Source organism: Stomoxys calcitrans, chromosome 1 (assembly GCF_963082655.1).
Source record: "Stomoxys calcitrans chromosome 1, idStoCalc2.1, whole genome shotgun sequence".
In the NCBI taxonomy this organism is placed as follows: Eukaryota; Metazoa; Arthropoda; class Insecta; order Diptera; family Muscidae; genus Stomoxys; species Stomoxys calcitrans.
This window is the reverse complement of record NC_081552.1, coordinates 175,470,772-175,538,551: the sequence shown is the minus strand read 5'-3', so window position 1 is coordinate 175,538,551 and position 67,780 is coordinate 175,470,772. Positions and strand designations below refer to the sequence as shown.

General features: G+C 38.6%; 3 protein-coding genes across 3 annotated transcripts; 1 reads left to right on the top strand and 2 right to left on the bottom strand.

Moving 5' to 3' along the window:
- Window positions 1–12,747: 12,747 nt before the first annotated feature.
- On the bottom strand, window positions 12,748–14,205 carry LOC106091106 (uncharacterized). The gene has a single exon (XM_059367906.1). The coding sequence runs from the start codon at window positions 14,203–14,205 to the stop codon at window positions 12,748–12,750; it is 1,458 nt and encodes a 485-aa protein (XP_059223889.1).
- Window positions 14,206–27,899: 13,694 nt separating this feature from the next.
- LOC131997250 (uncharacterized) lies at window positions 27,900–55,759 on the top strand. The gene is made up of 4 exons (XM_059367903.1): window positions 27,900–28,133; window positions 33,322–33,495; window positions 36,857–37,032; window positions 55,603–55,759. Exons 1-4 carry the CDS (start codon window positions 27,900–27,902, stop codon window positions 55,757–55,759), a joined length of 741 nt encoding a protein of 246 aa, XP_059223886.1.
- Window positions 55,760–63,120: 7,361 nt separating this feature from the next.
- On the bottom strand, window positions 63,121–64,964 carry LOC131994324 (uncharacterized). Its single transcript, XM_059361094.1, has 2 exons — window positions 63,289–64,964; window positions 63,121–63,208 (listed from the first exon to the last, which is right to left on the bottom strand). The coding sequence occupies exons 1-2, from the start codon at window positions 64,954–64,956 to the stop codon at window positions 63,200–63,202; spliced, it is 1,677 nt and encodes a 558-aa protein (XP_059217077.1). The 5' UTR covers window positions 64,957–64,964; the 3' UTR covers window positions 63,121–63,199.
- Between the last annotated feature and the right edge of the window lie 2,816 nt (window positions 64,965–67,780).

Sequence of the window (67,780 nt, the reverse complement as noted above, 5' to 3'; positions counted from 1 at the left end):
TATGTCAAGGGAAGGTCGGTGGAGACTGCCCTGCTCTAGATTGTGCATAAAATAGAAGAATCCTTCGATGCCAAGACGAACACATTGGCGGTTTGCATTGATGTCGAGTGGGCGTTTCATAATGTGTGGACCGACTCATTGGTCCAATCCTTAGACCAGTACCAGGTGGACCCGGTCCTTAGAGACTGTATAAGCCATATGCTAAGGAACAGGTGGATAAATTGTGTGTCCCATGACATAAATATAAGGGAAAAGTGGCACAAGGCACGCCACAGGATGACTCAATCTGCATCGTTTGGTTGCCGGGCCATAACGGAGTAAGGGAAAATGAAAGGGTCAATAAACGGGGTTAACCCAAAGACTTTCGGGTCGACGTAGTTCGAATTAAGGAAGTGGGCTATGAATGTGCATGTTACACTGTGGAATAGCGAATTGGATGGTGAAAATCCTATGGGGTGATCCGGATCATGAGAGGACGAGGCTATTATCGAAAGGAAGTAAGAAAGAGGCCAGTATAACTTTTGGTATAATAATGGGACACATAGGAATACGAGCTCACTTATCGGTGCTACAAGTGATAGCATGTGTGGAAGATGATGAAACTTTGAAGCATTTTCTATGACATTGCCAGGATTTCGCGTCGAAAAGATACCGGCAATTAGGTGGGGACAAATTATCAGATATGAACCAACTTAGGAAAGTGATATGGAAAACAATTAAGGATTTTGTGACTAGCACGGAATTCCTAACTTAGATTTTATTTTTTGAGGTTACTTTTTATATCAACCACCATAGGATAGGGTATACTAATCTACTCATACGGTTTGTAACACTTCGAAATATTGATCTAGGACCCCATAAAGGATATATATTTATGATCGTCTCGACATTCTGAGTCTAACTAGCCATTTCCGTCCGTCCGTCTATCGAAATCACGATAGCGATCGAACGCAAAAATTCTTAATATTGATGTAGGTCATTGGGGATTGCAAATGGGCCATATCGGTTCAGATTTGGATATAGCTCCCATATAAATGAATTTTCCGATTTGACTTCTTGAGCGCGTGGAAGCTGCAATTTTCATCTGATTTGGCTGAAAGTTTGCATGCGGTGTTCTGTTATGACTTCCGACAACTATGCTAAGTACGGTTTTAATTGGTCAAGAATCTGATATAGCTCCCATAAAAACCCATCTCCCGATTTGACTTCTTGAGCACCTGGAAGCCGCAAGTTTTGTCCAACTTGGCTAAAATCGGGTTATATGGAAGTTATGTCAGTTTATAGACCGATTTCAATCGCACTTGACACGTTTTTTGGTCGTCTTAACAGAACACTACATGAAATTTCAACCCAATCAGATAACCGATTTCAACCGATCTGGGATCTTGACTCCTTGAGCCTCTAGAGTGCGCAATTCTTTTTCGATGAAGCTGAAATTTTGCATAACGTATTTTTATACCCACCACCGAAGGATGGGGGTATATTCATTTTGTCATTCCGTTTGCAACACATCGAAATATCCATTTCCGACCCTATAAAGTATATATATTCTTGATCAGCGTAAAAATCTAAGACGATCTAGACATGTCCGTCCGTCTGTCTGTTGAAATCACGCTACAGTCTTTAAAAATAGAGATACTGAGCTGAAATTTCGCACAGGTTCTTTTTTTGTCCATAAGCAGGTTAAGTTCGAAGATGGGCAATATCGGACTATATCTTCATATAGCCCCCATTGGGCTAAATCGGTTTAGATTTGGATATAGCTGCCATATAGACCGATATCTCGATTTAAAGTTTTGGCCCCATTAAAGGCGCATTTCTAATCCGATTTAACTGAAATTTGACACAGTGACTAATGTTAGCCTTTTCGAAATCCGTGTCGTATGTAGCTCAAATCGTTTTATTTTTAGATAAAGCTACTAAAAAACCAATATTTTGTTATACACAATTGAACAATGACTTGTACTTATAAGTATTTGGTCAAAATTGGAATATATTTTGATATAACTGCTATGGGACAAAACGTATAAAATTTTCACCGGATTTTGATGAAAAGTGATTTACGTATATTCCCGAGGTAGTGGGTATCCAAAGTTCGGCCCGGCCGAACTTAACGCCTTTTTACTTGTTTTTTAACCGATTGAAAAATTGTGTGGGATCCAACGCGAACAATCTTTATACCCATCACCGAAGGATGGGGGTATATTCATCTCGTCATTCCGTTTGCAACACATCGAAATATCCATTTCCGACCCTATAAAGTATATATATTCTTGATCAGCGTAAAAATCTAAGACGACGGACATGTCTAGGTCCGTTCGTCTGTCCGTCTGTCTTAAAAATTTAAAAATAGAGATATTGAGCTGTAACTTTGCACAGATTCTTTTTTTGTCCATAAGCAGGTTAAGTTCGAAGATGGGCTATATCGGACTATATCTTGATATTGCCCCCATATAGACCGATCCGCCGATTTAGGGTCTTAGGCCCATAAAAGCCACATTTATTATCCGATTTTGTTGAAATTTGGGGCAGTGAGTTGTGTTAGACCCTTCGACATCCTTCGTCAATTTGGCTCAGATCGGTCCAGATTTTGATATAGCTGCCATATAGACCGATATCTAGGTTTTAGGTTTTGGGGCCATAAAAGACGCATTTATTGTCCGATGTCGCTGAAATTTGAGACATTGAGTTTGGTTACGACGACAACCGAGACTCTTATTGACTTGTTTTTCATAAGTTCCAAGACTGATGTGATGTTATATGATCAATTATCGGCACCCCTATATTCAAAACATGATTTATGTTTTTCGACTTATGGCGTTCCAATGGAATATACAAGTATATCATATACTTGTATATGATTTCTTCAACGTAATGTGAGTCAGATATTCGACAAATGTGTTCTTAGACGACCCGAACTGATTTCACGAATGGGAAACAGTGGTTTGATAATGACATTAAAGTATTGATACGTAAAAGGGATTGTGCGTACTCTCGATGGAAGCATTTTAGAACACCTGAACTCTTTAATGATTACAAGCGTGCGAGGAATCAAACGACTTCATTTATAAAGACGAAGAAAATAGATTATTTTAGTCGTAAATTTCAAGAGGCATTGAACACGAAAGATACTTGGAGACATATTAAGTCAATTGAAATAGGCAGTATTAATGCATCAATTGGTAGTCATGTTGATTTAGATGAGATCAATAGGAGTTTCTTGAACATATCTTTTCCTGAGCCAAACGTGCATTTCTACGACAGTGAATTTAGTAATGTAAACCATAGTAGTACCAACACCTCACCAGACCTACGTTTGGATCTTTAGCGTTGGCGCTGTAAAATCGATAAAGTCTAATGCCATTGGTTCTGATGGTATCGACCCGAGATTTTTCAGGATAATTCTACCCTTTATTCTTCCGTATATGTGCCATCTTTATAACAATATTATTTTAAGGAGTTGCTATCCACATCTCTAAGATATTTGAGACTCTAGTCAACCGGAAAATATCAGAATATATTGCGAATAATTTCTGCTAACAGATTTTTATAATCTGGTTTCCGGCCAAAGTACAGTTGCACTACTGCACCTTTGAAAGTAGTTGAAGATGTAAGGAGTGATATTGACAGCGATAAAGTTACCTTTCTTGTTCTTTAAAATCATTCGAAGGCATTTGATTCCGTTGATCCCAATATACTTTGCCTTAAACTGAAACATTTATTAACATTCTCTGAAAGAACAACGGATCTTATATTTTCCTATCTTTCAAATGGAAGCCAATCGGTATGTGTTCTTGTTATCTTCCAGTCTCAAGAGGTGTTCCACAGGGTCTGTATTGGGCCCACTCATGTTTTCCTTATATACCAATGACCTTCCTGGACAGTTGCGGAACTGGAACTGGTATTCATATGTATGCCGACGACGTACAGCTGTATATGAGCTCTTCGCCAGAGAGGCTGATCGATGGCGTACTTCGCCTTAATAGTGACTTGGATAGTATAAACACATAGGCAAACGTCAACGGACTACTTTTAAATCCAACAAAGTCAAAGTGCCTTGTGATTGGTAGGAATCGGGTGACAATGCCGCCCAATCTTGATGTGTAAATTGCTGGAGCCCCAATTGAGATTGTTTCATCTGCAAGAAACCTTGGGTTGGAGTTTGATGATAGATTTTAATGGAAGAATCATGTCAGTACGACAGTGGGCAGGACCTATGGCGTTTTACGATACTTATGTATGAGTCTATAGTATACCCCTTTGTCAATAAGAATGCTTTTGGCCAGGACATTTATTCTGCCGAAACTATTCTACTTTTGTGAGGTTTTTTACGGTTGTGATATAACTCTTAGGAATAAATTGCACTTGGCCTTTAACGATGTCGTTAGATATATTTTTGGTTTGCGTAGAAGAGACCGGGTATCTGACTTTGCCAGACAAGCAACAACAGTTCTTTGTTAATGCTATACGTCTCTGGAATAATCTTCCCAATAGTATTCAAATTATACGTAATGAACGATAGTTAAAACCTTCGATTTATAATCATTTTAATTAATTATTGGTTTTGTCTATTTTATAACTATTTATCAATTTATTTTATAAATAACTTTGATTAAATTGTAAATTTTCTTAAAACTTTCATTTCCTGTTCTTTTTTTAAATTTTTCACCTTTTTTTATTAAACTTATCAGTAACTTTGCTTAAATTGTTAAATATTTTTTACCAATTATTGTTCTATTTTAGTGAGATTTCATTGTATTTATCAATTTACCAAACCATGCTTTATATAAGGCACTAGCTGGACCGGGTCCGGACCGCTGCGCCTTCTTTTACTTTATATGGAACAAAATTTTCCTTGGAATATTTATTTTCAACAATCAAAAATCTTTTAGTGAAATACCATGCAACGAAAATAGTATATCGCTTGACAAATAGTTTAACAATATAAGTACCTTTATCTGTATCCCATATGATCTTTATTGGTCTACGAAGTAAGGTGTACTCCATTCATAAAATACTTTGGGGGGTGTTTTTGGGGAAGGGGTGATGCCTTAAATACATGGTGCTACATTTGAATATCAATTTAGTTGTCTACTCCCAAATACCTTTATTTGAGCCCCATATTGCAATGGTCAGTAAAAAATTGTGTGGGGTAGAGGTAGACCCACAGAAAATTGGTCCCGAAAGTGGGTATCAATTCTTGTTCTACACCCAATTCCTTTTATTTAAGCCCCACATTGACATGGTCGGTACATATGACCGATTTAGGGGCCCTGAAAATGTATCACCAACGTGCTCTATTCTCATATATTCGAACTCCATAATGCCATTGGCCTCAAAATTGGATATCAAATTAGTTTTCTAATCTCAAATACCATTCATTAAACCCTTTTTAAAAAACCAGCAAATATATATACGTCCTAAAAACTCTGAATATCGAGCTCCACAGTTTTGAAGACTCAAATTGTCTTGGTGAGCAAATACGTCCTACTTGGGGGTTCTTATGGTGGTGGGAAATCCTCTAGACAGTTGGTCCCGAATTTTGATGTCAGATTCATGGTCATGGGCGGCCACTCAGTGACTTGGCTTTGAAAATATTTATCATATTCGTCTTCTACTCTAAAATACCTCTTACTTGAGCCTCATATTGAAATGGTCAGCAAATACTTCGTACAGTAGACTCTTTTTCCGAACATTGATATCAGATTCGCCCTTTACTTCCAAAGACCTTTCATTTCAGCCCCATATTGCAATGGCCCTAAATTTTCCTTCTTTGGGGGATGTTCTCGGGGACGGGCAGCCCCCCAAACCCTTGGTCTCACATCTGGATATCAAATTCGTATTTCTCACTCAAATAGCTTTTATTTAAGACCCATATTGTCATGGTCAGTAAATAAGTTTTGTTTGGGTGTTGTTTTGGGAAAGGGGTGGACCCCCAGAAACTCTGTCCCAAATTTGGATATCAGGTTCGTATATTACTCGCAAATACCTTTCATTGTCGTGATTGGTATATATATATACATATAAATATATATATATATATATATATACATATATATATATATATATATATATATATATATATATATATATATATATATATATATTTGGTAGGTTTTGTGGTGGGGAGGCCCCCCTAGGTACCCCATTCCAAATTTGGATAACAAATTTTTGTTTGTAGATTACTATAAGAGAGTACACAAAAATTTCGCTTAAATCGCCCCACCCATCTACGACATCTGCCGATTTTGAAAATACGGTATGGGGAGGGTCCACCCATTAATGATTGGATGTTAGATCTACATCATTCTCTTGGATTTGGTGGTGGATTGTAGTAGCATAACTCTTTGCCCGAAAGCGAAAGTCAGACTCATACACCACTCCCAAAAAACACATTGGAGCTGCGTAGTACTATAGTCGCCATATATATGTGGGGTTTTGGTGGATTTTATGAGGTGAGGCGTCCCTAAAACAATTGGTCATGAAACATACTCAGGTTTGAGCCCATTTATGCTATAATCCACAAATATGTCCAGTTGGAGGGATATGCAGGGTGGGGCGGTACCCACGTACTTTGCCCTGAAAAAATAACAGCATCATGCTTTACTCTCAAATTTCTTTAATTTGAGCCCCAATTAGCATTGCCCAATTACCCAATTACCATGACACGACCCCCAAATATTTGGCGTCAAAATTGGATATCAAATTCGTTTTCTACTATCAAATACCTATTATTTATCGCCATAGTAGGCAATCATGACCGGTTTGAATGGAGTTTAGAGGCGGACCCTGAAATAATACCAGCATCGTACTAGAGCTCGATTTTGTTTAAGAGAACTAATTTGCCGGTCTTTATATTAAGTGCGGTGGCGAAAGTTCTTAGTAATTAAACCATGTAAAACTTTTGAACATGAAAGTGTTGCCCAGCAGCACGTTGTTTGGACTTGTCTAGGAAAAGAAGGCTCCTTGTCGATGAGCCAAAAATGAGAGCCACCTTGACTTAAGGTTTGCAACTGCTCCTATCACACTGAACGTCAAAACTTTGGGGGTACGGCGGCAGTGTCCTGTTAGGTAATTATAATTGATCAACTGTTTTGAGATGAGGTGGTCCGCAAGATATATGAGCAGAATAAAGATATCATATTCGCAGTTCACAACCTTATACTTTAAATTCAATCCCATATTGTCATAATAGGTGTATACAGCCGTTTGGTGAGGGGCGTCTCACTCCATCTGCCACGTGAGCACAAATTTGAATAACGCACTCCACTTAAAAATATCTCTCACTTGATCCCCCATTGTTTTAATGGGGAGGTAAAGCACCACCTAGATTCTTGGACACAAAGTTTAATGTCATATTCGTAATCTGCTACCAAATGCTTTTAATTGAGGCTCATCTAGCTAGGATCGAATTATATTCCCATTTGAGGGTGGGGAGACCCCCAATTACTTGGACCTAATTGTTTATGTCATATTCGTAGTCTAATCCCGAGTACCTTTCATTTGAGTCCTATATTGATATTTACGTCCAATATGTTTGTTTGGGGGAGTTTTTGGGGTTGGACGACCTCTCGAATACTTCATCCCAATTTTTAATACCATATTCATATTCTACTCCCCAATACCTTTCATTTGATACCCATATTATCCCTATCGGGTCACTTTTGATTTTAGATGGAGTTTTTGGGGTATAGGGGGAGGGTCCACCCCCTTCCAATATCAACAAACTAAAAAGCCTTTACCTCCTTTCTGACCATTTTCGTAATCTACTCCCGAATACCTTTCATTCGAGTCCCATATTGTGATTATCGTCCAATCAACATTTGTTTTGGGTGTTTTGGGGTCGGGGCGACCCCCCAATTTTTAATATGAAATTCGTAGTATACCCTTGAATACCTTTCATTTGAATCCCATATTATCCCGATCGGTTCACTTTTATTTTGGGGTCGTACCTTTATATATATTATATAGCCCATTGCTCCTTCCGGACCACTCCCCACAATCTGTGAAAATTTGAAAGAAATCGGTTCAGCCGCTTCGTGTTCCACTCTAAAAACTAACTTACTATTTGGGTGGTGTTGTGGAGGTGGGTGGCCCCATAGACACTTTTCCCAAATAATGATATCAGATTCGTGCTTTACTCCCATAGCCTTTTATTTAAGCCCCATATTCCCATGGTCAGTAAATAAGTCCTGTTTGGGGGGTGTTTTGGGGAAGGGGTCCACCCCCAGAAACGTGTTCCCACATTTGGATATCAGATTCGTATTCTTCTCGCAAATACCTTTCATTTGAGTCCCATATTGCCAAGGTCGGTAAATATGTCCGTTTTAGGGGTGTTTTGGGGGTTGGTGTGGTCCCCCTAGCACTTGGTTCGACAAATGGATATCAGATACGTTTTATTATCCTAAATACCTTTCATTTAAGTCCCATATTGTCGTGATTGGTATAAATATATGTTTGGTAGGTTTTAGGGTGGGGCGGTCCCCCTAGGTACCCCATCCAAAATTTGGGTACAAAATTTTTATTTTTAGGGTACTATGTATATGAGAACACACGAAATTTCGCTTAAATCGCACAACCCATCTCCAAGATCTGGCGTTTCTGAAAATTAGGGTAAGGAGGAGGGTCCGCTCCCCCTTCAGATATCAAAAAATGTAGTACCCTATTTTCAGCACGGGGTCATTGTGCACCATCTGTGAAAATTTCAAGAAAATCGGTTTAGCCGTTTCTGAGTCTATAAGGAGCACACAAACATACAAACAAACAAACAAACACCGATGCGCATTCATTCACTCTATTATTTTATCTGAGCCCTATATTGGTACGGTCAGCAAAAAAGACCTGTTTGGTGGTGCTGGTACGGCCTTTCAGATATTTCTCCCCAATGTGGATGTCATATTGGTGCTCTACTCCTAAATTTCTTACATTTGAGCCTTATATTGCTATGGTCGATGAATATGTCTGGTATAAGGATGTTTTTTTGGGGTGAGGTGGACCCCCTGTATCTGATTCGTGATCTAGTCTCGAATACCTTCCATTTGAGCTTAATATTGTCATTATTAGTCTTTATTTCCATTTGGAGGGCTTTAGAGCTAGCGCGGCCGCCCTAGACATCCCAAACATAAACAAATTAAATTTCGCGTAAATCGGTGCACCCATCTCCGAGATCCGGCGTTTTGAAAAAAAGGCGGACCCTCCCCGCCATTAAAGTTTGGATGTTAGATATACTTCATTCTTTTGACTTTGGTGGTGGATTGGAGTAGCCAAACCCTATGCCCCGAAGGTGGATGTCAGATTCATACTCTACTCCCAAAAGCCACATTTGAGCTAAATATTGCTATAGTCGGTATATATATGTGTATCAGGTGGGGTTTATGAGATGAGTCGTCACTGAAACACTTGGCCATAAACCATATCAGATTTTAGCCCCTCTTTGCCATAATCTACAAATATGTCCAGTTTGAGGGGTATGTAGTGTGGGACGGTCACCCACGCACTTAGCCCTGAAAAATATCAGCATCAAGCTGTACTGTTAAATTCCTTTTACTTGAGCCGCAGTTGCAATTAGTGTGGGGGGAGTTTATGGGGTGACACTACCCCCAAACACTTGGCCTCAAAATTGCATATCGAATTTGTTTTCTACTGTAAAATACCTATCATTTGAGCCCCTTAGTAGTAGGCGAAAATTGCCGGCTTGAGTGGAGTTTAGGGGTGGACCCTGAAATGATATCAGCATGGTGCTAGATCACGATTTTGTTTGAGCCCCATAATGTCATGCATTTAGAAGGTGGCTATCAAGATATTTAGGGCTACGGGTCTCGTCCAGATCCACACTAATTAATTTTTTTTTGTATTGTTTATCTACATTCAAAATCATATTTCAAAGCTTCCACTTGGGATACCACATTTTTAAAGATCCGCAGAATCTCCTATGTCTATACCAATTTGAGGGTAAAAAGTGTCTACCAAAGACCTTTTATTGCTGTTCTATTCTATCTCGATTGACCCTCATTTATTGTTATACACCTACACCACCACTGTGGTACAAGATATTAGTACTTTGTGCGTTTCTTTGTTTGACTTTGAAAAATATCGGTTCCTATATTATTCCGATCGAACTACACGTCCTATTGAAGTGTATTTAGTGAATGGGTATATCAGATTCGTAGTCAACTCTCAAAGAATTTTAATTTTATACCCATTTTGTGACGTTGGACATTCATGCCCGTTTTGGGGGTTGTTGAGGCCCCATAGACACCTTGAACCAAATTCTTTTAACAGATGTGTACTCAACCTCCAAACACTTTTCATTTGATACCCATATTGCCCCAACCGGCAAAAATGCTCTGTTGTGGGGTTTTTGGGGGGTGGGGCGCCTCAAAACCCAAGGAATAAATTTTTATATTAGCTTTTTACTATACTTTTAAATGCCTTCTATTTGATATCCATATTGTCCCAATCCGTTCAGATGTCCTGCTGGAGTGTTTTTGGGGGGTGGGGAGGCCCCTCAGACACCAAGGAATAAATTTGTAAGTCAGATTTGTACTCTACTTTAAAATGCCCTTCATTTGATACCCATGTTGCCCAAAGCGGTAAAAATGTCTTGTTGGGTGGTGTTTTTGTTTTATCTGAGCCCTAAACTGGCACGGGCAGGAAGTAAGTACTGTATTGGGGTGCTGGTACGGCCTTTCAAATATTTCGCCCCAATGTGGATATCATTTTCGTGTTTTACTATTAAATACCTTTCATTTGTGGTCGGTAAATATATCCGGTATGGTGGTATTTTTGGGGGTGAGGTGAACGCCTATATATCAGATTCGTGATCTTTTCTGAAATACCCTTTATTTGAGCCCCTTATTGGCATTATTTGTTTATATTTCCATTTGGCGGGGTTTGGAGGTGGCGCGGCCCCTCTAGATATCCAACTCTAAATTAGGATACCAAATTTCTGTTTTTGAGTTATAATAAACAAACTAAATTTCGCTTTTATCGCCCCATTCATCACCCAGATCTGACTTTTTTGCACATAGGGTAAGGTGAGAGTCCGACCATTACATAGTGGATGTTAGATCTGCTTCATTCTCTTGGTTTTGGTGGTGAATTGAAGTAGCCAAATCCTCTGCCCGGAAAGTGGATATCAGATTCATACTCTACTCCTAATAACCACATTTAAGTTACATATTGCTACAGTCGGTATATATACGGTTTAGGGGAGTTTATGAGGTGAGACATCTCCGAAACACTTGGCCATAAAACAGATACCAGATTTGAGCCCCTTTTTGCCGTAATCCACAAGTAAGTCCAGTTTGAGGGGTATGTAGGGTGGAACGGCTACCCACGCACTTAGCCTTGAAGAAATATCAGCATCGAGCTCTAATATTAAATTCCTTTTATTTGAGCCCCAATTTTCATTGGTTTAGGGGAGTTTATGGGGTGAGACGACCCCCAAACACTTGGCCTCAAAATTTGATATCAAATTCGTTTTCTACTATCAAGTACCTATTATTTATTGCCATAGTAAGCGGACCCCGAAATAATATAAGCATCGTGTAAGAGCACAATTTTGTTTGGCCTAATAATGTCAAGCATTTTGAAGGGGGCTATCAAGATATTCAGGGCAACGGGTCTCGTTCAGATACACACTCAGACAACAAGGAATACATTTTTATGTCAGACTTGTGATCTACTTTTAAATACCTTTCATTTGATTCCCATGTTGCTCAAAGCGGTGAAAGAATCCTGTTGAGGTTTTTTTAGGGGTGGGAGACCTTCTAAAACACTTTGGGCGAAATTTGTGTACCAAGTTTGTACTCTACGCTTAAATACCTTTCGTTTGATACCCATAATGGCCAATCGGTACACATGTCCGTGATATACATGTCCTGCTAAACGGCAGGACGGCTGGACTTGGCCCAGATTCTTGAATCCTTATATCAATATTAGATTCGAACTCTACTGACATAGACCTTTCTCTTAAATCACATATTATCCCGTTTGAACTACACGTCTTATTGAAGGGAATTAAGAGGTTGGGCCAGTCCCAGACTGTATACCAGATTCGTAGTCAACTCCAAAAGACCTTTTATTTGATACCCATTTTGTGACGTTGGACATTCATGCCCGATTAAGTGGTTTTGGGGTTGGGGAGGCACCCTAGAGGCACCCTAGACACCTTGGACCAAATTCTTATAACAGATGAGTACTCAACTGCCATGCACTTTTCATTTGATATTTGATTTTGGCGCGTAGGGAAGCATTAGACATCAAGGAATAAATTTGTATATCAGATTTGTACTCTTCTTTTAAATACCTTTCATTTGATACCCATATTGCCCAAAGCGGATAAAAAGACCTGTTGGGGGGTTTTTTGGGGGTATGGACCCCCATCCGAAAACTTTGGGCGAAATGTTTATTCCAAATTCGTACTCTACTCTTAAATACCTATCATTTGATACCCATATTGTCCTAATCGGTAAACACGTCCGTCAGGGTGGGTTTTGGTATGGGGCGTCCCCCAGATTATTTGACCCACAATTTTATTCCAATTTCGTGTTCTTGGGTTACCATAAGGTGGCATACAAAATTTCGCTTAAATCGGCGCACGCATCTCCGAGATCTGGCGTTTTTGAAAATTAGGGTATGGAGGAGGGTAATTTTATTACAAGAAACTCTTTTTATTAATGTATTTCACTTAGTCTTAAAGACATGATTTTACTTAACACATATACATAGATCATTTTACTATTTTCAATTTTTCGAATTGTTTTTCCAACGCGCCATAAGCGCAAATAATTTATGACGTCTAAAATAAATATTTTCGCACAAAAATAACACACTGGACAATGCCATTCCAGCGAACAATATGAAAAGGGGAGTTTTAAAAAAATCGAATTTTAAAAATCCCCTCCTGTCATCGCCGTTATTGGTGAAAAAACGTATTTCCCCACTATAAATTCCTTCCCACCAAGAGCCATCTTCCACTTTATCCCTCAATCCAGATGACATAAAGTGGCCCAAGAAGCGATTGAATTGCTGTATGTAGGACAAATTTGAGCGCACTGTGAAAGACACTGGGGTCGTATAGATAACAGCATCGAGCATATGTGTCAAGGGATAGCGTAAGTACCGCTGTTGAAATAGATAGTAGTTCAGTGTATGTTCCAATCCTCCGTGAACTATGGATGTGTTTAGATTGCGACGAGCCAAGTAGAGTAAGTCTACGTCGACCACCTTGAGACGTTTCAAGATAAATTCTAAATCATTTGCCCATCTCTCAAGATAGCATTTATTGAATTTGCTATCTATGTAGAGAAGATTGGTTGATTTCAAATCCTCCAGTGTTTCTATTTTTGGTTCGCAGATGTTAATGGTCAAGATACTTGAAAGTCGTCCCTGATAAAAACCCACTAAAATGCAGCCATAGCACATTAAAGACATCACAATTAATTTCGACATTCCAGTTTTTGCTTTAACTCTGAAATGGCATTGATAGAAAAAACTGCCATGAACATATAACCATGACTTGATAAACCCCATAGTCTGTTGATCATTTCCTCGCGAAGAAAGGTTAAGCGTCACCGAAACTGCAAATATAAGAGCGAAATTAAAAATCCATAATTGTTTAGTGAAGGCTATGCTTATATAAGCCTCTTCTTCGACTGGTTGTGGTGAAGGTACCAATAAACGAAAGTGACGGTTGCCTAATACCTTACTGCGTGTCAAATGTTCCCACAAATAGAGAGTGCTTGGAAGAATGTCAATGGTATTGTTGTCAGTTAGTTTAGCCAAAACCTCGTAGTCAAACGATTTATATTTATGGGGATATTCAATGCTATCGAAGTTGTAGGTGCGCATAAACAGCTCCAAGGGTTTCCAAAAGGTTCCGGTGGTTACTTGCTTCCCATGGCGATCTGTGTAGCGGTAGCAGCTTGGTGGATGATGCATTACCGCAGTTGTCAGTGGATAGAGCTGATAATCCACAATTGGTTGGCGGTTGCAATAATCATCAACCTTTTTCAGTTGCTTCACTGTAATATTTGGAACAGGCGAATATGAATACAACGCACCACAGACATAGTACAAAGTATTCATATAACCTGAAGTCCAATGGGATTTGGCTAATTCCTCCAAATCGGAAATACTCTCTCTGGAGTATACCCACAAGATATCGGTAAAGTGTACCTGTAGCAGCAAGGACTTTGCCATGGACTCCACTCGTTTTTTATTCTTTTCGATTTCACTTTCACTCTCACCACACACACACAGGCTATTGTCAGTATTTTATGGCTTTGAGACATTGATACAGTGCTGCCCTCAAACTTCTCATTAGCCAGCATCACGAATTTTGTCATGTTGTCATCTCTTAAGATTTCCTCTAACTCATCACTAATTTCAGCAGTGACAAATAGGTTCCATTGAATTCGTAATTTTTCATTTAGCTCATCAATAACATCTTTTAGAGTGTGGCCTTTGTTTGCCACACAAGGGTTGCCTAATGCTAGCAGGATGATGAAAGCCATTTGCTTTATATAGACTTTTTTTAATTTTATTTCCAATTTCCGTATATAGTTTAAGTTAGTTGCCCGCAGTGCTTTCTTTGAATGTAAAATAAACTAGTTCGCGTACAACATATTCGTTGCTCCGAGTTATTTTTTATCCGTAGGGATTTCATTTAAACTAAATTCGTATAATCAACCTTTTAACAATGATTGGCAATTTTGCAACAATGTATCACTGCAAGCCAATAGAGAAAGATACTCTTTATCGAGCAATAATTAAAAACCCCCTGTGTTCGGACTGGCTGAACCTTAAATATCCATCACCAAAAATCAATATTTTATCCATAAATAACTCAACTTATGAGGATTTTTATTGATAAAAGCAAATCGACAAATGACTCAATAACTCAAATGGGAGACTGTTTATATTGGAACCAAAAAAGGCATATGTGAATTCAAATGACAATAGTATTAATTATACCCTACACCACTACTGTGGTACAGGGTATTATAACTTAGTGAATTTGTTTGTAACACCCAGTAGGGAGAGAGATAGACACATTGGTAAGTATACCGATCGACTCAGAATCACTGATTCGATATCCGTCTGTATATCTGTCTGTCTGTCCGTCTGTCCATGTAAATTTTTGTACAAAGTACAGGTCCGATTATCTTAAAATTTGGCACAAGCATTTTCTAGGGCCTAGAGACGAAGCCTATTGGAAAAAATCGGTTCAGATTGGGATATATCCCCCATATAAACGTCAGTGCGATTTGACTAAAATTGTAATTATATAGTCATTTGTAAAACAATTCTCACGAAATTGTGCTCGAGGGACTTTCTTACAAGTCTCGACATTACTGATGAATTTCATAGAAATCGGTTCAGATTAAGATAAAGCTCCCATTCATTTGTTCCTCCGATTTGGCTTAGTATTGCAATAATTTGTTCATTTGTTAACCGATTCAATTGGCACAAAGGATTCCCTTAGGACTCCCGTTATTGCTATTGAATTTAATAGCAATCGGTTCAGATTAGGATATAGCTCCCATATATATTTTCGTCCGATTTTGAATAATACTCAATAATTTAGTAATTTGTCATCAGATCTTCACAAAATTTGACACGATGGTTTCCTTATAACTCTTGCGATGACTGATGAATTTCATAAAAATTTTTTATTCAGTTTTAGATGTAGCTCCGATATATATGCATCTCCCGATTTTAACTTTAAGACCTTTGCTAACCCATTTATCGATCGATCAATCAAATAATCAAATTTAAGCAAATTTTGAATTCGTCAGCTTAGCCTGCATATCCAATGTGGTGTTGGACAAAATAAAGTGCGGTTGTGTACCCTTCTTCATTAATCCTCAATATTTTTTATATATGTGTATTATTTACTTTTTTTATTGTCCCGTTATTTGTTTCCATAAACATTTGAAATTTTTAAACTCGTTTGTTCAGGTTTCTAATCTAAAAGCATTGTAGTGTACAAAAAGTCTTCGCGACATAGTAAAGTGAGTTTTTTTATAAATCGTGAAATTTATAATATATTAGCCGACCAGGGCCCGCTCCCATCTTCCTTGGAATATTTATTTTCGACAATTAAAGATCTTCTAGTGAAATACCATGTTATGAAAATAGTATATCGTTTGACTAACAGTTTAACAATATAAGTGCCTTTATCTGAACCCCATATGATCTTTATTGGTCTACGAATTTAAGTTTGGATGTAAGGTGTACTCCATTCTTAATATACTTCATTTCAGCCCGATATTCTCATGATGTCTGATTTAGTGGTTTTTCGGGGGAGAGGTGGTCCCCCAGATAGTTGGCCCTGAAAAAATATCAGCGTCGTGCTCTTCTCTCAAATACCCTTTATTTAAACCCCATATTGCCATTGGCTTAAGAGGAGTTTACAGGATGAGGCGTCCCCGCAACACATGGCCCAAAAATAGGTTATCAAATTCGTTCTCTAATCTCAAATACCTTTCATTTGAGCCACATATTGACATGGTCGAAAATTTTTTTCCCTTTGGGGATGTTTTGGGAAAGGCGTGATGACCTAAATACATGGTCCTACATTTGGATGTCAAATTCGTATTCTACTCCCAATTACCTTTATTTGAGCCCCATATTGCGATGGTCACTAAAAAATTGTTGGTTGTGGGGTATTTTGACCCCCAGAAAATTAGTCCCGAAAATAAGTATCAATTCTTGCTCTACCCCCCAATGCCTTTCATTTAAGCTCCACATTGACATGGTGGGTAAATATGCTCGATGTTAGGGGTGTTTCGGCGATTGGGGTGGTCCCCCAAACACTAAGCCCGGGAAATATATCAGCAGCATTTTATTTTCATTTATTGGAACCCCATATTGCCATTGGCCTCAAAATTGGATATCAAATTCGTTTTCTAATCTCATTTAAACTCCTTATTGCAAAAGTCAGCATATATGTCCGGTTTGGGGTATTGGCCCAAAAAACTATGAATATTTAGTTCCACTCTTTTTAAGACTTAAATTGTCTTGGTGAGCAAATACGTCCTATTTGGGGTGGTGGGACGTCCGCTAGACAGTTGGCCCCTAATGTTGATATCAGATACGTGGTCTACTTCCAAATACCTTTAATTCGAGCCCAATATTTCCATAGTCGGCAAACATGATCGGCTTGGGGGAGTGTTTTGGGGGATGGACGGCCACTCAGTGAGTTGGCCTTGAAAATTTATATCGGATTCCTGCTCCACTTTAAAAACTGTCTTTTTGAGCCTCATATTGCAATAGTCGGAAAATAATTACTATTTGGGTGGTGTTGTGGGGGTGGGGTGGCCCCATAGACACTTCTCCCGAACATTGATATCAAATTCTTGCTTTACTCCCAAAGACCTTTCATTTGAGCCCCATATTGCTATGGTCGTAAATTTGTCCCCTTTGGGGAATGTTTTTGGTGAGAGGCGGCCCACCAAACACTTGGCCCCATATTTGGATATCAGATTCGTATTCTACATTTTATTTAAGCCCCATATTCCCATGGTCAGTAAATAAGTCCAGTTTGGGGGATGTTTTGGGAAACGGATGGACTACCAGGAACGTGGTTCCACATTTGGATATCAGATTCGTATTCTACTCGCAAATACCTTTCATTTGAGTCCCATACTGGCACGGTCGGTAAATATGTCCGATTTAGCAGTGTTTGGGGCTTGGGGTGGTCCCCCTAGCACTTGGTTCGACAATTGGATATCAGATACGTTTTCTTATCCTAAATACCTTTGATTTGAGTCCCATCTTGTCGTGATTGGCAGCCCCCCTAGGTACCCCATCCGAAATTTGGATATCAAATTTTTATGTTTAGGGTACTATATGAGAGCACACAAAATTTCGCTTAAATCGCACCACCCATCTCCGAGATCTGGCGTTTCTGAAAATTAGGGTAAGGGGGAGAGTCCGCCTCCCCTTCAGATATCCAAAAAAGGTAGTACCCTATTTTCACCACGGGCTCATTATGCACCATCTGTGAAAATTTCAAGAAAATCGGTTCAGCCGTTTCTGAGTCTATAAGGAACACACAAACATACAAACAAACAAACAAATTTACAAACACAAATTAATTTTTATATAAAGGATTCCTTATTTTTTTTACAAAAATTTGTGGTCCGTTATGAAATAATAACTAAATAATAATTTGTAGCAAAGTACCTAACTTTTTTGTTCAATATTACTTAAATATATATAAAAAAAGCATGGACCATTACTTTTCGAAATGAAGCCCTTAACCGAAACTCAAAAAGATATGTTGGTACAAGATCGCGAAAATGGGATGAAATTGAATCTTTTGAGTTCCAAGTATAAAAGATCAGAATCTGGGATCAGAAAAATTATTGCTTTGTATAAAATAAGGACGACAAAGCTTGAGGATGATCATATTGCAATTCTGGCAAAGAGATGTTCTTTTACTATAGTCAGAGATATGAAAGGGAAGTTAGAATTAAATATTTGGACTCCAACTGTACAAAGAAAACTTAATGAAACGAGTTTAAAAAGTGCTTTCGCTAAGAAAAAAAACCTCTCCTAAGAGCTGCCAATAGAAAAAACGATTGGCTTTTGCAAAAAAGTATATAAGTATGCTTGAATCATTTTGGAATAAAGTTATTTGGACACACGAGTCAAAATACAATATAATAACATAAAAAACAAAGCAGGAGCAACTTCGTACTATATACCCCCCACCGAAGGATGGGGGTATATTCACATCGAAATATCTATTTCCAACCCTATAAAGTATATATTCTTGATCAGCGTAAAAATCTAAGACCATCTAGCCATGTCCGTCCGTCTGCCCGCCTGCCTGTTGAAATCACGCTACAGTCTTTAAAAATAGGGATATTGAGCTGAAACTTGCACAGGATCTTTTTTTTGTCCATAAGCAGGTTAAGTTCGAAGATGGGCTATATTGGACTATATCTTGATATAGCCCCCAAACAGATCGATCTGCCAATTTAGGGTCTTAGGCCCATAAAAGCCACTTTTATTATCCGATTTCGCTGAAATTTGGAACAGTGAATTGTGTTAGACCATTTAAAAATTTTCTCTAATTTGATCACATCAGTTCAGATTTTGATATAACTGTCATATAGACCGATCTCTCGATTTAAGGTTTTGGACCCATAAAAGCCGCATTTGTTATCCGATCTCGCAAAAATTTGAGACCGTGTGTTGAGTTAGGCCCTTCAATATTTTTCTTTAATTTTGCTCAGATCGGTTCAGATTTGGCCATAGCTGCCATATAGACCGATCTCTCGATTTAAGGTTTTGGACCCATAAAAGCCGCATTTGTTATCCGATCTCGCAAAAATTTGAGACCGTGTGTTGAGTTAGGCCCTTCAATATTTTTCTTTAATTTTGCTCAGATCGGTTCAGATTTGGCCATAGCTGCCATATAGACCGATCTCTCGGTTTAAGGTTTTAGGACCATAAAAGCCGCATTTATTATCCAATCTCGCCGAAATTTGGGACCGTGAGTTATGTTAGGCCATTCGACATCCTTCTTCAATTTGGCTCAGATCGGTTCAGATTTGGATATAGCTGCCATATAGACCGATCTCTCGATTTAAGGTTTTGGGCCCACAAAAGGCGCATTTATTGTCCGATGTCGCCGAAATTTTGGACAGTAAGTAAGTTAGGCCCTTCGACATCTTCCTGGAATATGGCACAGATCAATCTAGATTTAGATATAGCTGCCATATAGACCGTTGTCTCGATTTAAGGTCATGGGTCCATATAAGGCTCATTTATAGTCCGATGTCGCCGAAATTTGGGACATTGAGTTGTGTTAGGACCTTCGAAGCCCTCATTAGACCTCTCAATACCCGTATCGAATTTGGTCCAAATCGGACCATATTTCCATAAAGCTGTTATGAGGGCATAAATTATGCATTTATCACCGGATTATGACAAAAGGTGGTTTACATATATACCCGAGGTGGTTGGTGTCCAAAGTTTGGCCAGGCCAAAGTGCTACTGTATTTTGTCACTTGCAATTCCTTATGTGCCACATAGTTTGTATTATATATAGTAAGAATTCAATGTTAAGTTCATTATTAGATAAAATATTAAGCAAATTAAAAATAAAACCATAATTTATAAACATTTGAAAACAATAAATATATGTTTCATCAAAAAATTAAAAATATTTAAAACCGCACTTTATTTTGTCCGACAGTGTATATTGGAGAACAGAAAAAGTAAAAGCCGGGCCGAATCTTGGGAAACCACCACCGTGGATTCTGCTAAATATTCATACAAAATAAATTTAGTTGAAGGGCATAATTTTATTCTACCTACCAAGCATCTGTCAAACTAGCAAAAATTAGAGCTTCTATGTGTCGAACAAGGATGACCGAGAGACCGGTTTACTTGGGAGCTGTATCAGGCTTTAGACCGATTAAGACCGTACTTGACACAGTTGTTGGTAGTTATAACAAAACACAACATGAAAAATTTCAGCCAAATCGGATAAAAATTGCGGCTTGTAAGGCCTCAAGTTAAATCGGGAGATCGGTTTATATGGCAGCTATATCAGGTTATAGACCGATTCGGACCCTACTTGGCACAGTTGTTGGGAGTCATAACGGAACACAACATGTAAAATTGCAGACAAATCGGATAAAAATTGCGGCTTGTAAGGACTCAAGTTAAATCGGGAGATCGGTTTATATGGCAGTTAAATCAGGTTATAGACCGATTCAGACCGATAAAGTTAGTGACTGTCTCAAAGTTGTGGTTCGCAACTTTCTCCATTTTCTTTATCTGATCGGTTGTGCAAGGCTTTTTGGGAGTTAAACAATCCATTTCGTCTTTTCTCCATTTACTGCCAGATTCATTTTCACTGACTCTCTTTCGATTCTTTCAAAGGCAGCAGTTACTACTTCCGGTGAACGACCTATGATATCGATGTCGTCGGCATAGGCGAGTAGCAAGTGTTCTCTTGTGATTAGTGTACCATATCTATTCACATCTGCATCTCGTATAATCTTCTCCAGCAGGATGTTAAAGAAATCACACGATAGGGGTGTCTCCTTGTCTGAAACCTTGTTTGATATTAAATGGTTCGGAGAGATTCTTTCCTATTCTTACTGAGGAACGCGTATCAGCAAGCGTCATCCTGCAGAGTCTTATTAATTTGGCAGGGATACCAAACTCAGACATGGCTTGAAATACCTTTGAACGTAAAGGAGTATCGAAGGCGGCTTTGTAGTCAACAAAGAGATGGTAGGTGTTGATTTGTCCTTCTCGGGTCTTTTCCAGGATTTGGCGCAGTGTGAATATCTGGTCTAGGGTGGATTTACCATGTCTAAAGCCGCATTGATAGGGCCCAATTATCTCACTGACTTTAGGTTTCAATCTTGCACACAGTAGGCTCGAGAGTATCTTGTATGCGATGGGGAGGAGACTTATTCCTCTGTAGTTGGCACATTCCGTCTTGTCTCCTTTCTTGTGTACGGGACATAGTATGCTAAGGTTCCAGTCATCGGGTATTCGTTCTTCTAGCCAGATTGCGCAGATAAGCTGATGCATACGCCTTATGAGCGTGTCGCCTCCGGCCTTAAATAGTTCAGCGGGTAACCCGTCGGCTCCTGCTGCATTGTTGTTCTTTAGTCGGGTCACTGCTACTTGGACCTCATTCTGACTAGGTGGTAAACATTTTATACCATCATCAGGGATTGGTTATGCGGTATCCTCTTCGCCGCCAACGTCGGACACAAGCAGTTGGGTAAAATGTTCTTTCCATATCCTCAGCATGTTATCTGTGTCAGTTACCAGATTTCCTTCTTTGTCACTGCAGGAGGATGTGCCTTCACCAAAGCCATCGGTTTGATGCTTAATTCTTTGGTAGAATTTCCGGACTTCATTCTGACTCCTGGACATCTCAATTCGCTCACACTCTCGTCTTTCCATTTCCTTTTTCTTTCTGCGGTATAGACGTTTCTCCTCTCTCCTTATCTCCCGATGTCTCTCCTTCATCTGGCGCGTTGCTACTGATTGCAAGGTTGCTCCATATGCCACATTCTTAGCTTCAGTAGCATCTCGACACTCTTGATCGTACCATGGGTTTCTTGGAGGAGGCTTTCGGTACCCAAGTACGGATTTCGCGTCATTTTCCATTGAATGGACAATATTTTGCCACTGCGCCATTATATCATCGGAACAAGGAGTGCTTTCATCAAGCATTTTCAATGTCCAGCTTCCGTGCAATGTCAGATAGTACTTTCCTCGCCATGTTCAAACGGTTGCGAACCTTTGCTGCAACGAGATAATGATCCGAATCTATATTCGCTCCACGGATCGATCGTACATCTAACACGCTGGATTAATGGCTTCCATCAATCACAACGTGATCAATTTGGTTTCTCGTGGCTTTGTGTATATTAACTACCATGTTTTTTGCCGCAGCGAAATCTATCAGCCTCATCCCATTACTGGACGTTATCTCGTGGAGGCTAAACGTTCCGACTGTTGGACCAAAGATGTCTTCCTTCCCTATTTTCGCATTAAAATCTCCCAGAACGATTTTAATATCATGGGCGGGGCAGCGGTCATATTCTCTCTCTAGGCGCTCGAAGAAAATATAGTCTTCCTTGGTCTGCTCGTCTTTGTCTTCCATCGAGGCATGGGCACAAATAAATCTGATGTTGAAGAATTTGGCTTTTATGCGTATTGTGGCTAGCCTCTCATCCACCGGAGTAAAGCTGAAGACAAAATGTTTCAGTCTCCGACTAACCACAAATCCACAACCAAATTCATGCCTCGTGTTATGGCAGCTATAGTATAGTTCGTCACCGTTTGGTGTTGTAGTGACGCCGTTCCCAGTCCATCTCACTTCCTGTAAGGCGGTAATATCTGCCTTGTACTTCTCTAATACATGCGCCAGCACGTATACTGCACCTTCTCTATAAAGAATGCGGACATTCCAGGTGCAGACGGACGGACAGACAGAAAATCTGAAAATAATTCTGAGTCGATCGGTATACTTATCAATGGGTCTATCTCTCTTCCTTTTGGGTGTTACAAACTAATTCACTAAGTTATAATACCCTGTACCACAGTAGTGGTGTAGGGTATAAAAATGGATGAAGGAAGGCATCATAAAACATTTTTCCCTCTTTTTGTAATTTGGATTGAAAAATCTTTGTAATTAACAACAAGAAAAAACGCATTAAGTTCGTCCGGAGCGAACTTTGAACATCCACCACCACAATTACTTATATTAACCACATCTCGACAAAATCTGGTGATAATGCACTATATATGAACACGCAGCAGCTATATCGAGATAGGGTCCGATTTTGGACAAACCCAGCTGCTCAATGTACCAAATTTCGAAATAGGACAAGTAATTCAGCTTCTATAGGCCTTAGACCTTAAATCGTGATATCGGTCTACATGGAGGTTATATCAAGTCGTTGTCCGATCTGATCCATATTCGATTCGAATGTCCGGGGTTCCAAGACAACTCACTATGGCAAACATTAGCAAAATCTGTTAATATTTGCGTTTTCTATAAGCTATATACCTTAAGTCGGGAGATCGGTCTATATGGGGCTATAAAAATCTGTTATCCAATATAGCTCATCTTCGAGCTTAACCTGCATAGGGTATACAATTGAGGACCACTCTAGCGCAGAGATTACCATATCCGCCAATGACGCTGAACGCCGGATTTCTCTTCGGAATTTATTACAATTTATTGTTAATAATTAAGGTTGAATGGTTAGCCCACCATGAAAAGGTGGCCAGTCTGACATGTTGTGAAAATTAAATGAAATAGTGAGAAATATGTCATATTAAGAAATTACATGTTAGCACTATGTCGTGAAACTGGGGTCTATTCACTCCGCCACGCACTTCGACCTCTCTGTACTTCAAACCACGGCCTTGAGGGCCGCCATATACACATACTGATTTCAACCCGGCGCGGGAGGATTAAAGGCACCACATCAGTTCAAACTCTGAGCTCCAATTTTTTTGATGTTCACCGTCATTACGAGAAGCTCAGCTGAGAGCTACTGGGCGTATCCACAGTTTGCGGATAGTGGAATGCTTCGTATACGGAGTAGCTGCAAATGTAATCATCGTGCCTGTGATACTCGATATGCCAAAGCGATCTATTGGCATCTTTAAATAAACAATGGACATAACGTTCCTGCGGCGATCTCATCTCAAATTCTCGCATCACTCCGTGGAGGCCCGTCTTCACCGATCTGCCAACGCCAGACCCTCCCTCACCATCAAGGCTTTTTTATACCCACCACCGCAGGATAGGGTATATATTCATTCCGTTTGCAACATATCGAAATATCAGTTTACTACCCTACAAAGTATATATAATTCGGATCGTCGTAAAGTTGTAAGAAGATTTAACGATGTCCGTGTGTCTGTCCGTCCATCTGTTGTAATCACTCTACAGCCTTCAAAAATTGAGATATTGAGTTGAAATATTGCACAGATACGTCTTTTTATGCACGCTGGTTAAGTTCTTAAAGGGGCCAAATCGGACCATATTTGGATATAGCTGCTATATAGAACGATCTGCCGATAAAGGGTCTAATGCCCATAAATGTTTTTTTTTTCATCCGATTTCGCTGAAATATGAAACAATGAGTAGTTTTTGGCGTTCCGACATCTGATCCAAATATGGTCTATATCGAACTATATTTATATATAGCTGTCATTTATACCGATCCGTCGATATAGTGTCTGAAGCCCATAAAAGCTTTATTTATTACCCGATTTCGCTGAAATTTTTGAAACAGTGGGTTATTTGAATCCTCCTGACATGTGATCTAAATATGGTTCAGATCGGACTATATTTAGATATAGCTGCCATATAGACCAATCTGCCGCTAAAAGGTCTGAAGCCCATGAAAGTTTTGTTCATTACCCAATTTCACTGAAATTTGGTGGGTATCCAAAGTTCGGCCCGGCCAAACTTAATGCCTTTTTACTTGTTTAAATTGTTTAATTTGAAATGTCGAATTCTACATTTTGTAACAAGCATAATTGCCTCTTTACATTTACGATACTACATTTACGAGAACATAACAGGCCTTTACTCCCGTTCAGCTCAAAAATTTAAAATTTTTCGAAAAATTTTACATTTATATGCGATTTGTTGGACGACAAACAATAAATAATCGCTACATTGTTGTATTTTTGAACACATGGCACAAATAGATGGAAAAGTGTCGTAAAAATTTTCAAAGAATAGCATTTAGGTTAGGTTGTAAGTGGCATTGTTCGAAAAAGTGTCTAATTTGATACTAAAGTGGCACAACAGTAACGCTGTTTACGGTTGTATTTACCAAACAATAAAAAGCGCATTTTTCAATTTTTAACATGTCTGATTTAATTAAGCAGAGAGAGAGTCATAAAATTTTGTTCGCGGAATTCAAATTTGGCACCGGAAACGTTAAGGATATTGCGGAATGCCTTTGGTGATTCTGCTATGTTGCAGAAAAATGTTTATAAGTAGTACAAATACTCAAAAAAGGATAAAGAACGTACTGATGATTTGGAGCGCTCAAGACAACCATCGACGTCAACAGATGACCAACACGTCAATGAATTGAAGTAATTAGTGCTTAACAAATAAAAGCGTGCTATGTTCGAACGGGCGGAATCCTATATACCCTCCACCATGGATTGCATATGTCAAGTTCATTGCCTGGCAAACAAAGGATAATGAATGAACATTGCTATGCTATTGGAGCTATATCAGGTTATGGACCGATTTAGAACACACTTTTGTGCCAAATTTCAGCTAAATAGAATAAGAATTGCACCCCATAAGGGCTCAAGAACAAAAACCAAGAGATCGGTTTATATGTGAGCTAAATCGGGTTATGGACCGATTCCGACCACATTTACCGCGAAAGTTGAAGGATATAGGAGAAGTCGTTGTACAAAATTTCAGCCAAATCGGATAAAAATTGCGCCCTCTAGAGGCTCAAAAAATCAAGTTCCTAGATCGGTTTAAATAGCAGCTATATAAAGATATGGACCAATATGGGCCATTTATAAGCCCAACCGACCTTCGAAAGTTAGCGAGCTTTCAACAGACGGACGGACATGTTTAAATCGACTCAAAATGCCAAGACGATCAAGAATATATTGTACATACATACTTTGTTGGGTCTCAGATCAATATTTCGATGTGTTGCAAACATAATGACGAAATTAGTATACCCTCATCCTATGGTGGAGGGTATAAAACTCGTCGGTTGAATGTTGGAGACCTAACTGATATGATCGGAATATCGCTAGAATCTGGGAAATCCATTTTGAAAGACCATTTGAACCAACAAAAAAAGTGATGCAAAGTCTTCCAAATACTTGAAATTTCTTGCAGAAAAGTACAGAAAAAATCAACGCATTACGTTCCGCAACCACCATATTCGCCTGATTTACCTCCGTTTGATTTCCGGCTATTCCAAAACCTCAAAAGACCCCTCCGGGGAACGCATTTCGAGTCGATTGAGGAGATAAAGGCTGAATTGAAGAAGGCGCTGATGGCAATACCGGAAAGGGACTATTTAGCATGTTTCGAGGATTGGAAAAAAACAATGGCATAATTTTTGTTATCGGGAGGGGATTATTATGAAAGGGATGAAATTGATTTACCAGAATAAATGAAGACTTTTCATTTTACAAAACAAATTGATCTTACTTTTTGCCCACAGTAGTATTAAACAGATCTCTCGGAAGCTGCCTCCCTGTCTGGCTCTTTCATCTTTTAACATTGCAACGTGCCTGATCTAATGCAAATACACCTTTGGACGTATAGAGCTTTCGAAATTCGAGGTAAAGGGGGTTATTGCCACGATCTGTCGCTCCCATGATTTTGCCAGTATTTGATGCAGTGTGCATTTACCGCTTTCTCTAAAGTTTAAACTCTCACATAGTACACTCGAAAGAATTTTAGCAGTTGGGCAAAAAAGTTCGTTGGCTATTATGTAAGGTAATGCTGAAAAGAGCTTCTGTAGATATACACCTAAACCAGCAATTGACAGGTTGTACGCTCTAAATACCGAAAATTAACCTCGTAGATATCTATGGCAAGAATTCCACGCTTTTCACAAAATCCCTAATTGATCTCCATTATATGACCCTTGTTTGATTTATGTCTGATAACGTATCCGTTGTTCACTGCCCGATTCTATAAGCCGGGCATTGACATAAGAAATGTTTTAACGTTCAATCATCTTCCCTGTCACATGCCGTACTTATTCTGCATTAAAGCGCCCCTCGTCCTATGTGTCCGGCCATAATGACCTCCATCCTACTTCCTCTCAGCAACAGCCTCGATCTCTCACAGTCCGGATCCACCCATAGGTTTTTCGAACTTCTGCAATCTCCCTATTTGGGCGCACGGTGGTCCACATCCAAAGTTATTAATTTGCTGATATCAGCGAACACTGCCTAATGATTTCAAATTAAATTCGGACCCGTTTAAACGATGTGTAAAACATAAAAGGTAAATTTATCCAAGTTTTTAATAATATTTTTGATATTTTTAGCCTACAGTCAACCTTATCATCTTACCATCATCACCATCAGCTTGATTTCCCTTTTTCTGTTGTCACAGCTATCCGTTTTACTATTTGTAAATATTTCGTATACAAACCTTATCAGTGCAATCTATTTTGGTGGATGCATAAAAACATAACTCTAATTACTTGTTTTTAAAAGTTATTTGTTGAAAAATACTTAATTATTTAAAATTACTCAATTGCCCAATATGGTTGTATTGAAAGGGTGCTTTAAAAATCGATGGTTTGACTGATGATGTGGTTGATGAATTATTAGTCTAAGCGTCGAATGTAGCATGAACAGTGCGATAGAAAATGCTGCCGTTAAAATACTTGTGGACACTGTTAATTGCCTTCTGTGCTATTGGCAATCAACATTGCCAGATAATATACTCCTATAGCGAAGAGTATATCAAAACTACTAAAATAGAATGTGCTCCCAGCCCAAAGTACTTCTACAACCACAGCTGTCGTCTGAAGCCTATAAATCGCTACAAAACTCTAGCCTTTATGGATACATATATACGAGATGCACTTAGAAATGTATCTGTAAGTACACTCTACATAAATTTAACACCATGCAACGTACAATTTTAAAATTTTCGTCCATTTAGGGTCTTAAGCCCATAAATGCCACATTTATTATCCGATTTTGCTGAAATTTTGGACAGTGGGTTGTGTTAGGACCTACAACATTCTTCTTCAATATGGCCGAGATCGGTTCAGATTTGGATTTAGCTGCCATATAGACCGATCCGCCGATTTAGGGTCTTAGGCCCAAAAAAGCCACATTTATTATCCGATTTTGCTGAAATTTGGGACAGAGAGTTAAGTTAAGCCCCTCGACATACTTCTGCAATATGGCACAGATCGGTCCAGATTTGGATATAGCTGCCATATAGACCGATCTCTCGATTAAAAGTTTTGGGTCCATTAAAGGCGCATTTATTGTCCAATTTCGCAGAAATTTGGGACAGTGAGTTGTGTTAGGCCCTTCGACATCCTTCTTCAATTTGGCCCAGATCGGTCTAGATTTGAATATAGCTGCCATATAGGCCGAACAACCGATAGCTGCCATATAGACATGTTCTGTAATTTGGCTCAGATCGGCCCAGATTAAGATATACCTGCCATATAGACCGATCTCTCGATTTAAGGTTTTGGGGCCAAAAAAGGCGCATTTATTGTCCGATTTGGCCGAAATTTGGGACAGTGAGTTGTGTTATTTTTCTGAAAACGTGGGTCAAAACGGTCCAGATTTTGATACAGATACAGACCGATATCTCGATTTAAAGTCTTAGTCCCATAAAAGGCGCATTTATAATCCTATTTCACTGAAATTTGACACAGTGACTTATGTTAGGCTTTCTTATATGGTTCAGGTCGGTTTATTTATAGATGTAATAGCTACTTAAAAGACCAACATTTGGTTATACACAATTGAACAATGACTTGTATTTGGTCCGAATCGCAACATATTTCCATATAGCTGCTTTGGGGCATAAGGTATGCATTTTTCACCGGATTTTGACGAAAGGTGATTTACATATACACCCGACGTGGTGGGTATCCAAACTTACCGCCTTTTTACTTGTTATATCTACTTTTTATACCGACCACCTTAGGATGGTGTATATTAGTCTAATCATTAAATTTGTAACGACTCGAAATAGAATGAGGGTACACTTATATAGTCATTCTGATTGTAGCACCTTGAAATGTGGATCTGGGATCCCATAAAGCATACAAATTTTTGACCGGCTTGCCATTCTGAGTTGATTCTATCACACCGTGTGACCAGGTGGAATAGAATCGAAAAAAAAAAACTAGTAAAAAATCATCTTTTTGAGAACGCCTCTTTGAAATTTTAAAGAGATGTCTATGCATCTCTTTAAAATTCAAAATTGTTAGAGCTGAGGTATTAGCGAGATTATGTGCAAAATTTGAACGCCCTAGGTGGTCTGGGCATTTTGGAAACTTGTTCGTTTGCCAAATAATTTGTGGTACTGCTTACAAATCCCTAATACAAATTTAAAATAGCATGCTTGCATTTTTCAAAAAAAAAAATCAAATTCAAATTCTTTGAATATTGCAGATAAAAGTGTTAAAAATAAAAAATAAATAGTGCCAGAATTTTTTGCAAAAAAAAAAACCTAAATACCCATTTTGGACAACGATGGCTTTCAAATCGGCAGTTTTAAGAAAATTGGCTGTGGAGGCTGTGCAAAGAATTTTTTGCACGTGCCTTGGGAACATATATATTAAAAACTAGTAAAAGCATGCTAAGTTCGGCCAGGCCGAATCTTATATACCCCCCATGGTTCGCATTTATCAATTTCTTTGCCCGGTAGCTAATTACAGGCAAACAAAGATATTTGATAAGAGTTGCTATTGGAGCTATGGACCGATTGAAGCCATGCTCGAAAGTAAAGAAGTAGAATCGGGAAATCTGTTTATATGGAAACTATATCAGGTTATAGACCGATTTCCATCTTATTTGGCACTACTGTTTGAAATCAAAACCAAACATTTCGTGCAAAATTTCACGAAATTTATTTATTATTCGGTTTCGAATAATAATTACGACCTCTAACCGCTCAAGAAATCAAGGTCTAAGATCGGTTTATATGGCACCTATATCAGGTTATTTCGACCATACTTGGAATAGTTGTTCGAAGTAAAAACAAAAGACTTAATGCAAAATGTTTGCCAAATCGGATAATAACTGCACCCTCTATTGGTTCAAGAACTCAAGATTGAGATGGGTTCATATGGGATATATATCAGGCTAAAAGTTCATTCTTCTATACATGGCATAGTTGTTGACAGTTGAAAAAACCACCTCATGTAAAATTTTAGACAAATTGGATAAGAATTGCACCCTCTAGAGGCTCAAAAAATCAAGATCCGAATTCGGTTTATATAGCAGCTATATCAGGTTATAAACCGATTTCGACCATACTTGACATAATTCTTGGAAGTCAGACCTCATGCAAAATGTCAGACAAATCGGATAATAACTTTCCCTCTATCAGCTCAAGAACACAAGATCCGATATCGGTTTATATGGCATCTATATCAGGTTATGAAGCGATTTAACCATACTCGAAACAAAACACTTCATACAAAATTTCAGACAAATTGGATACGAATTGCACCCTCTAGATGCTAAAGATCCGAGATCGGTTTATACGGTAGCTATATCAAAACAAGGACCGATATTGCTCATTTCAACAAAATCAGATGACAATTTAGGCTTCTAGGGGATCAAGAAGTCAAAATCGGGGATCGCTGTATATGGGGGCTATATCCGTTTATGTTCTAAGTCATAATAATACGGATGTTCGAAGTCATAATACAAGCCTTTGTTTCAAATTTCAACCAAATATTTGAGGATTCTAGGGGCTTAAGGAGTCAAATCCGGGGATCAGTTTAAATAGGGGCTATATCAGTTTGTAGACCGACTAGGATCGTACTTGGCATGGATGTTGGAAAGCATAACACATTTATCAGGTTATAGAATGATTTGGCATAGTTGTTGGAAGTCGTAACAAAACACGGCATGCAAAATTTCTGCCAAATCGTACAAAAATTGCGGCTTGTATAAACTCAAGAAATCAAATCGAGAGATCGGTTTATATGGGAGCTATATCAGGCTATAAGCCGATTTGGCCCGTATTTGGCGCAGTTGCTGAAAGTCATAACAAAATACTACATGCACAATTTGAGCCAAATCGAACAAAAATTGCTGCTTGTTTAGGTTCAAGAAGTCAAATCGGGAGATCGGTTTATATGGGACCTATATCAGGTAATTGACCGATTCGGACCGTACTTGGCACAGTGTTTGGAAGTCTTACCAGAACACTACACAAAATGTCAGTCAAATCGGACAAAAATTGCGGCTAGAAAGGGCTCAAGAAATCGAATCGAGAGATCGGTTTATATGGAAGCTATATCAGGTTATTGACCGATTTGGACCTTACTTGTCACAGTTGTTGGAAGTCATAATAGAACATTACGTGCAAAATTTCAGCCATATCGGGCAAAATTACGGCTTCCAGGGGCTTAAGAAGCCAAATCTGGAGATCGGTTTATATGGGAGCTATATCTAAATCTGAACCGATATGACCCACTTTCAATCCGCAACGACCTACATCAATACTAAGAAAATGTCAAGCGGCTAGCTTTACGCGAATATTTCAAGGTGTTACAAACAGAATTACTAAATTAGTATACCCCCATCCTACGGTGGTGGGTATAAAAAGTAGGATACCACTATGCCTGATAAAACCCATTGGCACTACAATATCCCTGATAATAGAAGATACATAGACTTCTATACGGATGGTTCCAAACTAGAAGACAAGGTGAGCTTTGGGGTGTACTCTGAAGAACTTGGACCGGTCATATCGAGAAGGTTACCCGACCACATCTGAACCTGTAAGGACGTCGAGGATAAAGAGACTATAGAACATCTGCTGTGTATGTCCCGAACTGGCAGTCAGTAGGAGTTCCACTTTAAGTTCTCATTTCCTTGAGAACTTGTCTGATTTTGCGGATGTGAACATTTGCAAGTTGTTGTGCTATTTAAAGCGATTTGGATGGTTCAACGGTAGAAACTAGAAGGCATCTTCCTTCTCCCGGTTCTGTGGTATGACAATGCACAAAAATATCTAAGTGAGTCGAAAACATCTATAGCTCCCTTGTCAGCTTATTTATCAACCGATCTTCTTAAAACTTTCCTCTATGACTAGCACTATCCTTATATAGCTTCCATACTCAGATGTGGTCGTCTTCACAAAATGTGGCACCATGGATTATCTAATGACTCTTGTGATAATTAGTGAATTGTTTAGAAATCTATTTAGATTTACATATATGTATCTCCTTCCGGAGCTGTATCGGCCGATTTTCACATTTAGAGCCATTTCCAACGCATTTCTCAACAGATTTTCCCAGAATTTCCCAAAAATGTCTCTCTCTATATCTTCAAAAAATTTTCCGATCGAAATCAGTTTAGATTTGGATATAGCTCGCATATAAAGGGTGAATTTTTAGCTATTAATTTTTTGGCAACACTGGTTTTAACAGCCCACGCACGTTTCGTGATTAATTTCACTGTCAAACATCTTCAGTTTGGTCAATCATTTAACCATGAAACGTCTTACAAACGAACAATGCTTGCAAATTATTGAATTTTATTATCACAATGCGTGCTCTGTTAAGAAAGTCCATCGCGCGCTGTGTGTGTTCAGCAGCGAAGCTCTTTTGTGGCTCAATGGGTACGTAGATAAGCCAAAAGCACAGCCAGAGCGATTTTCGTCTAAAGCCTTTACAGGCCTGATATACACTTATAGAACCGTAGTTATTACAATTTTGCACGGATTGTTTAATTACCCTTCTGAACATCTTCCAATAGGTAAGGTTAGGTTGAAAAGAGGGTACAGATATTAATCCGCCCCAAGCCACTATGGACTTACACCTAAGCCAGTAATCGGCTTGTTGTCCATAATAGGTGTAGGGTATTATATAATCGTCCACTCGCAATTTTTTCCTTACCTTACTTGTTTGATATGATTTTGAGCGCAACGTTTCGGTTTTCATCTTACAAACACAAAACAAAAACAGATTTTTATCAGCATTTACGACAAAATATACAAAATAAGTTTTTGTTTTAACACCATCTATATTAGCAGACAATTATTTCGTTCTATCTCTATCTTTTCGCGTATTTTAGGTCAATATTGGCGTATATGCTCGAAATGACGTCAACCTTTATAAGCCATTCCTAATCAATACTACACAAAATCTTTGTTGGTTTTTGGAGAAAAAATTTTGGGGACCCTACCTTAGGATATTTATTGATGTTATCAGCAAATATTCAAATGTCAATCACTCCTGTCCATTTACGGTAAGTGACTGCTTTATACCACATACAATAATTTGTATAGCTCAAAAAGTCGACCATAACCGCATAAATATAGATCTAATATGGAATGGGTTTGTGAACCTATAAAAACGAGTGGTGAGGTGAGGGGGGAGCAAATTGTGTTAGTGAGTCTATAACTGACTTACGCTTTTAACCAGTCTAACCTACGACACTATAAAATATACATACTCTTGGTCGGTAAAACATTATGAATCGATCTTAATATAAAACTGTTCTATTGGAACTTTCCAGAAATACTTCTTATTCATGCTGTATATGTCATATAGATTGATATTGTATATGTCATATGTAGTTACACATAAGCCAAATCGGGATATGCTTAGATATTCCCACATAAAACTGCTGTTATCGACAAAAAATAAGGTTACTAGGAGTGCCTAAAAAGGTTTTTTTCTATTTTAATGAATTTTATGAAGCAAATTTGTATACCTTTCACCATAGAATGGGGAGTGTACAAATTTCGTCATTGTGTTTAACACATAGAAATAATGAACAGAGATCCATCAGAGTATATATTTTTGATCATCTTGACCTTCTAAGTCGATTCAGCCATGTCAGTCTGTCTGTCTGTAGAGAGCACGCTACCTTTCAAAGGAATAAAGCTAGACACCTGAAATTTTCCACAAATACTTCCCATTATTGCACGTCAGTTGGGATTTTAAATGGGCCATATCGGTCCATGTTTTGATAAAGCTGTCATATAAATAAATCTCGGATCTTGAATTCTTGAGCCTCTAGGTGGCGCAATTCTTAACCGATTTGCATGAGATATAATATAACTCCCATATAAACCGATCTTCTGATTAAACTTCTTCAGCCTCTTGTATGGTCCGTCCGTTTGTCTCTCAAGAGCATGCTAACTTTCGAAGGAGTAAACTTGAGCGCTTGAAATTATGCACAAATACTTCTTATTAGTGTAGGTCGGTTGGGATCGTCAATGAGCTAAATCGATCCATGTTTTTATATAGCTGCCATAAATTCCGATCTTTGGTCTTGATTTCTTGAGCTTCTAGAGGGAGCAATTCTTATCCGATTTGCCTGAAATTTTGTACGTGTCGTTGAAAATGACTGCCATCAATTGTGCCAAGTATAGTCTTAATCAGTCCATAGCCGCCATATAAACCGATCTTTCGATTAGACTTCTTGAGCTTCTAGAGGGAGCAATTCTTATCCGATTTGGCTGAAATTTTGCACATCTCGTTTTGGTATGACTTCCAACAACTGTGCTATGTACGGTCTAAATCAGTCCATAACCTGGCATAGCCGCCATAAAAACCGAACTCCCAATTTGACACTCTGAGCCACTGGAAGGTGCAATTTTTACTCGATTTACCTGAAATATTGGAGATGGATGACTTCTAACAGCCATTACAAATACGGTTCATATTGCTCGATAACCTTATGAAATCTCAATCTATATTGAAAAATTCATTCAAAGAACTTGACAAATTCGATCCATGGTGGAGGGATATAAGATTCGGCCTGGCCGAACTTAGCATGCTTTCACTTTTTTTTATACCCTCCACCAAAGGATGGGCGAATACTAATAATTCTCTTTGGAACTCCTCGAAATATTCGACTAAGACATCATAAAGTATATATATATATATTCTTGATCGTCATGACATTTTAAGTCGATCTAGCCATGTCCGTCCATCTGTCTGTCTATCGAAAGCACGCTAACTTTCGAAGGAGTAAAGCTAGCCGCTTAAAAATTTTAACAAACACTTCTTATTAGTGTAGGTCGGGATTCTAAATGGGCCATATCGGTCGGTGTTTTGATATATATAAACAGATCTTAGATCTTGACTTTTAGAGCCACCAGAGGGCGCAATTCTCTTCCGTTTTGGCTGAAATTTAGCATGAGGTGTTTTGTTATAATTTTCAACAACTGTGTTGAAATCGGTACATAACCTGATAAAGCTGATCTGGGGTCTTGATTTCTTGAGCCCCTAGAGAGCGCAATTCCTATCTGATTTGGCTGAAATTTGGCATGAGGAGGATGACTTTAAACAAATATGGTAAATATGGTTCAAATCGGTCCATAACCTGATATAGCTGGCATATAAACCGATCTGGGATTTTGACTTCTTGAGCCTCTAGGGGGCGTAATTATTATCCGATTTGGTTGAAATTTTGTACAACGGCTTCTAACATGACCTTCAACATAAGTGTCAAATATGGTCTGAATCGGTCTAAAGCCTGATAGAACATCTCACTTCTTAACCCCGATCTCCCTGTTGTAATTCCTGAGCCCCTAAAGGACGCAATTCTTATTCGAATTGGCTGCATTTTTGCACAATTGCTTCTACTATGGTCTCTAACATTCAATTCAATTATGGTCCGAATAGGAACATAACTTTATATATCTCCAATTGCATAGAAATTGGTTTCTTTTATCCTTTGTTTGCCTAAAAAGAGGTACCGGGAAAAGAAAATGCAATCCATGGTGGAGGGTATATAAGATGCGGCCCGTCCGATTCGTTCGCCAATTCAATGAAAATAGCTGTTAGTGGTTAAGGCCGTTGCTGTTTAATTGAAAAAGATAAAATTTTCAATCACTTTATATGTAAGACGTTTATACCCACCACCATAGGATATGTCATTTAGTACTTCCGTTTATAACACATCGAAATAACTATTTCCGGCCTTAAAAAGTAAATATATTCCGGATCGTCGTAAAATTCTAAGGCGATTTATGTGTCCGTGTGTCTGTCCGTCCCTCTGTTGCTATCACTCTATAACTTTCAATAATTGAGATATTGAGCTAAAATTTGGCACAGACACATCGTTTTCTGTACGCACGTTAAATTCTTGAAGGGGCCAAATCGGACCATATTTTGATAGAGGTGCCATATAGACCGATCTGCCAATTAAGGGCCTAAAACCCATTAAAGTTGCATTTATTAGCCGATTCCAGTGAAATTTGAAACAGTGAGTTGTTTCAAGCATCCCGACATCCGACTGAAATGTGGTTCAGATGGGACTATATTTAGATATTGTTGCCATATAGACAGATCTTCCGATATTGAGTCTTAAGCCCATGAAAGGAGTAGTTATCATCCCATTTCTCTGAAATTTGATGTAGTGACTCCCGACATCCGACTTATGCCATATACACTAATCTGCTAATGTAAGGTCTTTAGCCCATAAAAGGCGTATTTACTATCCCATTTCGCTGGCATTTGAATGATATATTCTCGGTGGTGGATATCCAAAGTTCAGCACGACCGTTTTAATTCATTTCTTCATAATAATTAACACATTTTATATGAATAGGTTATTGTATTTATTAATGTTTACATCTTTTTTATACTTTTAGGGTTCACTTTTTGTAAAAAATCTTTTTATCGATCGAAAGGTTATTCCTGTCGCATTTCCCAGAGGAGCCTATAAAATTCTGTTGATCTTTTACGAAGGTTATCCTTTGGATTATATGGGAACGGTGGCATACTATGTCGATTTGCTTGAAAAGAGAACAACTCCACTACGGAAAATGTAAGACTTAAAAGGATTGTAGATTCTTCTAATTTTTGTATTTCTAAATTACAATCCGTATTCAATATTGTACTGATAAATATTGTCAATAAATAACACCTTAAGTTTGCGGTTTTAAAACCTCGGCGAATTTGACTCTCGGCAGTGGAAACGTAGTGTTAGGGGATGCCTTTCAGTGCTGTATCCAACTTCAACTAGCCAGAGAGTTAGGAATTATCCCTACAACGTTTGTCACATTGAATTTGAACACATCACCTGTTATTAATCCATCTAAAAATTGCTCGTTATGTGCTCAGTTTCACAACTTGAACTTAATAAGCGCATCGCTGTTTGCAACACCCGGGTGTTTTGGCTTTCTTTCTTTCAAGAAATATTCATTTACAGATAATGACAGTTGCCCAACAACAAAATATTGAGTACACTATCTATAAAAATCAATGATTAGTGCAACTCTGAGTTTGAGTATGTTACTACTTCGCGCCATTTTTCGTTGTTTATGTGTTCTGGTTCTTAACTAAAATACGCATACACACACACAACCAAAACTCGTTGACAGATAGTGCACTTCGCCAAAAAAAAATTGTACTCAGCTGTTTACGGTATACTACCTGGTAATTATGTCATGATGTTGACCTGGCACCTGTATTGAGTTTATCATCCCATGTGTCGCATGGGATTTGGGGGGAACCACGAAGTAAGTAACATTTTCCTCTACGACACACAGTTCAGGAGATATAGCCAATTTAAAGTTGTCATAGTTAAATTTCGATTTTTTAGGGACTTTTGGTCAATTCTTAAATATTTGGAGGGGGTCACGAATTACGGTCCATTTCCCTTTACGCCGCATAATTTAAGAGATGCAGCCAATTGAAGATTTCCACAGTTTCACCCACCACCGTAGGTATATTCATTTAGCCATTCCGTTTGCAACACATTGAAATATCAATTTCCGATCCTACAAAGTATGTATATTTCGCATCGTCGTAAAATTCTAAGGCGATTTAACGATGTCCATGTGTCTGTCCGTCTATATGTCTGTCCGTCCGTCTTACTCTACAGCCTTCAAAAATTGAGATATTGAGCTGAAATTTGGCCAAGATACGTCTTTTTGATGCACGCTGGTTTTGTTCTTAAGCGGGCCAAATCGGACCATAACTGGATATAGCTGCGATATAGACCGATCTGCCGATTAAGGATCTAATGCCCATAAATGCTTTATTCTTTATCCGATTTCGCTATAATTTTAAACAGTGAGTAGCTTAAGGCTTCGCAATATCTGACCCAAATATGGTTCAGATCGGATTATATTTAGATATAGCTGCGATATATACCGATCTGCCGATAAAAGGTCTGAAGCCCATAAAAGCTTTATTTATTACCCGATTTCACTGAAATTTTAAATAGTGAGTTGTTTTGAGCCTCCCGATATCCGAGCTTAAAATGGTTGAGGTCGGACTATATTTGGATATAGCTGTCATATAGACCGATCTGCCGATAAAGGGTCTGAAGCCCATAAGAGCTTTATTTATTGACCGATTTTGTTGGAATCTTATACATAAAAATCAATTTGTGTTTGTTTGTTTGTGTGTTCCTTATAGACTCAGAAACGGCTGAACCGATTTTTTTCAAATTTTCACTGATGGTGCATAATAATCCCGTGGTGAAAATAGGGTACTACATTTTTTGATATCTGAAGGGGGAGCGGACCATCCACCTTACCCTAATTTTCAGAAACGCCAGATCTCGGTGATGGGTGGTGCTGATTAAAGCGAAATTTTGTATGCTCTCTTATAGTAACCTACAAACAAAAATTTGGTGTCCAAATTTCGGATGGGGTACCTAAGGGGACGCCCCACCCCAATACCTACCAAACATGTATTTACACCAATCACGACAATATGGGACTCAAATGAAAGATATTTAAGATTAGAAAACGTATCTGATATCCAATTGTCGGACCAAGTGTTTGGGGGACCACCCCAACCCCCAAAGCACCCCTAAATCGGACATATATACCGACCATGGGACTCTAATGAAAGGTATTTGCGAGTAGAGTATGAATCTGATATCCAAATCTGGGACAAAGTTTCTGTAGTCCTCCCCTTTCCCCAAAGCACTCTCCAAACAGTACTTATTTACTTAACATGGCAATATGGGGCTTAAATAAAAGGCATTTGTATTAAAGGGGCCGCCCATCCCCGAGAACATCCCCCACAGAAGACAAATTTACGATCATAGCAATATGGGGCTGAAATGATATTTGACATATGACATATTTGCTGGCTTTTTCAATAAGGGATTTAAGTGAATGGTATTTGAGATCTGAAAACGAATTTGGTATCCAATTTTGAAGCCAATGGCAATAAGGGGTTCAAATATATGAGAATAGAGCATGTTGCTGATATATTTTCAGGGCTGAGTGATTGGGGGACCACCTCACTTCCCAAAACACCGCTAAATCGGGCTATTTGCCGATCATGTCAGTGTGGGGCTTAAATGAAAGGAATTGGGGGATAGAGCATGAATTGATACCCACTTTCGGAACCAATTTTCTGGGGGTCTACACCTTTCCCAAAATACCCCACAAACAGCAATTTTTTACTGATCATCACAAAATGGGTTTCAAATAAAGGTATTTATGAGTAGAATACGAATTTGATATCCAACTATAGGACCATGTATTTAAGGCATCACCCCTTCCCCAAAACACCCCCCAAAGGTTAAAAAATTTTCGACCATGCCAATATATGGCGCAAATGAAAGGCATTTGAGATTAGAAAACGAATTGGATAACCAATTTTGGAATCATGTGTTTGGGGGACGCCTCATCCTGTAAACTCCTCTTAAGCCAATGGCAATATGAGGTTTAAATAAATGGTATTTGAGAGAAGAGTACGATGCTGATATTTTTTCAGAGCCAAGTGTCGGGGGGACCACCTTACCCCCGAAAAGACCCCTTAATGAGACAATGAGAATATCGGCCTGAAATAAAGTATTTTAAGAATGGAGTACATCTTACATCCAAACTTAAATTCGTAGACCAATAAAGATCATATGGAGTTCAGATAAAGGCACTTATATTGTTAATACTATATACTATTTTCGTAGCGTGGTATTTCACTAATTGTCGAAAACAAATATTCCAAGGAAAATTTTGTTCCATATAAAGTAAAAGAAGGCGCAGCGGAGCGGGCCCGGTCCACCTAGTTTGAAATAAAAAATTCAACCGTGGCTTATATTTATTAGACCACTCAATGTCCGTGCCGAATTTGGTTGCATAAGTTATCAAATTTTCACCGAATTATGACGAAAGGGGGTTTACATATATACCCGAGGTGGTGGGCATCCAAAGATCCTAATGCCTTTTTACTTGTTTTGTCAGTTTTTGAATTTTTGGAGGGAGTCACGAATAAGGGCCCATTTCCCTCTACCGCGCATTGTTAAGGATATACAACAAATTTAAAGTTTTTGTAGTGAAATTTCGACTTTTGATGGACTTTCGGTAAATTTTTCAATTTTTGGAAGGAATCACGAATTAAAGCCCATTTCACTCTCCGACGCATAGTTTGGGAGATACGGTCAATTTAAAGTTTTCATAGTAAAATTTAGACTTTTGATGGATTTTTGGTAAATTTTTGAATTTTTGGAGGGAGTTGCGAATTAAGGCCCGTTTTCCTCTACGACACACAGTTGAGGAGATATAACCAATTTAACTTTCCCAACCTAAGAGGGGCCTTAACAGTAGGTGTTGTAAGTAGTTTAAGTGCCAATCTTTGCCATAGATAAAAATATATATAAATACAAAAAATTTCTATAAAAAAGGAATTTTTGTTTGTTTCTCTTTTGAGACGAGGTCAGGAAAGCCAAAGATAGCAACACACACCAACCACTATGGGACGCGTTTCGTATTTGGTTAGAAGACTTTTCAGCCATATTAGGAGTGATGGCTTCAAGGGCCGATCGTTGGTATATTGTATTTGAATCGTATTAATAGCGAAAACACATCTATGATACAATTGCCACATTAACCAAGCTCGACAACCCTGCACAGTAGTTGGAAGTGGCACCAAAACACCGCATGCAAATTTCCATCCAAATCGAAAAAGAATTGTGCCCCCTTGCGTCTCAAGAAGTCAAGATCCCAGATCGGTTTATATGGCAGCTATATCAAAACGTGGACCGATATAGCCTATTTACAATCCCATTCGACCTACACTAATAAGAATTATTTGTGCAAAGTTTCAAGCGGCTAGCTTTACTCCTTCGAAAGTTTGCGTGCTTTCGACAGACAGACGGACAAACAGACGGACGGACATGGCTAGTTCGACTTAAAACGTCATGGCGATCAAGAATATATATACTTTTTGGGGTCTTAGACGAATTTTTCGAGGAGTTACAAACAGAATGACGAAATTAGTATGCCCCCATCCTGTGGAGGGTATAAAAAAAAAAAATTTTTGGAAAAAAATCATGTTAGTTATTATTTGTGCAAAATTTCGAGCTGCTGACTTTACTCGATAGAAATTTGTGTGATTTCAACAAACACACAGACAGAGCTACAACTACTTAAAATGTCTTTGCGAGTGAGTATTTTTATACTATATGTGTCCAACACCAATATTTGGTGTTGTAAAAAGCCAAATATCAAAATTAGGGTAACCCCATACCATGCTGCAATGTTGAATAAATGTGGAGGTTACCCATGTACCCAATTTGAACTTTGCATCTTCTCAATTGCCGAAGTTTTTTAAATGTTTTTTTTTTTCAAAAGCTGAGAAACCTTCCAAATTTTGTCGTAAATAACGAACAAAAAAACTTTTTATTATTGCAGGGCTTTGGTTTTTCCTTCAGGAGCAAATATATGTAATTCTGGCGGTTTTCCAACTCACGAACACTCAACATATGAATGTCTATTGTAGCTGACCAAAAATGCATTTTTAAATCAAGATCAGATATTCAGGGCTATTGGCCAGTAGCGGAAGGAGGCGAAATATATACTTCCACACAAATGTAAACACCATTTCAAAATGACATTGTGTGTCATTGACATGATGTCATGCACCTTCCATTGCTCGATATACGTCTGCTGAAGGGCCTGCAAAATATGTCCATTTACGAGACCTAAAAAATCAGCGTTTTGGACTGGCCTGCAACAGCACCAACTAAAAAAGGCCTACTGTTAAAATTGTTTTTGCAACACTGCGAAAAATGGAATATTTATATGACCTAAAAAAGCAAAAAATTAAAAAAAAATACTTTTTTATTTTTAGGCAATCTTATTTTGCGTGTTAATAATTATTATTTTCATACCCCTTCAACATTTTTTTAAGTCCACTTTTTGCTGCCAGCGTGATTTGAACTCAGGTCCCTTCAAATGCAAACCGCATACTCTACCAACTCAGACACCACACAATTAATGTAATGTACAGCAAAAGGTTTACATTAACTTAACAACAAAATTGTGGTAGACAACATACCCCTTCATTGCAGTTTGCAGGCAGACGTATGTGCATGCAATACGGCAAGGGTAAAAATGCTCATGTACAATCCGACTCCATTTCAACCGCAAACCCAGGTTCGATTCCCGCGGCCGTCAATTGTTTTCTGTTTTATATTTTTTTTAAAGTAATTTTATAAAATTCGGCGCAATTTTTTATGTATTTCTCATAAAACAAAAATTGATTTCTACAATTTTTTAAATTTTTATTTGCTTGTTTTTTTATTCATTTTTACCAAAATACATAAAAGAGTAGCATGACTGACCGACTGATCGTCGCCCAGCCCCAACGGCTAGAGGTAGGATCATGAAATTTTGCACGAATGTTAGTATTAGGTCATAGGCACGGGATAAGACGGGATTTGGTGATATTCATACGTTTAGGTACTAAAAAGAACCAAAAACTACGACATTGTGTGTTTTTACCTAGCACGAACGGATTAGTCTAGAATTATGATTTTGGGCTCAAATTAAAGAGCATCTCGACAAAATAAGATTTGGTGGCAAAAATTTTCCAAAATAGTACCGGAAGTGGGAGAAATAGTACCTTTAGTGCCGCAATTTGTACTATTTGGTACTTTCTTTGTAAATTGAGCGAGAGCTTTGAATTTTGGAACTCAGGTACACCATGGCAAACTTAATTGGATGACAAGAAGAGTTTATCGAAATTTTATAAATTTAGGTACTAAAAAATGTACCAAAAATTGACGAAGTGAGCTTTATACAGGGCGAATAGATAAAGCTAGAATTTAGAAATTTGTCTTAAAAGACATCTGCTGAAAAAGAAAGATTTTAAAAATAGTACTGGTAATGGGAGAAAACGTACGTTTAGTACCGCAATTGGTTCCATTTGGTACTTTCCTAACAGATGGAGATAGAGGTCTTAAATTTTGAATGTCGGTAACTAGGAAATATATGATGGTTAATTAAATGATCTATTCAAAATTCGTACATTTTGATAACAAAATTGGTACCATTCGGAACTTTTTTTTATAGATGGGGCTACAGATCTAAAACTTGACATGTAGGTACCACTAGAGAAAATATAATGGGTGGCTAAATTATCTATTCAAAATTCGTAAATTTTGGTACCAAAATTGGTACCATTTTTTTCTTTCTTTACAGATGTAGCTACAGGTCTGAATTTGGCAAGTAGATACAATGAGGAAAAAATATGAAGGAAATATGCTCTATCTATTTATAAATTGAACGTTTTGGTACCATTTGGTAATTTCTTTATAGGTGGAGCTAGAGGTCGGGAATTTGGCATGTAGGTACAACGAGGAAAAATATGATGGTGACTTAATGATGTATTTAAAATTCGTACATTGTAGTACCAGAAAGTTTAAAATAATATACAAGAGCTCATCTTTGCCGACAGTGAACTGAGACAGCTAGAAAAAGGCGATTTGACAAATATCACACAGTCTTGACCAAAATCCGACATGTGGAAAAAAACGTACTAATCGTGGTGCAGTTTGTACCTTGAAAGTATATATTGGGCGACTAGAACATATTTTTTTATTAGTGCATTTAGGTACTCAAACGTACAAAATGGTACATTCTTTACGGAGTAAGATAAGGCTCTCAAAATTGGGATACATCTGTACCTTGACGACAAGTTTTGGGCGATCAGAAGATTTTTTCAAACTCATACATTGAGGTACTAATACATACAAAATGGTACTTTCTCTACGAATTGAGCTAAAGCACTCAAAATTTGGAATAGGGTACACTTTGACATTAAATATAGGGGGCTAGAAGATTTGTTTTTAATTCCTGCATTTAGGTACTAAAATGTACAAATTGTACTTTCTTTACAGAGAGATGTTAAACTCTCAAAATTGGGATACAGCTATATCTTGGCGAAGCGGACCGCCGGGATGCTAGTTGTTAATAAATACATTCATAAAAATAAAAATAATAATGTTTGATTGTTTATTTGTTTCTTTGTCTAAGTCTACAAATTTCAAAACCCATGCATTGAAAACTAAATAATGTAACTGCAGAGTCTAGGTCCATGAAAATTCAATGTTGTTCATTTTAGTACATAAATATACGAATATCAGAAATATCTTCTAGTTACTCAATACATACTGTCAAAGTATAACTGTATCCCAAATTTCAGAGCACCAGCTCAATATATATGGAAAATGCCATTTTGTACGTTTTAGTATCTAAATGTAAAAAATTTAAAAAAAATCTTCTAGTTACCCACAAAATACTGTCAAGGTGTAACTGCATCTCAAATTTCAGAGCTTCATCCCACGGTGCAAAAAAGTAGCATGTAGATACAATACGTTTTAGAAATTACATAAACGAATTTCAAAAAATCTTCTATTTTGAACATTTAGGTACCTATTTGTACGATTTCAAAAAAGTCTTTTATTCGCAAAATATATGCTTTTAAGGTACCATTCACACCACAATCAGTAAATTTTCTTCCACTCCTGGTACGATTTCTTACGATATGTCCTTTTTTTGTCAAGACTGATAACGTATCAAGGTGCTTAATTCTAGCTGTCCCCTCTCGCTGTAGGTGAAGATAAGGTATTTCGTAATATTTAGCACTTTTCGATACCAATATGTAAGAATAGAACATTTTGTCACCGGTCATGATCCGCATCGTTTGGGTGCCGGGCCATAGCGGCGTATGAATAAGCAGACGATTTGGCAGTAAAGGCCAGAGGACTGCCATCAATATGTCTGATCTCTAGCTCAATTTGTAAAGAAAGTACGAATTTTGGTACCAACATTTTCGAGTTGTGAATAAATCATTTAGTCACTGATCATATATTTCCTAGTTGTACCTACATGCCAAATTTTAGACTTCTAACTCCATCTGTAAAGAAATTACCATATGGTACCAATTGTGGAACTAAACGTACGTTTTCTGCCATTACCAGTACTATTTTTCCACTGCTTTTTTTCATCCTCATAATTTTGTAGCAGGTCTTTTAAGACAAGTTTCATAATTCGTAAATTGTTGGTACTTTTTTTAGTAAATAAATGTAAAAAATTCCAAAGACTCATCTTATCATCCAATTAAGTTTGACATGGTGTACTTAACTTTCAAAATTCAGAGTTCTATCTCAATTTACAAAGAAAGTACCAAAGAATACCAAGTGCAGCACTGAACGTATAATTTCTCCCACTTCCGGTACTATTTTGGAAGATTTTTATACCCTCCACCATAGGATGGGGGGTATACTAATTTCGTCATTCTGATTGTAACTACTTGAAATATTCGTCTGAGACCCCCTAAAATATATATATTTTCTTGATCGTCGTGAAATTTTATGTCGATCTAGCCATGTCCGTCCGTCTGTCCGTCCGTCCGTCCGTCTGTCCGTCTGTCTGTCGAAAGCACGCTAACTTCCGGAGGAGTAAAGCTAGCCACTTGAAATTTTGCACAAATACTTCTTATTAGTGTAGGTCGGTTGGTATTGTAAATGGGCCATATCGGTCCATGTTTTGATATAGCTGCCATATAAAACGATCTTGGGTCTTGACTTCTTGAGCCTCTAAAGTGCGCAATTCTTATCCGATTGGAATGAAATTTTGCACGACGTGTTTTGTTATGATATCCAACAACTGTGCCAAGTATGGTTCAAATTGGTCCATAACCGGATATAGCTGCCATATAAACCGATCTTGGGTCTTGACTTCTTGAGCCTCTGGAGGGCGCAATTCTTATCCAATTTGAATGAATTTTGGCACGTAGTATTTTGTTATGATATCTAACAACTGTGCCAAGTATGGTTCAAATCAGTTCATAACCTGATATAGCTGCCATATAAACCGATCTTGAGTCTTGACTTCTTGAGCCTCTGGAGGGCGCAATTCTTATCCAATTTGAATGAATTTTGACACGTAGTATTTTGTTATGATATCCAACAACTGTGCCAAGTATGGTTCAAATCTGTTCATAACCTGATATAGCTGCCATATAAACCGATCTTGGGTCTTGACTTCTTGAGCCTCTGGAGGGCGCAATTCTTATCCAATTTAAATGAATTTTGGCACGTAGTATTTTGTTATGATATCCAATAACTGTGCCAAGTATGGTTCAAATCGGTTTATAACCTGATATAGCTGCCATATAAACCGATCTTGGGTCTTGACTTCTTGAGCCTCTGGAGGGCGCAATTCTTATCCAATTTGAATGAATTTTGGCACGTAGTATTTTGTTATGATATCCAACAATTGTGCCAAGTATGGTTCAAATCGGTTCATAACCTGATATAGCTGCCATATAAACCAATCTTGGGTCTTGATTTTTTGAGCCTCTGGAGGGCGCAATTCTTATCCAATTTGAATGAATTTTGGCACGTAGTATTTTGTTATGATATCCAACAACTGTGCTAAGTATGGTTTCAATCGGTCCATAACCTGATATAGCTGCCATATAAACCGATCTTGGGTCTTGACTTCTTGAGCCTCTAGAGCGCGCTATTCTTATCCGATTGGAATGAAATTTTGCACGACGTGTTTCAAATCGGTCTATAACCTGATATAGCTGCCATATAAACCGATATTGCGTCTTGACTTCTTGAGCCTCTAGAGCGCGCAATTCTTATCCGATTTGAATGAATTTTTGCACGAAGTATTTTATTATGATATCCAACAACTGTGCCATGTATGTGTATAAACCGATCTTGGGTCTTGACTTCGTAAGCCTCTAGAACGCGCAATTCTTATCCGATTGGAATGAAATTTTGCACGACGTGTTTTAAATCGGTCTATAACCTGATATAGCTGCCATATAAACCGATCTTGCGTCTTGACTTCTTGAGCCTCTAGGGAGCGCAATTCGTATCCGATTTGAATGAATATTTGCACGAAGTATTTTATTATGATATTCAACAACTGTGCCATGTATGGTTGAAATCGGTTCATAACCTGATATAGCTGCCATATAAATCGATCTGGGATCTTGACTTTTTGAGCCTCTAGAGGTCACAATTATTATCCGATTTGCCTGAAATTTTGTGCGACGGATCCTCTTATGACCATCAACATACGTATTTATTATGGTCTGAATCGGTCTATAACCCGATACCGCTCTCATATAAATCGATCTCTCTACTTTTCTTCTTAAGCCCCCAAAGGGCGCAATTCTTATTCGAATTAGCATTTTACACAGGTCTCCAACATATAATTTAATTGTGGTCCAAGCCAGACCATATCTTGATATCGCTCAAATAGCAGAGGAAATCTTTTTTTATATCCTTTTTTGCCTAAGAAGAGATGCCGGGGAAAGAACTCGACAAATGCGATCCATGGTGGAGGGTATATAAGATTCGGCCCGGCCGAACTTTGCAGGCTTTTACTTGTTTTCATTTAATCTTATTTTTTCAAGAGCTTTTTAATTTGAGCCCAAAATCATTCTCTCAGCACTTTCCGCTCACACTGCACAAACATGCACCATTTCGTACTATTGTATATTGGTACTATTTAATACCTCAAGGAACGAATATCGCCGAACCCAATCTTATTCTACGTCTACGACCTATTCGTGCAAAATTTCAAAATTCTAGCTTTAGCCTTTTAGGCTTGGCAGTGATCCGTCAGTCAGTAAATCGCGCGTGGCTTTTACATATAGAGAAGAGGAAAATATTAAAACAAGTAAGACGGTGCTAATTTCGGCTGGGCCGAATCTTATATACCCTCCATAATGGATCGCATTTGTCGAGTTCTTTGCGCGATATCTCTTTTTGGGCAAACAAAGAATAATGAATAAGAGCTGTAATGCTTTGGAGATTTATCAAGTCAACCTCATGCAAAATTTCAGCCAAATCGGACGAGAATTGCGCCCTCCAGCGGCTCAAGAAGTCAAAATCCAAGATCAGTTTATATGGCAGCTATACCAGGTTATAAACCGATTTGAATCATACTTAGCACAGTTGTTGGAAGTGATACCAAAACACTATGTGCAAAATTTCAGTCAATTCAGGTGAGAATTGCGTCCCATAAAAGCTGAAGAAGTCAAGACCCCAGATCTGTTTATATGGCAGCTATATCAAAACATGGACCGATATAGCCCATTTACAATCCCAACTACACTACACTATTAAGAAGTATTTGTGCAAAATTTCAAGCGGCTAGCTTTTCTCCTTCGAAAGTTAGCGTGCTTTCGACAGACAGACGGACGGACGAACATGGCTAGATCGTCATAAAATGTCATGTCGATCAATATTTCGAATATTTCGAGGAGTTACAAACATAATGACGAAATTAGTATACCCCATCCTATGGTGGAGGGTATAATTAATGTGCATTGATTCATTTTTAGCTCAAATTGAGGCATGTTTACTACCCTATTTTAAGGAATGGAGGAGCAGTGAATATCGCATCTTTTGGAGCAGATAAGCAGGCATATTAAAACAACAATTTTGAGAAGTTGTGTGGGTAGGTGTAAGAGCATTTTCGCTAAAGGGAAAAAAGTCGAAATCATGTGTTACAGCATGCATATTTTGAGAAAATGTGACGGATGGCGGATTGACTCCTAAAAGAGGTATATTTATATGCCTGCATGTTGAGAGCGATACGTGATTCCGGTACTGGGGATGTCGTTGAGATTCCACTAATTAATTTTTATACCATACACCACTACTGTGGTACAGGGTATTATTAGTGAATTTGTTTGTAACATCCAGAAGGAAGAGAGATAGATCCATTGATAAGTATTCCGATCGACTCAGAATCACTTTCTGATTCGATTTGGCAATGACCGTCTATCTGTATGTCCATGTCAATTTGTGTACAAACTGCAGGTCGCCGTTTTCGTCCGATCGTCTTCAAATTTGGAATGGCTTGTTCTTCGGCCTGGAGACGAAGCCCGTTGAAATTGAAAAAAAATGGGTTCAGATTTAGATACAGCTCCCATATATATGTTCGTCCGGTTCGCAGTAATAATGCAATACAATTTTCATTTGTAAACCAATTATCTCGAAATTTGGCAGGAAGGATTTTCTTATGACTCTCGACATTACTGGTGAACAATATCTATAAAGTTAGCTCGAGATCGGTTCAGATTTAGATATAGCTTCCATCAGGGACGTAGCCAGGATTTTATTTTGTGGGGGCCTACCCCACACTTTTTTAGAATTAACAAGTAGAAAGGCGTAAAGTTCGGTTTGGATACCCACCGCCTCGGCTATATATGTAAACTCATTATTCAATTTTGTAAAATAATCCCTAAATCAGCGGATCGGTCTATGTGGGGGCTATTTCAAGATAAAGTTCAATATAGCCCATCTTCGAACTTAACCTTCTTATGGACAATAAAGAATCTATGAACATTTTCAGCTCAATATCTAAATTTTTAAAGACTGTAGCGTGATTTCAACAGAAAGACGGGCGGGCATGGCTAGATCATCTTAGATTTTTACTCCGATCAAGAATATATATACTTTATAGGGTCGGAAATGGATATTTCGATGTGTTACAAACGGAATGACAAAATGAATATACCCCCATCCTTCGGTGGTGGGTATAAAAATTGTGAAAATTTTTGTGTTACTGTGAAATTGGTAAAGGTACCTCAAACTTTTTTTGAAAATTGTGGTCGCTACTGTATGCACGAACAGGCCCATCGGCTGTGACATTTGGTTAAAGTCAAAGCTGAATTGTGTACTGCTTGCCAACACACTAAAAGCCGATCCTTATCTTGCAAAATGTGCATGTCTTTGCGAATATCTTAGTTTTATAGTGATAGTTTTGGCGAATCAGCATTAGTATTTTGATGAAATTTTTTCTTTTGCGCTCATTTCAATTTGCACTCAAGATACTTTTATGATTTCAACAGGTTATTGTTTGTGTCTCCAGTCCACCAAACTACTGAGGCGTGAGTAAGTATTGGTCTAATCATGCTCCTGTAGAGCCAGTGGAATATCATAGGATTCAGGCCCCATTTCGAGCCTATGGCCCGTCTACATAGTGCCCAATATCTATTAGCCTTCTCAGTACGCTTCTGAATGTGACACTTCCAATTCAGTTTCCTGTCCAAGATCACACCTAAGTATTTGACCTTGTCAGATATCGAAATCGTCTTATTGAGGAAACGTGGTGCGCTAAATTCGCCTACCTTCGTCTTCCTCGTGGACAGGCAAATTTCAGTTTTCTCTGGGTTATTATTGACACCTCTGGGTCTAGACCAGTCATATGCCATATGCAAGACCCTTTCGGCCCTTCTGCATAGCTCGTTCGGATCCTTACCCCTTAGAAGTATTATAACATGGTCTGCAGACTGGCTCAAACCCTTTCTCAGTTAGCAACCGTAATAGGTCATTTATGGTGGTCACTCATAGGAGTGGCGATAAAATGCCCCCCTGTGGCGTGCTCTGTGCCACTTTCTCCCTTATATTTATGCCATTGGACACACAATTTATCCACTTGTCCCTTAGAATGTGGTTTATCCAGTCTCTAAGGACCGGGTCCACCCGGTACTGATCTATGGATTGGATCAGAGTTTCGGTCCGCACATAGTTAAAAGCCCCCTCGATGCATACCGCCATTGTGTACGTTTTGGCATCGAAGGATTCTTCTATTTTATGCACAACCTCGTGCAGGGCAGTCACCACCGACCTTCCCTTGATATAGGCATGCTGTTTGTTTTTAAGCAGTTCGCTGGATGTCATACTCTTTATCGTGGAGTCCACAATACGTTGCATGGTTTTGAGTAGAAAGGACGTATGGCTTATGGGTCTGTAAGCCTTTGGTGTCGCATAACTTGCCTTGCCGGGCTTGGGCAAAACACCACCCTTGCCTCCTGCCAGGCTTTCGGAGTATATGAAAGTCCTAAGCACGCTGTGAAAATTTTGGCCAGACGAGGCGCCAGAGAGTATGCCTCTTTCTGTAGTTACGCCGGAAATATTCATTCAGGTCCGGGTGACTTAAATGGTTTGAAGCTCCTCAATGATTCCTTCACCATAAATTCCGTTATTATAAACCTTCGATCAATGTTTTTATTCCAAGATTTCGGTGTCTCCGTGAGTCCCGTCGTATTCTGTGGAAAATGGCGTTTCAATAAAAGCCTCAACATGTCCTCCGTTGTCTCTGCTCTCACTTCCATGTCGTCTACTAAATTTTCAGTTTGGACATGGATTTTTGAGAGAAACTTTTTATACCCACCACCGAAGGATGGGGGTATATTCATTTTGTCATTCCGTTTGCAACACATCGAAATATCCATTTCCGACCCTATAAAGTATATATATTCTTGATCAGCGTAAAAATCTAAGACGATCTAGACATGTCCGTCCGTCTGTCAGTCTGTCTGTTGTAATCACGCTACAGTCTTTAAAAATAGAGATATTGAGCTGAAATTTTGCACAGATTCTTTTTTTGTCCATAAGCAGGTTAAGTTCGAAGATGGGCTATATCGGACTATATCTTGATATAGCCCCCATATAGACCGATCCGCCGATTTAGGGTCTTAGGCCCATAAAAGCCACATTTATTATCCGATTTTGTTGAAATTTGGGGCGGTGAGTTGTGTTAGGCCCTTCGACATCCTTCGTTAATTTGGCTCGGATCGGTCCAGATTTGGATATAGCTGCCATATAGACCGATCCTCCGATTTAGGGTCTAAGGCCCATAAAAGCCACATTTATTATCCGATTTCGCTGAAATTTGGGACAGTGAGTTATCTTAGGCCCTTCAACTGCCTTCGTTAAATTGGCCCAGATCGGTTCAGATTTGGATTTAGCTGCCATATAGACCGATCCTCCGATTTATGGTGTAAGGCCCATTAAAGCCACCTTCATTATCCGATTTTGCTGAAATTTGGGACAGTGAGTTGTGTTAGGCCCTTTGACATATTTCTTCAACTTGGTCCAGATCGCTTCAGATTTAGATATAGCTGCCATATAGACCGATTTCTTGATTTATGGTTTTGGGCCCATAAAATGCTCATTTATTGTCCGATGTTGCCGAAATTTGGCCCTTGATATACTTTTGCAATATCGCACAGATCGATCCAGATTTGGATATAGCTGCCATATTGACCGATATCTAGGTTTTAGGTTTTGGGGCCATAAAAGACGCATTTATTGTCCGATGTCGCTGAAATTTGAGACAGTGAGTTTGGTTAGGCTCTTCGACGTCCTTCTTAAATTTTGCCCAGCTCAGTCCAGATTTGAATATAGCTGCCATATAGACCGATCTCTCGACTTAAGGTTTAGGGCCCATAAAAGAGGCATTTATTGTCCGATTCGCCGAAATTTGGGACAGTGCTTTGTGTTAGGCTTTTCGACATATTTTTGTGCAACTTGGCCCAAATCGTTTCAGATTTGGATATAGCTGCCATGTAGACCAATATCTCGATTTAAAGTCTTGGCCCCATAAAATGCGCATTTATAATCCGATTTCACTGTAATTTGACACAGCGACTTATGTTCGGCTTTTCGACATCCTTGGTATGAAATTTTCAACGAATTTTGATGAAAGGTGGTTTACATATATACCCGAGGTGGTGGATATCCAAAGTTCGGCCCGGCCGAACTTAACGCCTTTTTACTTGTTTATTTTAACGGCGTCATTAACGCTATCGACCTGTTCGCAGAAAAGCAGACACGTTTTTCCTGTTAATCTTACTGTATTCCTTGAGCCGTGTGTAATACACATCCCAATAAACTTCCGCTTTTTTACGACGTGCTCTGTTAAAAAGTCTGCGGATCTCTTACCCAATATTTCGAATCTACCCGGTCAACCAGGGTTTTTTTGGGCTGATTTCCTTTCCCGAAGAGGACAACTATCTTCGAAGGATCCCACCAGTGCACTCGTAATCCTGTTGACATTTTCGTCAATCTCTTCTATGCGTGGACAATCTAAATTATCTTGCCCAAGTCTTCTTCTGAGTAGCCTTCCGAATTTTGTCCATTTAGTTTTCAACTTATTCCGGAAGCTTATCGGATTCGGCGCTGGCCGTGCTATTCTAAACCTAATGTAACGATGGTCAGAGAAAGAGTGTTCCATGGAGACCCTCCAATCCTGAACCTCATCGATCAGATTTTCGGATATCTAATACCTCCTCCCTAATCCTATTAACAAAGGTAGCGGTGTTACCAATATTAAGTGTTATTCGTTAGTCGAGAACTCTGCCAGGGCTTGGCCCCGCTTAATAGTGTTGGTGCTACCCCACGAAATGTGGTAAAAGTTCGCATCAAACGCTATTAGTACCTCGTTTCCTGTCTGTTTTGCTTTCCTCACCAGTCGTTGCAGCTCCGACGTGGGTGGCTGTGTCGGAGAGTCGAAACGCAGATAAAGTGATGCCAGATATGCTCCACCGTCTCCCTGTCTCACCACTGTTGCATTCGACGTTGACAACTCTGGGGAAAATATATAATTCAAATTTCTATGACAAATAACGCAGGTCCTTGGCCGAGTACCAGTCATAGCATAGAATAATTGGTAGTTGTTTGGTTTAGTCCAGAGATTTTGTTCCGTGTCGTCCATGGCTCCTGAATTAAGACAATATGAATCTTGCCCTTGCTGATTTTCCCCTTCAGAGCGTGTGTAGCAGTCTCGCTCCGGTAGAGGTTTATCTCGATTACCTCAATCATTGGTCCTCCAGTAAATGGGCATCTTGGGAGTAGGCGATGATCTCATCGTCTGCTCCCTGTTCTTTAGACTGCGTTGACTTTCCTGTCACTGCACTGCCTGATGTCATCGTTTTAGGTTGATTGCCTAGACTAGTCTTCCGACTTTTTATAAAGTCGGTAATGGTACCGCCGTCGGGTCCATGTTCGTTAAGCTTTATTGGGTTTCCATTCCCTGTTCTGCCTGGTGTTTCAATACTAGGATCTTTGCCTACTTTATCCTTCCAAATCTTAAGTAAATGGGCTTCTTGGGAGTAGGTGATGGTACCAACATCGGATCCCTGTTCGTTGGGTTGCATTGAGTCTCCTGTACCTGCGCTGCCTAATGTTTCAATATTAGGATCTTTACCTATCCCAGTATTCCGAATCTTTAAGTCGGTGATGGGTCCGTCGTCGCGTTCCTGTTTGTTTGGCTACGTTGGGTCTCTCGCCACTGCACTCCCTAATATTTTAGTGTTGGGATCATTGCTTCTTCTAGTCTTTCCAATATTGAGAGATGCCGTGATTGTCTCGTTGTCGGCCGCCTGTTTGTTGGGCGGTATTGAGTCACCTGCCACTGCACGGCCTGGTGTCGCAGAATGAAAATGTCTGCCTATCTTAGTCTTCCCAATCTTGTAAAAGACAGCTTTGCTCCCGTAGTGCGCCATGCCTTTTGTCTTAACCAAACTTGTCACGGAGACTTGATCAATTCCAACCACAAAGAGAGTTCCTTCCACCTTCTCCTCCCTGTGGAAGACCTCCCACTTCTCTGCGACCAAACCTTGGTTTTGCTTGCACAAGAATCCCAACATGCGTTCCGTCGCAAATTTACTGATCCATCCCTTGATGAAGACCGTAGCCTTTGTGAGCTGGGGAATATCCACCTTTCTCACATGGTCGAGCTTTGCGCCCTCTCAGGGAGCGTGAATACCTCTGACGAGCTGTTTGACGGTATTAATGTCCCCTTTAAACTCGCAGCTCATCATTTGTATGGATGGGCCCTTTACAGAGTTGCACACATGTTCAAAAATCCGATCGTTCCTGTTCCTGTTCCTGTTTACCAGTTCCTCCACTTGGGACCGATGATCTGGTGGAATCCTATCGGATGCACAGCCGACATTGATGACTGCATAAGTCAGCTCATCTCTGTTGCGCTTCCTTGCCACTCTGGCGTAAGAGGGCGGCTGCTTACCATTCTCAGGACCATCTTCCCCTTCCGCGATGGCTGTGGCCTTTTTGAAGTCACAGTCCTCCATGAAGACTCAGGGGCCGTACGCGCTTCCTTCGTTTCTGTTCCAACTTTGTCCACCTCCGCAGAACACAGTCTGGAGTCTCCATTGCGGGATGGCTGGCTTGGTTTTCCCAGAGTACTTGAAAGCGGAGAGCTCTTTTTCTTCTTCAGTATTTTAGCAGTGTTATGCTCTTCGGGAGATCTGATTTTTTTTCCAGCTTCCGTAGAAGTGCTTGGGATATCAGTTCTATCCCTTCCAGAATCCTGCAAAAGTTGATCAAATGGTCACAATCGAAAAGAAACTTGTCATGGCTCGACGAAGTTTTGATTGCGGAAGCGGAATTCGATAAAGGATTAGATACTGAAGGCTGTGACGCCAAGTCTGCCGTTGCGTTTTCCAAGCTCATCATGTACTGATTCCGTAAAATAAAGTGAACGAGGGCAAAGAGAGCGAGTAAGCGTACAACACAGTGTACGATGAGAAAGTGGGTGAGTAAGCGAAGAGTCTGAAAATTCCGGTCTGAAAACAAACCTAGCGTAGCAGAATTATTTGGTAGAATTATTTGGTAAAAAGTCGTAAGAAATTCCGTTTGCCTCTGGAAACACAGGGAGATAGAAACAATTTTGATTTGCGATTGAATTGAGTGCAAGCGTAAAGCTCCGATGAATAGTCAAAATTGTTCCGCTAACAAGGGAGGTGACAATATTCTGAATAATTAAAGTAGCGGGTCTTGCATCATATGCCAAATATAATTAAAAATTCAGAACCTTTGCGGGCGTCTAAAGGGTAGTCTTAGACTCAAAGCGACAATACCAAAGGCAAAATTTCAGAGTCAACCCAAATAATTCACAGTGAGGGACTGAAATCTCCGACATGAGCGTAATAGGATGGACCAGTGGTGTCTGAAAATTAAATTTCTATTGAATGCACCAAACTTGTGAAACGCGGTCCAATAGAGCAACCCCTACTGTATAGGAAAGTGCATTAAGAGACTTGGGCAATTAGGGTATTCAATAATTCACAACACCTGCAGATGGTAGTTGTTGAAATTTACTTGGAGTTGGTTTCTTGATCATATGTGTATATCAATTTCCAAAAATTGTAAAAACACATACGCTATTATAACCCCAAAAATTTCTTCAAATATCTCTGTTTAATTCATAAAAAAATTTTTAACTTGTTAAACAAGTTCACACAAAGGCTGAAAATCAGGTAAACAATACGTATATGATTTGTAATGAAAAGGGTTAGTTAATATATATATTGACTCTGTTAGTATGTACACTATTCCTGCTTATCAATTCAGATTACATATGAATTGAAAGGTAAATCTCCACGAATGCACTGCCGCTGTATTTATCCAACATTTATTTATTTATTTTTTTATCTTTTTTTTCCGAGTGTATGTCTGCTGGCGTTATATGAACACCACTGTTCTTCTACTCCCAAACTTCTATTCTATTTCTATGGACGGGTTGGTTTTCCGTCAACTTACATAAGCGCGGAAATTTTCTCAGAAAAACATGAATCCCACAACATATTACCAACCCCCTAGTCTGGCAACACCGCGTATTTGGTGGTTTGTTTTGATCCTCATATGACCACTTCTAGTGAGAGCGAACCAACCTGCCTACATATGTACGTGTGTGTATCAGGTGGCTGAACGCGTGGGCTCTGCCTGTTGAGCAGCGACAGAGTCAATGCGTAGGGAGTAAGCAGCACGGACGAGACCCCTTGAACAAACATACACTCATACTTGCCAATAACAAAGCTTAAGCGGAGAATGGCGTTTATGTTTTTTTCACTTTGTTTATTTACGCTTTATGTCTTCAGTTTAATTTTCTCTTTTTTTCGTAACCCAGTTGCTTTGATAGGTTCGTGGTTGTTTTTTCTTTTTTTTGTTTACGTTTGTCGCAGGTGGATGATGGTGATTATACTTGAAATGTAAATGGAGATAGAATCGTGCAATAATGTACGTTTTTTTTGTGAGGGAGCCGTGCAATAAAAACTATAGTGCTGTGATTTAGAATTAGTGTTTCAATAAGGGCGATATTATTTTTTTTACACTTCTTTTAAATTTTGCCCTTTGTTTTCCTTTTAATTATTTCATTTCCATTTAGCTTCAAATCTATTTAAATGTAATAAATTCTTCTTCTTGTAAGTGTGTGTCTGTCTGTCTGAGTGCTTCTTCTTTTCCTTTGCTCTTCATTCGTGGTTGGCATTGGCCTTTCCTGTTGCAGTTTAGTTATTTGTTCTCTTCTCAATACCAATCTAATGAGAGAGCTAACATTAATCTCCGTTCCCTTATACACTGTACGAAACGATCGTTGAACTTTGTGTTGTATATAGAACCGCCTATGTATTACCGAATCTTATGTTTTTGGTATAAATTATGTACTTTTTCTTGTAATCATAATCCGTTATGTAGACTTTAAACGACTTTCATTTGACTTTAACGGGATTTATGGCAACGAACAAAATAACACTACTTTTAAGCAATTTTCAGAGACGGGTAAAAATATGTTTTGAATAACGTTATTTTCAGCACTTTTCACCGTGTCCAACACATGAGGACAGACAGAAACAACACTTCTTTGCACTTTTAGCACTTTCCTCTCACAATTGACGATTCTATCTTTTTATGTATATAGACATAGGCATTTACATACACACTTTTTGAGAAAAATAGAGACGAGCTGATAATCTTCGCAGTATGACAAATTTTATCTCTTTTTTAAGGGATTTTACGTAGAATTTCCCCTGTTTCACTCCGCATTTAAAAATGCGTTTTTTAATTTTCACATGCGATTTTGACCTTTTGTAAATTTTCTGTGTGGCACTAACTCCTTTATTCTTTCTCTTTTTTTTTTTCAGTGTGTATGTAATGTATGCTGCCTTTTTATGTCTTTTTGTTTTGTTTGACTTGACTTCTTAGACAACTTATGTGGTTTCACTTACCGAAACAATGACACACATCTACGTATGCTAGACACTGCAGATGGGATTTACCTCAATTGATGGTTAACTCAGTGAACGGTTTCGAAGGACCATGGACAGGAGTGGGGGTTTTCCAGTTAGACGTGAAGCGGGGTTAGAGCGGCTGTTGCTTTGAGAAAGGAGAGGCGGTGACGTCACTGGCGGAATTCCCTCAGTCGATGCTGTGTGGACTGTAATAATATGCGATGAACTAGTCTTATTATTCCTCATAGAGCGAGGAATAATAAGTTAGATGACGAGAAGGTAAACCCAATGAAAAAGAGTTAGAAAAAAAATAACGCAATGGTAAAGTTCGGGTATGGATATAGAGACACTAGTTTTATTATGAGAGAAAGAGTAGAGATGTGTTGCTCACCTTGCTGCGGTTGTAGAAGAAGTGGGGAGTTCATTAGTAAAAGAATTGCAGATGAGCTTAAGTACTAAAAATGGCTTAAGATTAGAAATTCACAATATATACACTTAGTGCTAATAGATATTTTCTTACGTGCTACAAATTCATTTACAATTCACAATTTGACTTCATATACTTCGACTTATTCTACGATAGATTGTACTTAAATTAAAGGGACAAATTCAAATTTGTCCACCCGGTTATGCTGCCGGTACATACTCCTCTGTCTCCTTCGACGTGCACCGGATCGCTTTCTCGGTCTGCTTACTTAAGTTCTTTTTAAATTAAAATTTTTATTGTAATCTTTTCATACAAAAAAAAAATTGGAAGAAAATCAATACTTCAAATAGAAAATTTTAAAATGTTTTAATAAATATTTCACTGTGTCCAACACTACGGTCAAAGCCTACAGAACTAATAAATTTCTACCAGAATAAATGCTGCTTGATATTGACTGATAGATTTCGATCCTAACTCACTATGAACTCCATTTCAACTGCCTTAAATACTGTATTGTGAATTATGAAATTCAAAGGAAATAACGAAACGGTTCCATTTGAAATAATTATTTTAAAATTGTAAAGCTTCTGTCAACAAACTGACTCTTTTTATTATATTTTTCAAACAAACAACATTAAAGGAACAAGCTAGTCTACTTAGTTTCATCAAAAGTTTCTTATAAATACGAGTATAACAAGTTATCATATTACAGTTCGGCCAACCTGACAATATGATTGCCCACAATCATGATATAAAAATTGTGTATATTATATAAGTGTGACCAATAACATAAATCTATAACCTAGGTGTCAACCATTTCCGAAGTCGCTTTGCTTCAATTATACCCTTATATGGGATCTGTGTCAGTTGACAATTGTCAACATCTCTCACAACGTAGCGATCATTATCTAATACTTTTTCAATAATGTAGGGACCACGATATTTTTCACAAAATTTCTTATTCTTCCCAACTGTATTGTCAATATTCATAATAACAACATAATCACCCTCATCGTAACGTTTTGCCGGTTCATGATGTTTGGAAAAGTATAATTCGTTGTAGTTCTGAGATCGCTGTATAGAATTCAATGCCTTAACCCTCATATCCCTCAAATTTAGTTTCTCCTCATTACCCATTTTCTCATCTAGATATTCCGACAGCTTATCTACCACCACCCCTCGTTGATTCGTTCCAAAGAGTAACTTCGCTGGGGTTTCCTTTGTAGAACTATGAACACAGTTATTGATAGCATATTCCACCTGGGACAATTTCAATGACCAATCGGAATGATCTATTGGTTCACTCAATTTGCTCAACATGGACTTAATAATACGATTTACACGCTCAACCTGCCCATTTGCTTGTGGAGAGGCAACCGCCACCTTAACATGATTAATATTATTTTTCAAAATGAATTCTGAAAACTCCAATGACGTAAAACATGATCCTCTGTCCGAGATTAGGCGTCTTGGTCTACTGTAATAACTAAAATACTTTTCGAGAGAACAACAAACCTCCTTAGTGCTCGTCGAATTTACAGGATAAAGTCGAACAAATTTTGTAAAAGAATCAACTACCACTAAAATGTGTTTTCTTTTCGATTTTAATGATGGAAGTGGTCCGAAGTGATCCACGTGTATCGTATCGAATGGCTCCGCCACCTTTGGAATGCTGTACATGTTCTGTTGGTTTATTCTAGCTGGAGCAGCATAAATGATACATTTTATACAATTCTTAATGAAGCTATCTATCTTATTGCGCATGTCTGGGAACCAAAAATTCTCTCGAATCTTATAATAACATTTATCTGTCCCCAGGTGTCCAAGCTTCTCATGTATCATTCTTATCACATTATCTTCCATTTCCTTTGGGACATATAAACAAACGGTTGCACCCACTTTCTTAAATAATAGACCGTCTATTAGGTCAAAATCACATATCTCTTCCTTTTCCAAACGTTTACATAAGTCCTTAATAACAGGATCTCTAGCTTGGGTCAGTTGAATTTGGACATCGAGTTGATTCGAATCTACAGAGCAAATCATGTTACATCCCACATGAGGGGATATTTCCTTTTCTATACATCTGCTTAACATATCCACATGACCCATAGAAGAACCCTTCCTGTGTTCGATAGAATAGTCATAGTTCTCTAGTTCCAATGCCCAGCGGGATATCCGAGGATTAACTTGTCTCTTGTTCAAGGTCATTGTAAGTGAATTGCAATCTGTGACTATGGTAAAATGTAATCCTTCTAAATACACACGAAACCGGCGCAACGCGTAAATAATTGCGAGTGTTTCCAGTTCGAAGCTATGATATCTCGATTCTGCATTGGTTGTAGCCTTTGAAAAAAATGCTACGGGGTGGAACTTTTTATCATCCTGACGCTGCATCAATATTGCTCCGAATCCATGAGAACTTGCATCACAATGTAACTCCGTATCGCTTTTAGGGTTATAGATAGCTAATACTGGGGCCCGAAGTAAACGAGACTTTAATTCACTAAAGGCCTTTACACATTCTTCAGAGAAAACGAATTTTTTCTCTTTACGAAGCAAATCTAACAATGGCCTTGCAATATTTGAGAATGACGGAACGAATTTCCTAAAGTAGGAAAACAACCCAAGACAAGTTTGTAATTCCCTATGATTCCTTGGCATTGGTATTTGTTTCACAGCTCGCAAGTGATTTTCTGTCGGCCGTATACCTTTTGGGCTGATTAAGTATCCTAAATACTCTAAACTCTGATAACCAAATTTACATTTAGTTAACTTGATACGTAATCCGTACTCAAAAGCACGTCCAAGTACAACCGCCAATGTCTGAACATGAGAATCGAAATCAGAGGATGCAATCAATATGTCATCCATATATATAACCACTCTATGGTCCTCTATTAAGTCGCGAAATATACCATTTATAAAGCGTTGAAAGTTTGCTGGAGCATTCTTTAAACCAAATGGCATCTTCAAATACTCGTACTGTCCAAATGGGGTTACAAATGAAGTGTATGGAATTGAATCATTATGCATTTCTATGTTGAAAAATCCATCCTTCAAATCCATGAGGCTAAACCATTTTTTGCCTGATATGCTCTCAATACAGTCCTCGATGAGGGGTAAAGGAAAGTTATCCCTAATAGTCTTTTTGTTTAACGCTCGATAATCGACACACATCCGCGTTTCCCCTGTCTTTTTCTTTACAAACACAATTGCTGACGTGTATGGAGAATTGCTGTAACGTATTATTTTCCTTTCTAACAAATCACTAACAATCTTCTGCGTTTCCTCACGATCACGAACCGACAATCTACGGGGAGAGCAGTGTATTGGAATATCATCAGATAATTTAATCTGCATCCTATAATCAGATGACTTTTTATCAATTCCCTTTGGAGTTATAAAGGGTGATTTTTTTGAGGTTAGGATTTTCATGCATTAGTATTTGACAGATCACGTGGGATTTCAGACATGGTGTCAAAGAGAAAGATGCTCAGTATGCTTTGACATTTCATCATGAATAGACTTACTAACGAGCAACGCTTGCAAATCATTGAATTTTATTACCAAAATCAGTGTTCGGTTCGAAATGTGTTCATTCACCGTAACGTTGCGTCCAACAGCATCTTTGAAAAAATACGGTCCAATGATTCCACCAGCGTACAAATCACACCAAACAGTGCATTTTTCGGGATGCATGGGCAGTTCTTGAACGGCTTCTGGTTGCTCTTCACTCCAAATGCGGCAATTTTGCTTATTTACGTAGCCATTCAACCAGAAATGAGCCTCATCGCTGAACAAAATTTGTCAAAATTTGAACACATTTCGAACCGAACACTGATTTTGGTAATAAAATTCAATGATTTGCAAGCGTTGCTCGTTAGTAAGTCTATTCATGATGAAATGTCAAAGCATACTGAGCATCTTTCTCTTTGACACCATGTCTGAAATCCCACGTGATCTGTCAAATACTAATGCATGAAAATCCTAACCTCAAAAAAATCACCCTTTATAACGATTATGAATAAGATCTTCTAAAGTCTTCTTCTGGAATGAATTTAACAAAGGATTTAGATCAATATCGTCCGTACGTATCACTTGGGAATTCACAGGACTATCATAAGAATTGCTTATCGTAGATGGTGTAGACACCGAGGTTATATTATTATTGTCATTTATTTTTCTTGTGGATTCAAATACTTCTATATCATTCGTAGTTTCCTTGACTTGAAGTAATTTTACATTAAATGCATGCATAAAGTTCCGTCCAAGAATCATTGGAACATGAATGCTCTCGTTCGGAACAACAAGTAATTCTATTTGTTTAGACGATTTTTTAAATTTTATTAAACAAGAAATATTTCCATATATTTTCAAAGGGGAATTGCCAACTCCAACATACGAAGTTGGTATTAAATTCTTCGAACGTATCACACCAGTCGGTAATAAAGACATCTTAACCAAACTAATTGGGCTACCGGAATCGATCAAGCACGAAATATTCGCAGAATTAGTATATTTGGATCCACAAGAATATTTAAAGGCCACACTTACCATTTGTGTTGTGTCTACAATATCATTACTACAAAATATGGGAGCAGTAACATTCATCGTTTTAGGACAATCCTTGTAAAAATGTCCCATTTGGAAACAATGGAAACAAGATCCCGGTGGACGTCGAGGCTTATTGCAGGTGTTCTTCATATGTCCAAATTGAGAGCAATTGAAACATCGTATGCCTTTAGTATTGTCACGGCCTTCTTTATAAGTACTGACTGTTTTTGACCTGCGTTTCTCGTATCTATCTATTTGGTGCATCAATTCTTGTAATGAGTTTGATCCGTATAGAATGGATATGTTGTTGGTTTTATCTTCCATTCCGTCTATTATAATGTCAACCAGTTCTTGCTCGTTGATTTCGCCTTCTGCTGCAATAGTTTGCATTGCTACTATATAGGCAATACACGGCTCTGTTGGCTTCAACTTGCGCAAACGCAATTTTTGATAAACTTCTTCTTGCGTTACCGTTCTCTTGAAAATGTCTAAGAGCGATCTCTTCAACTCCTTATATTCTTTGTAATTTGAATTTTCCATGAACTCTCGCGCAGTTCCAACCAGCAAATATCTTAAGCACATATATTTTTCTTGGTCAGTCATATTTATAGTGTAGCTTTCAAAAGAGTTTATCCATTTTTCAATATTTCGTCCATCATTCCCAGAAAATTTCGGAACCATCATAGAGAGCTCGTCATAATTGATATTTGTAGAAACCTTTTTTCCACCGTTTTCTAAAGATTCAATTTGGTTTCGAAGAGCCAACATTTCTTGCTTCAATCTCAAAACTCTAATTTCACTCTCTAGTTCATCAGCTTCACGGGATAAAACGCTTGAACGAATGAAAGGGTCTGTTACCTGTGATGGAACAGAAGGTCTAGAAAATTGTCCTCGAAGTAAGTTTGCAGGAACGGAAACTGAGGAATAATTGACGGAGGGTACGGAAGAAACAACACAAGAAGATACGGAAGGAGGTACGGAAGTTTGTGTTTGCGGAAGAACATCACAGGACACGCCAATTGCTCTATTGTTAAAAGCGACACCCAATGTATTTGTATTCATTAAATCGGAAATAACTGATGAAGTCCGGGCGGCAGAAACAGAAGCAGCAGTCCCTGAAGTACCAGGAAATTGTCTTTGAACTGTATTTACAGGAACGGAAGCAGAAGAATTATAGACGGAAGGTACGGAAGAAATTACGGAAGGAGGCACTGAAGTCTGTGTTTGCCGAAGATTTGCACAGGATACGCCAATTTCGCTGTTATTAAAAGCGACACTCAATGTATTTCTAGATATTAAATCGGTTGAAGTCCGTGCGGCAGAAAAACAAGCGGCAGTTCCAAGAACCAATTCAGTTTGATTTGTGGACTCACCATTACATTGAAATGACTGAAGCAAATTTTCAGGATCGGCAGTTGCGGAATTAATAACGGGAGTTTCATTCAAAGTATTGGATGACATTGTAGTGACAGTTACAGATGAATTCCCAGCAGAATCAGAAGAAACCACATTTCCAGAAGGCAATTCAGTCTGCTTTGATGGACCACCGTTAACTTGCAAAGAATCATATAATGTTCTCAATTGTGCAATTGACGCTGTTTCTGGAAATTCCACATTTGAAGCTTTCAAAGCTGAAAGAATTCTTTCTCGAGTAGGGCGTGAATCCATATTTAAAAAAAAAAAAAACAAATTTTTTTTTTTTTTTTTGAGTCTTCTTTTTTTTATTTATTTTTTTTTTTTTTTTTTGGGAACCCCACACCTGAATTGTAAAGCTTCTGTCAACAAACTGACTCTTTTTATTATATTTTTCAAACAAACAACATTAAAGGAACAAGCTAGTCTACTTAGTTTCATCAAAAGTTTCTTATAAATACGAGTATAACAAGTTATCATATTACAAAATGTAAGTTAATCTGGGTGATTCGGTTTGTAAAGAAAATGTCATAAACCCATTAAATACGAGCGGGTGGAAAAATGTCCAAAATTTCAATGTAATTAAATCCACCTTTCTTCGCTTAATGGTTATAAAAGATTAAAAACATGATTTTGTTTTTGTTGTAAATACATTGTGACTTAGGAATTAAAAAGAAATTTTTTTTATTTTTTCAAGAATGTTCAAAGTTTTAGGAAAATGTTTTCGTTTCAAAAGATTTTATTGAAAAATTATTTCGAGGATGCCTGAGCATGTTGCCTTTAGAAAAAAATATCTTTCAAGTTTTATCTTTACATAGAAACAATTTCATTTTGTATTTTATTTTGTGGTTTTTATATTCTCCACCATAGAATGGGGGTATACTAATTTCGTCATTCTGTTTGTGACTCCTCGAAATATTCGTCTAACACCCCATAAGGTATATATATTCTTGAATTGACTGAAATTTTGCGCGTGATGTTTTGGTATCACTTCCAACAACTGTGCTAATTATGGTCTAAATCGGTCCATAACCTGATATAGCTGCCATATAAACCGTTCTGGGGTCTTGACTTCTTCAGCTTTTAGGGGGCACACTTATCCGATTTGGCTGTAATTTTGCATACGTGGTGTTTGGGTATCACTTCCAATAACTGTGCTAAGTATGATTCAAATCGGTTTATAACCTGGTATAGCAGCCATATAAACCGATCTTGGGTCTTGACTTCTTGAGCCAATAGAGCGCGCAATTCTCATTCGATTTGACTGAACGTAGTGCACGTAGTGTTTTGTTATGACTTCCACTAACTGTACTAAGTATGGCGAAAATCGATACATAACCTGAAATAGCTGCCACATAACCCGATCTTGGGTCTGGATTTCTTGAGCCTCTAGAGGGCGCAGTTCTCATCCGATTTGGAAGAAGTTTTGTACAACGGCTTCTCTCATGACCTTCAACATACTTGTCTAATATGGTCTGAATCAATCAATAGCTTGATACAGTTCCCATATAAACCGATCTCCCAATTTTGCTTCTTGAGCCCCTACAAGCGCAATTCTTATCCGAATGAACTGAAATATTACACAATGACTTGATATAAAGAGATACCGCGAATAGAACTCGACAAATGCGATCCATGGTGGAGGGTATATAAGATTCGGCCCGGCCGAACTTCGCACGCTCTTGTTAATATCTTTTTTTGGGTAGGATAGGGCGAAGGGGATTGCCCTCTGACACGTCCTTTCATTTGAGTACAATATATTCTCTATCGCCCTACATGAGAATTTGGAGTTGTTTTTAATGAAAGGAGGGGACGCTAAGACGCAAAAGACAATTTATTTGAGTCCTTTATTTTTGCTATCTACGTGTCCTGCTGAGCGGCAGGAAGTGACCCAAATACTTGAACATTATATTCGAGCTCTACTGTCATAGATCTTTCTTTTAATTCCCATATTATCCGGAGCGAACTACACGTCCTATTGAAGGGTATTTAGTCGGTGGGCCGGTCACAGACTCTGTCCCAAATGTGTATACTAGATTCGTAGTGAACTCCCAAAGACCTTTCATTTGGTATCCATTTTGTGACAATGGAATTTCATGTCCGTTTTGGGTTTTTTTGCGGTTGGGAATGCCTTGGACCTTGGACAAAATTCTTATAACACATGTGTTCTCAACCTCCAACCACCTTTCATGTGATATCCATATTGTCCTAATCGATAAATATGTCCTTTTGAGGGATTTTAGGGGTGGAGAGGCGACTCTGACACCAATGCAATAATTTTTTATATCAGGTTTTTATTCTACTTTTAAATACCTTTCATTTGATATCCATAGTGTCGGTAAATATGTCCTGCTGGGTGCTGCGAAGGCCTCTTAGACACCAACGAATACATTTTTATGTCAGATTTATACGCTACTTTTAAATACCTTTTATTTGATAACGATATTGCCCAAAACGGTGAAAGTGTCCTCTGTTGGATGGTATTTTTGGGAAGTTGCCCACCGAGATCTGGCGTTTTCGAAAGGGAGGTAATGGGGAGGGAGTACTGGTATGGTGGAGGGCCGTATAAGATCTCGAACTTCATTGATGACTCAGTAATGGAGTCAGGGACCGGATTGGGGTCTACTCCGACGCACTCAAAATCGACGTGTCGCTGAGACTGCCGGACGAGTATACGGCCTTTAAGGCAGAGATGCTTAAGATGTGCTACTACAGTAGCCAAAAGAGAAATTCTGGCAAGGGATTTACCGCCCTCGAAGCTCAGGATTTATATGGTCAGTATGGCAGCGCTTAAGACCTAGGGGTCGAGGACGGTGAGGTTGAGGTGCGTGGCGGATTGCTTGGAATTTCTCCAAGTCCACGATGTGACGCTGACATGGGTTCCCGGACATGAGGGGATTCCAGGGAATGAGAGGACGGATGAATACGCCAGGAGGGGTTTGTCTGCGCCGCGCAAACCTGTCACCGGTCTTACCTAAGTGCTATTTGTCGAGCTACTGCACTCAGTAGAAGAGAAGGCCAGAGCGGTGTCGGTGGCAAGATGGGACTCAGCGGATGGTTGCCGGACTGCTAGGGAGCT

Coding starts and splice junctions, on each gene's coding strand:
- LOC106091106 (XM_059367906.1), bottom strand. CDS start 14,205: ATGGCAAAGTCCTTGCTGCTACAGGTACACTTTACCGATATCTTGTGG.
- LOC131997250 (XM_059367903.1), top strand. CDS start 27,900: ATGCTGCCGTTAAAATACTTGTGGACACTGTTAATTGCCTTCTGTGCT. Junction 33,496..36,856: donor ATCACTCCTGTCCATTTACG/GTAAGTGACTGC, acceptor TTATACTTTTAG/GGTTCACTTTTTGTAAAAAA. Junction 37,033..55,602: donor ACAACTCCACTACGGAAAAT/GTAAGACTTAAA, acceptor TATCCCTTCCAG/AATCCTGCAAAAGTTGATCA.
- LOC131994324 (XM_059361094.1), bottom strand. CDS start 64,956: ATGGATTCACGCCCTACTCGAGAAAGAATTCTTTCAGCTTTGAAAGCT.